The sequence below is a fragment of the Malania oleifera genome, chromosome 7, assembly GCF_029873635.1.
Source record: "Malania oleifera isolate guangnan ecotype guangnan chromosome 7, ASM2987363v1, whole genome shotgun sequence".
In the NCBI taxonomy this organism is placed as follows: Eukaryota; Viridiplantae; Streptophyta; class Magnoliopsida; order Santalales; family Ximeniaceae; genus Malania; species Malania oleifera.
The window spans coordinates 80,465,550-80,537,638 of NC_080423.1; the positions used below are offsets into that span (position 1 = coordinate 80,465,550).

General features: G+C 35.6%; 1 protein-coding gene across 1 annotated transcript; it reads left to right on the plus strand.

Moving 5' to 3' along the window:
* The first annotated feature begins 4,499 nt into the window (after positions 1-4,499).
* On the plus strand, positions 4,500-36,654 carry LOC131160099 (uncharacterized). Its single transcript, XM_058115436.1, has 5 exons — positions 4,500-5,230; positions 11,482-11,539; positions 11,616-11,733; positions 11,837-11,954; positions 36,016-36,654. The coding sequence occupies exons 1-5, from the start codon at positions 4,688-4,690 to the stop codon at positions 36,067-36,069; spliced, it is 891 nt and encodes a 296-aa protein (XP_057971419.1). The 5' UTR covers positions 4,500-4,687; the 3' UTR covers positions 36,070-36,654.
* The last annotated feature ends 35,435 nt before the right edge of the window (positions 36,655-72,089 follow it).

Here is a 72,089-nt window from a genome sequence, read left to right on the forward strand (position 1 = left end):
TAATACAGTTTAGAGCCTTTTCTGCAGCAGTTGCTTTCCTTTTTTCTTCCTCTGTTATTTTATAGCATATAATAAAAAGGTGTCAGACTAAAAGGTCAAGAGAATATTATCATAGTCTTATTAACATTTTTACATCGATATTTAATGTCTACTAAAATGGCATGAAGCACGACATAAAACTAGTTGACTTTTGCTAATATAGTAGGGATTTCTAGCTCTCCAAGTGCAGTAGAAAGTAACTGCTATATAACACATTGCAAATAGTCCCACAAGGATTAGTTTTTTTCCAAAATTTAGAACCATATTACTTTGTCATTCTATTTTGAAAAGGTCATTATAATTTGAAGTATAGTAACAATTTTGCAGTTTATTTGCATAATAATGGGACACTTGAATAAAAAAGGATTTTTGTCTGTAGGATCATAGTTACAAAGACTACAACAAGAATTCATAGATTTCCCATGAAGTTATCTTTTTAAGAATAGGCATCTTATCCAGCTTATTTGCTTAATAATGGGACACATGAATAAGAAGTGATTTTTGTCTACAAGATCAAAGTTATAAAGACTACAACAAGAATTTATGGTTATCCCCTAAAATTATCATTTTAAGAATAGACATCTTATTCAAATTAAATGGCTAACCAAACAACCAAAACATATTTTAGGACATACCCTTTAACTAGGCAAAAGCAAATTAATGAAGTAATAATGGAATTATTTTCCTAATGTAGCTCCAAGTTGAGTGGAAAGAGAAACAAACTAAAGGACTAATTTTCGAAAACAATGTCACCAACATGATATTAAGAGTGATGTTTCAGTTATCTTTGTAGATGAGTATTTTAGAAGAAAGTTTACGAGGTCAAACCTAATTTTAATATGAGATAATATGAGTTTATTTCATAGTCACGGAAGAACCTAATCCTACACAAAAATGGTTTCTCGAGAGTGCTAATTGCTATAAGTGAGAGATATAGACTTGCCAAACCAATAAAGCTTTTGAAGTATGGATGAACGTATATTTAAATTCTTCTCCAAGTATTAGTATTCATCAAAGAGGGCTTGACCACACAATTGTTGTTTTTTCTTAGCTTATAGGTATGTATCCACTCAACTCACAAAAAAGATATTTGAGAAGCAAATATGCCAACAATTTGATTACTACAATTTCATTATATTCTATTCGATTAGTTAAAAGTTTTCACCCCAAACCTCCTTCATTAAGAGGCTAATAAACATCATGCCATTTACCCTTACAAATTGTAATATTTCAATTATTATTTTTTGAATAAAAAAATTATAAGGGCTTGTTGAGAAATTGGAAAACATTTAGAAAAGGAAGTGAAAATAGAACAACATTAATATTTTCACCTTTTGTTAAAAAAAAAACTTAGTAAATGAACAAAAAAAATTGATTTTATACCTCATTAACTTGCTTCTTAACTCCTAATCATGTTAAGCCCCCATTTGGGGGCACTTAAAGAAAAAGTACTTATAACACTTATCACTCAAAATAAGTACTTTTACAAAAAAAATAAAAATTGGCATTTGACTTACACTACAACAAGCACTTACTGTAATAAGTTCTTTTTTAGAACCAATTTTTTTAGAACTATTTAAGAAGCAATCTAAGATAGTTTTTTGATTACTTATAAGTTAATTTTGTAAATATAAGAAAATTTAATGGCTATTTTATAATTTTAAAAGTACATTAGAAGATAATTATATATTATTTTATTATGGATTATATTATATTAATTATTAGTGAAACAGAATTCAATTCTAGAATGAAAAAGAACTATCCTTTAATTTAAATTAATATTAAAAATTAAAAATACTTATTTAATTAATAATATTATTTTAACATAAATTAATATGATAATCATTCATTATAAATACAAATTAAGAACAAAATTATTGCTAATCAAAAATAATATTTAATAATATTTAAAAATAATCATATAGTACCTTATAATAAAAGTAAGTATTCGAATATCACTTATTTTAAATATGACTGTTGAAATTGATGTATTCTCAAGAGAATGGTGAATTGGGTATTTTAAAAATTTATCTCCCAAGTTCAACTAAACTAGCACCAGTATTACACAACCTAAGATCTTTCTAAACATATACCAATTGCGCAAATAAATATAATATGTAAAAATTAAATCATGCGTAACATTCACAATTTATCAAATATAACATACATCTGCAAGAATATAAAGTGCAAAAAATTAAAAGTAGACATACAATATGTTATTGGGGTTCGGCCAATACTGCTTATGTCCTCGTCTCAACTCGCAAGCCTGAAAATTTCACTAATGCTCACTTAACGGGTGGAGCGGCACCGGTTACAACACCAGGTCAAATTACCATGGCTGACCTCAACCTTTACACACTCTCCTTACGGGGCGGAGAAAGCCCAAACACTCCTTAAGGGGCGGAGAATACCCACCTCAGGCCACGCCTGGATTACAATCAATAACGTTTTTCATATAATTAAAGGTGCTTCTAATATAAATAGATTTGTACAACAATATGATCCGAATATATGCACTCACAGATGATATGGATAAAATGCTCAAGTGAGATCTTGAAAAGATTGATTCAAGATAAAATATTCAATAAATGAATATTCAGATTAACCTTAAGAACCCTAATCAAATATCTCAAAGTTATGTCAAGTAATTTCACAACAAACATTTTAGGGTTTTAGCTTGCAAAAGATGTATTAAGTAAATGTGCAAGCTCTCAAGTCTTGCAATATGAGTACCAAAACTAGCAAGCTAAAAACAAGATCTCCCCAATCAATTATTTATATATGAAATATTATGAGAAAAATCAAACAAGTAAGAACTCTCAAAAATAGATTTTCAAAAACGTATGAATATGTGAGAGTATTTGTCAAGGAAATGATTTGTGGGGACGCACACAATAACCACAATCAACTCCCTTCAATCTTGTAATTGCTTTGCAAGAGAGGGGAACTAGTAAAACAAACTCTTTATTTCAAAAAGATGTTTGCAAGTAAGTATGAAAGAGAGTATTAAAAAAAATGTGCTTGGAATGTGAAGTAAATAGCAAAAGAAGTATAAAAATTTGAGAGAAATTTTTGCTAATTACTTTTACTAATCCTGTTGCTAATTGAGTCAAATGAAAGATATATATAGTTTCTCCTCAAAAAGTAACCGTTGAGACTCAATGGGGATTATTAAAAATGTTTGATTTGAATTCTAACCCCAATTATCCTTAATTACTACAGTAAAAATAAGGCAACCAGAGAGTTTCAGTTGCTCGGTCAAGATAGAAAAATCACATTTTCAAGTTTGGGTGCCCGATGGAAAGTTCGGGTGGCTGAGCCAAGGCGATTTTCCAAACGCTCGAGGTTCGGTCGCCCGGTGATCAGTTCGGTCTGCCGAACTTCATAATTTGGTCGCTTAGGGTAATTTTGAACTTGGAGTTCAGGCCCCTGGGGAAGGTAAAAAGTGACAACTCAAAGGTTCGATCGATCGTGGACATTCAATTTAATTTCTATTCGGTCGCCCGAGTCATAGTCAACAGTTTGACCTAGTTTGGTTCAGTCGATTGAGGCATTTATAACGTTAAGGTTAGGTCGCCTGAAGCCCTTTCAAGCTGTAATTTTGGTCCTAATTTTTATAAGTAGTCACTCATATTCATATACTTATAACTTTTGAGTTATAGGGGATTTGTCATGAGGTGCTTGGGGACCTATGGTTAATTTACGATTTAGGCTTTTTAACTTAACCTAAAAACCTGGCGTCGGTTGACCAAAATCTTTTCTATGGTTATTTGAGCGTTTATCCCTATCATGCATACATATGCAAATATTACAGACCATAAAAAAACTTATTATAATCACAATATAACTTGAAAGAAAAAACAAAAAAAACTTCATGCTCTACTCCTTTACAATATCATAGGTTGTACCGAATGATGTGCTCGTTTAAGTGCTTTTCAGCTTCTATTTCTCATTTGTCATTCGTATTTAGAAAAGTAAACCTTTTCATACACTTAATACACATATAAGATACTGTGGTTTGTCATAATTAAAACAAGAGACAGACCCAAAAAAGTCAACAATAACCAAGCATCACTTTTAACTTTCATTACTTTTTCAATTCAATACTTATTATCTTCACTTATTAAATTCAAGACTTTTTCTGAAAAACAAATCTATATAAATGATTTCAAACGATCTCGAAATTAGTTGATAGAGAGAAAATATCAAGTGTTTATTCATTAATTAATTATTATAATCTAAATTCTTCATTCACTTGAAATTTTAAAAAGAATTGAATTCACTACCATGAAAATTAAATATCTTTTTTGAAAAAAATAAATAAATTGTGGTTACCATTTAGTCATTTACTAATGATCTTGTTGGAGACTGTCAAACGGTAGATAATCCGGCCGAAAATAGTAAGATGAAAACGACGACGTTTTGTTTTGTCTGCTAATCCTCAATGCTTCTTTCATTCCTGCAATTTGAATTCAAGCGCTGCCCGCCTTCCTCCGCGGAGCACTGGTTTCTGCGCTCATTCACAGATACACGCACGGAGATCGTGCCCATGAGAGAGCTCAAATCCTGAAGTTGCAGATCGCAGAAATCGAACCAATTCTTCAAACCTCTCTTCCTGAACTACTCCCAAACCCTACTTTCTACCTCGATGGCTTCCCCAGTCGTCTTGCCCGTTGACGACAAGGACCTCGACGACGCCGCTTTGTGGGCCGTCATTGACTCCGCCGTCGCCTCTGCATCCGCCTCCAAGTCGCGCAAACTCCTCTCCCTCAAATGCCCCAATCTCCAAACCCCTTCCCCCGTCTCAAACGCATCCCCGCCTCTCCCCAAGTTCCCCAAGAACCCTAGACACCAATGCTCATCGGAAAATGGCCATCGGGCTTCGGTTTCCGACGGCGAGGTCTTGCAGGAACACTGGACGGATCGCCGGCCGCAGAAAATTGCGAGATCTTGCATTTCGGAAATCAGTGAGAGCGGTCCTCTGGTCGTGGTTAAACATGTGCAGCGGACGCCAACGAAGCCCGTTTATTCGTCGCCGATGTATTTGTCGCCAGAACCCGGGAGGTTTTCTGTCTCGGAGGGCTCGCCGCGAAGTTGCAGGGAGAGTGAGGAGAGAGAAAATAGGCACAGTTTGTCAGGCCGGTTTCCTTCGGTGTCTCTGTTCAAGGAGTATCAGAATGCAGCTATGGCGGTAGTTACTGCTGGTGTCTTCTTATTATTTTAGTTTAACTAGATTGGGTGGATATTGATATACATTGTGCTATCAGATGCTTTACATGTGAAATTTGGATTGTCTCTATGACATGCTCAGAAATTGAGTCTATATATTACAAAAGAGCATAAACCTGTAATGAATATTAGATACTACTCTTCTGCGATTGTCGAGTCTATATATATGATAAATGCAGAGAAGGCAAAATCAAAAGGTGAACCTATGTTGTGTTTGGCATCCTTTTTTCTATCTTGAAGCATTTTTTTCTTGAACATACTCCTTCAACTCTTCCTAACTTGTTACTGTAGGTGTATAGGATCTCCCATAGTGAGAAAATATTGTGGCAGAAGCTGCTCTGATACCAAATGGATGCAAGACTAGTTGGGAAATGATTTAGAGTAGTGTTTGTGGAAGAATTGGCAAATAGGTGAAATTAGGACTCCAATCTGTTTGCGGCTATTAATTAGAGTAACAAAGATAAGAAGGCATAAAACTATTAGCATTACACTAATAGGTTCTTGGAATCACTCCTAGGAGAAGAAAATCTTACTTCCTAATTATTTGTCATTATCTAGAGAAAACCAGTACAAATTTTATGTATATGCCTCTTGATAACTTAACCATTGCAATAATCAATATCAACAGTCGAAACTAAGCAAATATTGACCATACAAAATTGATTAGATAAATAAAGTAAAAATCCTAGAAAACTGGAAATAAAGGTCCAAAATACCTTATTATATGACCCATGGTGAAATGAAAGTAATACGAAAATAGCCTTGTGAAAAATGCTGCTACATTACTCATTAATAGTGCTTATGCTATGGTATGATGGAATTACTTTTCAATTCATTGCCCAAATCAATCCTCTGCCATTATTCCACCAAATTAAATCTAGTGATTGACAAATTTCCCCCTTTTTCCTTCTTTTCCCTAACTGGATGAAAAAAGCAAGTGTGTAATGGGCTTATTAAGGTTCTGATTTCTTTACTTAGAGCTGATTTAATAAGAAACCATAGTTCAAAATGTAAGGCAGTTTTACACACACACACACACACGCATAAAAAAAATCTGCTCCAATAACTCTCCTTGTTGAAATAATCTTGCCATTCAGCATCAACAGAGCAGCTGTGAAGATGCATCCCAGTGGTTGAGCAAGTCCATAAAATAGAATCATCTTGAAAAGTGATTATAATCATGTGATCAATCTACTCTTTTCCGATTCTTTGAATGGCTTAAAAATGTCTGTTCTTAGGCTGCTAAGAGCTACTCAAGACTTTTATTACTAGAGTGGAGCCTAATCCTAATGTTGTAACATATTATGACTTATGACCATAGAACTTTTAGTGAATGTTTTTTTAATCCCTTCTCAGAGTTCCTATGAGGGTAGCGTGTGTTTTGGAGAGGCTTGTGAGAGATTTCTTGGGGTTTCACACAATATATAATAAGAGTGATCACCTTATTAGTTGGAATGTGGTTAGGTGATCTAATCTGAAGGGGGTTTGGGGTTTGATAATGTGATTTCTGAGAATATTTCTTTAGTTGGGAAATGATTATGGAGATTTACCTTGAACTTCCTTTGCCACAAAGTCATTAGAAACGAGAGTGGTATTCATTAGAATGGCTACGATAATGGAAGGAGTGGTACTGATTCTCATGCAAGTGCTTGGAAGTTTTTTTCTTGAGTTGCCTAGTTCTTCTTTCCCCTCACTATCTTCAAATCAAGTGAGGGCAATTTGATTTAGTTTTGGAAAGATCTTTGGGTGGGGGAGATTACCTTGGAGGCTTTGATGCCTTGCCCTTTCAGTTATCTCCCATTAATAATGCTCCAATCTCTTCTTTTTATTCTTCATAGGGGGATGCTCTTATTCATTATTTCCATTTTCTAAGATTGTGAGGAAAGAGAGGTTGATGAGCTCATCACTTTGCTAAAAATTTTGTTCCTAGTTTGAGAAGGGATTCTATTGTTTGGGGATTCTTCAGGCTCTTGTTTTGTTGAAGTCCTTCTTTATTTCTACATTTATTAAAGCCTTCAATTCCCTCTTAATAGTATTAATACAAATAACCAATGCACATCTCTTTCTACATTGTCAGGTGGTGCTACAACTTTTATATACTCTCTTCTCTATTTTTTGGGGAAACTTGAGTAGCTGTGTCGAGCGTGGATGAATTATTGTTGGCTTGACATTGAGGTTTTGGAAAAAGAACAAGGGGAGAGGCCTTATGGAAGTGCGCAGTTTATGCTATTATTTGGACTTTGTGGAATGAGAGAAAAATGCATGTCTTCAATGCTAAAACATCATCTTTGCACTTGTTATGGGATAGAGTAGTTTTTCTCTTTTTATGAGCGCACGCTTTGGGAATTTTTTGGGAAATTTTACTATCTAACCTCCAAAGGGGCTAGAGAGACGCATGTTTGTAGTTGTTTTTTAGCTGTTTACTGGAGGATGTCTTGTCCTCTAAAGTCCAAAGCTTTGATTCTAGCTTCTTTTCTAATGAAAGAAGATTTCTTATAAAAAATTGGATGTAATGAAATATTTTCATGCAAACATGACCAATGTTCTTTTAATGCCATGGTATTTGGATGCACATAAATGGTAGCTAATTATTCTTTAAAGCATGCCTAATCTGCTAACTTGGTCAAAACATCCTGCATTTTATTATGCTTTATTATTTACTTTTGGTGTGCGGGAGGGGAGGGGAAAGGCTCCAGGGCTTGATGGTTTTAACATTGCTTTTCTCCAAGGTTGTTGAGACATGTTGAAGTGTGATCTTCTAAAGCTTTTTAATGAGTTTTTTTTGCAAATGGTGTGGTTGGGAGGAGTATTAATTCTACTTTTTTTTGCCCTTGTACCAAAGAAGGATTGGTTGAGGTTAGAGATTTTAGGCCTAATAGTATGGTTACTAGTGTTTACAATTATTTGACTTAAGTCCTTGGCAATTGGTTTGTGGGGTGTTGGTTAATACTATCTCTTATGCGCAGAGTGCTTTGGTGGGAGGTTGACAGATTTTGGAGGCAGCTTTGTTGGCTAATAAGTTAGTGTATGATGTGAGGACGAGAGGTATCAAAGAGTTTGTTCTAAAATTAGACTTCAAGAAAGCTTACTATCTTGTGAGTTGGAGGTTTTTTTATATGGTTTTGGATAGGAAGGGTTTTGGTTCTATGTGGAGGAAGTGGATGAGGGGTTGTGAGATGGGAATCCTTTTCAGTCATAGAATAGAGAATCTAAGAATAACTCAAAAGCTCATAGGGGTGTGAGATGGGGATGCTTTTTCAATTTTATTTTCCAATCTAGTTGTGGATTTTTTCTTCTCATTTCCAGTTTGTGAATGATACCATTTTCTTTCTTCCTAAGGATCCTAGAAGCTTATCTAATGTGTTGGAAATTTTGCAAAATTTTAGGAAGGTTTCTGGTTTGAGGGTTAATTTATCTAAGAGTGGGATTGTGGGCATTGATGATTTTCTTTCTTGTTTTGCTTTGTGGCAGATTGGTGGTATTTTTTATGAATTCTTACTTATTTGGCGATCCCATTGGGTGTAATCCTATTTCTATTTCATTTTTGGATGCAATGGTTGGGAAGGTGTCTCGAAATTAGAAGTGTTGAAGAGTTCTTATTTTAGTTGTGGGTTTTTTTTTTGGGAAGAAGGTAAGAAGGCTTTATCAGCATTGAGGAAAAAATACAATAGGGCAAGCTTAGAGGATAGCTAAGCCAGCAAGAGGAAACAAAAAGAGAAAAACCAGAGCATTAAAGCCCCAAAATCTGCCATTTACATAAAAAAAGACGCTTTGCACTAGATTCTGGTTGTCATGTTTTTTGATTCAAGTTTGACTGTCTTCTATGCTTTGTATTTATGTTGTCATTCAATATTTTGGTGAGTTTTCCTGATCAGTTAGAGAAGAGGATGATGGATTTTTTATGATTTGGAGTGGGTTGTAGTGAGATGGATCATGGTTCATTTGGTTAGATGAGATATTTTATGTATATCTAGGAGTTGGGTTGATTTGGGTTTTGGGACTTTGCTGTCTATCCTTGGAAGGAAAATGGGTTTAGTGGTTCCTTTTAGAGTTTGCAGCAAATATAGCCTTCAAAAAAATGGGTCGGATGTTGAACCAAGGGTCAATGGCAGCTAGGCCAGGCTTTGGGAATTCACTCCACAAATTTCTTATTTGTTTAGTTCACATGTTTGTTTCATATTGTTGGATAGGGAAGCTCCTCTATTTCAAGTCTTCCCCCATCTACATTGTCTCTTTGATCTTCATAATGCTCCTACTGCCAATTGTTTCTCTCACCAAGAGAACCTGTCTTATTCTCTTTTCTTTGTAGTTTGAATGAGAGAGAGACTAATGATCTTGTTCTTTTGTTAAATTCCCTTGGTTCTTTTTGTGTTTCAATGGGGATGATTAGAGATCTTCAGTTTTAGACTCCTTAAGTGTTCCCTCATCTTTATTACCTCTCTGGTCTTCATGATGCTCCTATTGTCAATTGTTACCCTCACTAGGAGAACCTACCTTATTAGAATTTTCATTTTCTTTGTAATTTGAATGAGAGGGAGACAAATGATCTTGTTCTTTTGTTGAATCCCCTTGGTTCCTTTCGTTTTCCAGTGTTGAATGATTATAGATCTTGAGTTTTTTAGACTCCTCAAGGAACTTTTCTTGCAAATATTTTCAGTGGGAAGTGATCATAGATCTTGAGCTTTTTGAATTTTTCTTTTAAAGTATTTCTTTTTCATCTCATGAGTCACATATGTTACTAATGTTGCTCATCTTTGGATAAATCCACATGTATGTAAATCAAACAGGATGTTTGGTCCCATTATTTATTTATTCTATTTCGCTTTTTAATTTTGTTGCAGTTAAGTGCACGAACAAGTGACAACTCATTTGTTTGAGTTACTAGTTTTATGTATTGTTGTCTGTTTTCGCTTTTTAGCTCTTATGGCAACAAATGAAATTTGTGTTACTTTTAGTTATTGTGGCAACCTATTGTTCACGGTATTTAAAAATCAGAGTTTACTTCTATTGATTGAATTATTGTGTAAAATTAATAATTTCTAATCAAATAAAATTATCCTTGAAGTTTCTAAAAAGTTATGTTTTACATTTTCACTATTCTAATGTTATTTGTTAATTGTTTTTTGATTTAAAAATAAAATGAACACGCATTAATTAGTTTTCACTTTGTTTCGATTTTGGAAATATTAATCAAACTGGTTGTTGGATTTTAGTTTTTGTTTCTGATTTTTTAGTTAGTGGTTTCATTTTCATAACTTTTGACAGTGATACCAAGAGACCCCCCTAAGATTCCTTCCAAAATCACCCCTAAGATTCCTTCCAAAGTAAAAAAAATTTATTTGGATTGTAGCCTTGAAAAAATTATTATAGATCATCCCTTTACATTGCTTTTTTTCAGCTGATCATTTGTGGAGTAGGCTGGTGTTTTGGCTTCTCTAAAGTAAATGTTTTTTTTTAAGAGGAATCTCTTTGATTGAGAAATTGACGATTTGCATTTTCTTAGTTCTTCTGTTCTATTGTGGTTTTTGTTTTTGTCTTTTTATTTTATTTTTTTGGGTTCTCTTTTGTTTTTCCCTTTGTGTAGCAAGGATGCCTCATTCTCCTGGTTTATGCTGTCTCTTCTCTCTTAATATATTCTTTGTTTAACCAAAAGAAAATTTCTGTAACTGCCTTCTTTGTTATCTTAGTTACAAAATTTTATTGTAATTTTTTTCCCATTCTCAGATCTGGTAAACTTGCTTTTATTGATTCTTAGGGAAGGTCAATGTGTAATCTCAGGCTTCAGATTTGACATAACTCAAAAAATCATCATATGTGCCTCTCCCTCTTATTTGTATCGTAGCTCATAGAATGCTCATATTGATTCTTCTTCCTGGACAATACTTGATCTTAGGTTCATATTCAGTCATCTAATATGCATTATGCCTATTGGCTTCTATAAATGCAACTTGCCACTTGTGAAAATCTCCAATATCTCCTGTCTTGCCATCTGAACTAATTAAAGTTCCATAGTGTTTTGACATGGTAAACCACTGATAACCACTCATACAACAAACTAATGAATTATTTATGCAGTGATGCAACACGATGGTGGTCATTTTTCACTAACTAAAAATTCCCATCCAATATCCCCACACGCACATGCACATGCAAATCCTTTTGCCTAGCTTATATCATATGATGCATTTTTTTTTAAAATAATTTTTTGTACAGATCCTGGAGAAATCTGATTACACTCTGATTTCTGGGAGTCCATATATTAAAAAGTCAGGTAAAATATTAATGCTTTTCTCCCCTATGTTTAGATATGGATGATGAATATTTAATGGAGTGCATGTGTTCTGTAGGTTGGAGGAAGATATCATTTTACTTCAATCTCTCTTATGAAATCAAAGATAAGACCATTGAATTTGATGATAATCGTAATGTTCAGCGTGCTGAATTTGTGGTTCGGGCATATATGCAGTATGTTCTGTAGACCCCCCCTTTTTTTTAAATCAAGCCATCAAAATAGTGATCCCTCATCAAAGCAACTTTGTTGTTATTTTATTATTTTTCATGTTGATAGGGGTGGCAGATTCTCAGATGGATGGGGCTCATGTGAACGACGTGAGAAGAGATTTATAAAACCAAATCATGATATTCCCAGCACAGCAGAAACCAGGGCCAAAAATAAAGCATGCCAGGTAGGTCTTCTGTTTCACTGGCATGTTCCAAAAGTTGCTACTTGGTGATTTCAGTTAATTCCTAAATTACTTGTTGATTTCACTTTCACCCTATTGTTCTATCTGTTCCTTTTTATATGTTCCCATAGCATTTTGGATGATGCAGAGCAGCAATGTGGGATTATTGTCAAGAGAGAAATTGGAAGAGAAATAGAGAGAAGGGAAGAAAAAGGAGAATGGAAGAGGAGCGGAGGGAGGAGATAAAATGGGGGAAAACACACATTCACTTCAATTTTCAAATTCACAAAAGTTAACTCTTACATGGATTTCACACCCTGTTTACAAGAAAACTTAAATTACTTTTTATTATGCCTAACCATTAAATATACATGAAGTTGCAAATGAACCCCTAAAATGACACGTCTATCACAAAGAGAACCCAAAAACGCATAAGCCTACGACAAATGAACTAAGAACATTTGTATAAGACCCAACAGTCCCTTGGCCTTATTGTTTGAAATTGTTCTCAAAGTTGGGTTCAATTGATTGATCCAATTACCTGCTTCCCAACCTGCGTCAATATGGTACTAGATACAAGTTCAGTTATTGTTGTGATGTATGTATAGTGTTAAAATTTGAATTCTTCACCTGCTGTACGCTCGATCCATCCATATTTGGTTTGATTCCTCGTGGAGGAGGTGTTAATATTTTGTAAGTATGTGTGCATAGTATTTCTGACCCTGGATCATAGGGTTGTCAATCACTCTGTTTCATATTAAAAATAGTGAGGCAAGATAAATTTTGTCACTCTGGTAGTGAATTCTCCTCGTTTCCTTCATGTATGTAGGTTAGCTGTTGACATCTGTGCAGTTGGCATTCAAGGATTGTTGTTTTTAGTTGCCTGTAGATGCTGATGCTATGCTGAACCATGCAATCTATTTTTCCTTATGTGGGTGACTTATATGTATTAGCAACAATCAACTCAAGTTGGTTTTTCTCAATAAAAGCATAATCACCATCATTGTGCTCTTTAGCCCATAAGATTTGCTAGATTATTGGCTGTTAGTATTTTGCTTAGAACCTTGACTCCTTGTTAGCTTTACCGTAATCCCAAGAGAGGGGGTGAATTGGTATTTTCAAATTTTATCCCCTAGGTCAATCCACTAACAGTAGTATTACGCAAGCCTAAGGTCAATGTAGTGTAGATAAAGTAAATCGATATAAATCTATAGCGGAAATTAAACTACACAATTAATTTAGCTAAGCATGCACAATAAAGCATTAAATAGAGATGATACCTATAAATGTTATCGAGGTTCGGTAAACTGCCTACGTCCCTGCCTAACAAGCATAAGGATTACCACTATAAGCTCACTTAACGGGTGGAGTGGCACCTAAACAACCAAGTCGATTAGCACATTACTGACCTCAACCTTTACATACAATCCTTACAGGGCTGGATTACCGCCCCCTCAGGCCATGCTTGAAATACAATAGATTTCACAATAAAATTTGCATACAACCAATATGCTTCTCAACTAAGCAGATTATGTACCAATGTAATCAATATACTGCCGAATGATTTGATAAGATAAGCTCAGTGTAGTCTTAAGGTCTACTCTCAAAGATTAATGCAAATATTGCAATCAGTACGTGAGAGTGTAAGTGATAGGATCTTTGTGTTAAAATAATAGTCTTAATCACAATGCAGCAACAAAGATCACAAACACACTTCAAATATCTCAACAAATATTTTTCTCAAAATAAATTACAAGAGATATTCAAAAATGGTTTTGTAAAAAGAAATTATTTGATCTTTGTGTCAAGATGATAATATCAATCAACAAATATAGCAACAAAGATTTTTAGAACTCAAGCAAATATCTCAAAATGTATTTCTCAAAGATAAGCACAAGAGATATTTTGAAAATGATTTGTAGAATATTTTTCACAACCAAAATACAATGTGAACTCCTTGAGTATTTCAATGACAATGTAAAACCCAAAAGCTCAATGAAGTATTCCTAAGGAAGACTTATTAACAAAGTCTCCTAGAAACACTTGGGGCTTACGCTCAAGATAAATAAATTTCAATCAATACCAAACAAGTGAGAGGGTAAGCCCAATGAGAAGAACACTCAAGCACACTTACAAAGTGATTTTTGCAATAAGAGTGAGTAAGAATGAGTGTAGGATGCTTGAAAATGAGAGTAGGAATTTTTGAGTTTGAGAGGATTTTTGCTAATTAAGTTTGCTAAGCTCATACTAATTTTTGCAAATGAGGGGGTATATATAGAATTCCCTAGAATTATAACCATTTAGGACATATTGGTCATTTTAGAAAAAGTTTAAGTGAGGTTAATAAAAATAACAAAGTTTTTAACCTCGGTAAAATTCACCAACTTGAGAGCACTGGTCGACCGAACTGAAGGTTCGGTTGACCGAGTGTCCTAGTTCGGTCGACTAGGAGTATTTTGAACTAGAAAGATGGTCGACCAAGTGGAAGGTGATTTTCCAAATCTGCGCGGTTCGGTTGACCAAATCATTTTGAACTAGGAGGTTTGGTCGATCGGGCTGTTGGAAACTCCCACGTGGGGGTTCGGTCAACCAGGGCGTTGCCTATATGTTTCTGGTCGGTCGACCGAGGGGTCAACATGTTAACCCAGGGAGGTTCGGTCGACCGAAGATCTCAATGTAACTGAGTTCGGTCGACCAAACATGCTAATTTGGGCATTTTCGGTCATTTTCTCTTTAAAATGCTGTCCCTATTTGTATGATGATTAACTTAAATTTTAATAGGACACTCTTTTATGCATGCATGGGGGACCTAAGGTCAGTTTAGGTCTTTTTGAGCTTATCTATCTAGTCATGCATGTAATGCATTGATTATTACATACCATTTCCTATTTACTATTATAGACCCAAATGAGAAATGAATTGTAATACAACATAATATAGTCTTCAGGGTCTTCAAGCTCTACTTCATGTGCCATCAATTTGATTTGCTAATTATATACCTACACATAAACTAGATAGCCATCAAATATTTGAGTATTTGTCATTATCAAAACCGGGCGTGACCTATGAGGTCAACACTCCTTTCGAAACTTTCTCTTCCTAATGCCCACTCCTTGCTAGTTCAATGATTGATGATCATCGTATTAGCTATTCGAAGTTCCATAGAAGTTTGTTAGAGGTTGTCACATGGCTCAAATATTAAATATGATAACATTAAACGTTGGACAGGAGTATATTAAATGTTATTTAGAGTGCAGTATCATTGAATACGATAAAAGCAATGGTAAGTCTACGTATCCCCTACCTTCGCATAGCAGGGAGCCTTGTGGCCTAGGGATGCCCTTTAGAGCCAAGTATCAAACATTACATTAAATGTTAACCAAATGTAAGAACTTATAAATAGCATTGAATATGCTCATGCTAAATTAATGTAGCACAACACACACACACACACACACACACACAAACACACATATATTATAATTCCATGCCTATTCATAATTGGCCCATTATAATTTATAATTAATATTCACAGTAGAAGGAAAAAGTACTAATTATAAATGAATATTATCTATAAGCATTTTACTTCATAGGATAAAAATTGCATTGATTATATTTTGTATGAACAACATTTTTAGAAAATAATTTATAGTTATAACTTGTCTCCAAAATTCAATGTTTTCTATAGTTTCGTAAGATTTCTTGAAATAAATGAGTTAATTAAAATATATTTGTTATGAATGGATGAGGGTGACTGTCATTCATCCATATCTTGTCCACCTCTTTATATCCCCATGAACCTGCCCTATATGTTTGCACTAATTCATATCGCTATGAACCTACCCTATATGTCTGCACTAATTCATATCCCTATGAACCTGCCCCATATGTTTGCACTAATAAAGTTAACATTAGCTAGCTTGTGAAGGCTATAAATACTTCCTCCTACATAGCCAGTGGAGTAGGAAAAGAAGAAGAGAGAAAGATAGAAGTAGAAAGAAAGATGAGAGATGTAATAGAAATAATGAGAGATATTTTGTATAAGGCCATATTCTTATCATATTGTAACTCCTCCCGAAATAGTGAAGCTTTAATTCAATCCGCTCGTGGAGTAGGTATATCCGAACCACGTAAAATCTCTATCTCGTCTTCATTTATTTTTTTGTTCGTCTCTATTTATTTTATTATTAATTCTTGCATCTTTTATAACACGTTATCAGCACGAGACTCTAACCAACTGAGTTATTTTTTTAATTCTTATTTAATTAATTTATTTTTTTGTAAGTTTTATTCCACAAGAATATAATTTTCTCTAGAAAAGAATGTCTTTTAAAATTTAAAGAGTACCAATCTCCAAAAGAGATGGTATGATAGTCCTCCTGAAGAGGCTATATGTGACATCCCGATTTTTCATACAATTTTTTTTTTCTATATTCCCAAGCATATCATTTTCTGGGGCGTTACATTCTCCATTCCTTATAAAAATTTCGTCCTCGAAATTTGTTGAATACAACCCTAGTAAAATCCATCGTTAACCTAACAAGTTTTGAGTTAATCTCGTAAACCACCTTATTAAAACTGGTAACTAACATAAATTGATGGATTATACATCTTGTCCTAATACACTTTGCTTCAACATCAATACTCAACAACTTCAATTTTTACCTCGAGTCTTCCAAAGATCTAACACTAACATAACCTTAGAAGAATCAATAGATAATTATCCTTTGATTACGACATGACCTAAAATTTCGTATTAATTGTCCAGAACCCACATTTCTCGTTTAGCATATAACTGATGCTCTCATAATGTTTGTAAAATTAACTACAAATGTTGTTCATGCTCTTCTTGAGTTTTTGAATACTCCAAAAATCATTCATAAGAATTATAATAAATTGATCCAAGTATGGTTGAATTATTTGATTCATCCTATCCATGAAAATGCAAGGTGCATAGGTAACCGCAATTGATAACACCAAAAACATATAGCGATTGTACTGTATACTCAATTTTGTCCTTGGGATATGAAATTCCCAAATCTTAATTGGTGATAATTTAATTGCAAATCAATCTTAAAAAATTTTGGGATTTAATCAATTAATCAAATAATCCACCAATCCCTGGAAGTCGATACCAATTCTTAATGTAACACGATTCAACTTTCAATGATTAATGCATAACCTCAAGGCCCTATTATGCTTCTTAGTGAATAGCACAAGTGCAACCTATGATAATATACTAGGTTGAACAAATTCCTTGTCGAGGAAATCTTCTAGTTGCATCCATAGGTGATGAATTTTAGATATTCTTCCCAGATGATTTATCGAGGCTATCTCCAAGAGGAGTTTGAATTTAATATTGATTTGGTGCTAGAAACGGAGCCTATGTTGACTGCTTCATATAGAATGTCATTAACTGGACTGGAAGAAAGACTTAAAAGGATTATATGTTACTACCCATATCAACAAGGTGCACCTTTATTTTCAGGAGCCTTCCCATAAGAACCCACAGTTAAGCGTGCTTTACTTGCAGCAATCTTGGGATGGGTGACCTTCTGGGAAGTTTTCTCAGGAAGTGTGTGAGGAGGACAAAACACACTGAAATGGATACGTGTTGGTCTGTGGTGCCAGTCATTAGTCCGATAAGGTCCGCCCCCTGTTGTCTGGTTTAGGTGGAGGAGGAGAGACGCAGTGCTCCCTGGCAGACTTAGGTTGGGGTGTTACAAAATGGTATCAGAGCAATTACCCAGTTGGAAGTGTGATGAGATTCACATCGCCTGAGTTTGGAAATGTGGGTTCGCAACGAGGACGTTGCGTTCTGTAAGTGGGGGAGAATGTGATACCTTGTGGAAGAAAGACTTAAAAGGATTAGATGTTACTACCCATATCAATAAGGTGCACCTTTCTTTTTTGGGAGCCTTCCCATAAGAACTCCACGGTTAAGCGTGCTTGGTTTGGAGTAATCTTGGGATGGGTGACCTTTTGAGAAGTTTTCTCAGGAAGTGTGTAAGTGAGGACAAAACACTGAAAAAGACATGTGTTGGTTTGTGGGGCCAGTCATTAGTCCGATAAGGTCTGCCTCCCTGTTGTTTGGTCCAGGTGGAGGAGGAGAGACGCAGTGCTCCTTGACAAACCCAGGTTGGGGCGTCACACTATATATTTAAATCTCCCATCTATATATTTAATTTCCCGAAGAGATAAACCTCTTGAATAGGCTATATATATATATATATATATATATATCTAATCTCAAGAAGAGATGGTAAATATTTACCTCTCAAAGAGGGTATAACTTTAACCTTTCGAAGAGATGTTCAAAATCAACTTCTTGAAGAGGTGAAATGTTTATACTCTAGATGAGGTAGTATGTTTAACCTCCGGAAGAGGTGGTAAATTATTACCCAATTTAATATTGTAAATTGGAATCATACTCTTGAAGAGTACAAATTGAGAATAATAAAATAATGTTCATGAAGAAACATATTTAAGTAACCCCGGAAGGGTGAAAATAATATTATATTATTGGCGCAGTTCTATTTCAGCTTTTACATTCTGTTTTTACAAATTGCCTTACTGTTAATTTATTTAAATGTCGAACATAAGTAAAATTAAATTTTTTCTACTTTGACATCAAAGACAATAATTATATATTATATATATATATATTTATGTTAAAATCCATCTAAATGCAATGAAATTGAGAAATACTATTTTAGTTGGAAATATTGCATCCCTGCAGGATCGCGTAAAAGTCATAATCTTCTTCACACATGTATGTATGATGGTGTGTGGAAGGTGTATGGAGTGAGCGGCTTATTAAGAAAATATTATATATATATATATATATATATATATAATCATGCATGGGCTCAAACGTATTTGCCTCTTTTATTTTATATTCAGTTCCTGATCTAACTAATAATTCTTCTCTCTCATAATTGTTATCTCTCTAATTAGAGGAAGAATTAAAACTGAATACCTCATTGTTAAATACCCACTTATCCTACGGGAAATTTTTAAAGGATATATTTGACCATCAGATTTTACCAAAAGTTCGATATGAATGGTTGCACCTGAAGTTGCAAGATTTTAAAACAATCAGTAAATATAATTCAGCTCTATATAAAATTAGCTCGAAGCTAAAACTAAGTGGTGAAAATATTACTGACGAATACATGCTTGAAAAGATTTTTACTACTTTCCATCCCGCTAATATGCTCCTACATCAGCAATATAGGGATAAGAAATTTAGTAAATTTTTTGAATTCATATCATGTCTTCTTGTTGTTGAGCAAAACAACGAGCTTTTGATAAAATATTACCAAACTCATCTAACTAGTTCGACCCTATTCCTTGAAGTAAATATGAACACGTTTCGTGGTCGAGGACGAGGTTGCATGTATGGTCGTGGGCATAGTTGTGGCCGTGATTGAAATTATCATTGGCGTCGAGATGTGAGGATATGATCCCCCAGAAGAGGGATGACCCCCTGAAGCGGGATAATCAATGATACGCATCATGAAAATTAATACTACAGATGTAGAGAAAATGGTCATTGGTCGCGTACCTGTCGTACGTGTGGGCACTTGGTAGATTTATACCAAACCTCTATAAATGAAAAGGAAAATAGTAAAGAAGTAAAAATAAATGTTGCTAATTTTCTTGCAAATCAAACAATGATGCAAAGTGAGCAATATTATGTTTGGATTTGTCATTGCTTTGATCAATTCTAAGGAAAAAGTTTGTTTAGCTAACAGAATTACAACACACACAATTATTTGAGATAAAAAAATATTTCCATTATTTGAATATATCTTCAACAAATGTTAATGCAATATCTGGTTTTACAAATTTGATTAAAGGCTCCAGAAGAGATAATATAAAGGTACCCAATGGTACTTTATTACAAATTGATGAAGCTTAATATTCCAGCAGATCCAGAAGAAATCTGTTAAGCTTTAAAGATTTAATGGATATCACAGTAAAACTATAAATGAAGGCAGTAAAAAATTTCTTTATATTACTTTTATTGTTTCTGGAAGAAACAAATTTTAGAAAAACTGCCAACTTTATTATCTAGTTTGTATTAGATAAAGATTAAAGCAGTTGAATCATATAATGTCTTGTACCAAAAGTGCAATGACCCAAAGTTATTTATACTTTGGCCTAATCGTCTTGGACATCTTGGAGATGTAATGATGCGAAGAATCATTGAAAATTCACATGGTCATCCACTAAAGAACCTGAAGATTCTTTTATCGACTAATTTCATGTGTACTACTTGTTCTCAAGGGAAATTAATTGTAATTTTAATGAAGCAGTATTCCCTACATTAGGGGGAGAAAAATTAGTGCTTGAAGTACAATATGAAATCACATGGAATGCCATGAGTTTATCTCATTTAGATTCTCACCCAAATCAAAGTGAACTTGAAGTTCAAAAGATTATACATTTGCAAGGGATTGCAAATCAATTACTAGATTCTTTTGCAGATACCAAGGCCATATTAAAATCTCATATACCTCCTGCAAATATTCCAGCACGTATTGGTGTCCCTGAAGGACAACAGCCGGCTATTGAACCTAAACTGCAAGTTAAGTGTGGAAGGCTTGTTGGTGCAAAAGATAAAACTCCTAGAAGGAGAAAATTGAGATATGTAAATACTCTAGAAGAGGTTACAGAGGTGGATAATGCATTCGACATTCACAAACTCGTTTTTCCTGAAAATGAAATCCCTATTATGGAACCTCCTGAAGAGGAATCTCTTGAAGAGAAAACTCCTGAAGAGTCATTCCTTGAAAAGGGACAGGTACCTGGAAATAATAATGAGATCTCAATTCATTACACAGGAGAAATGTGAGATAGAAATAAAGTTGTTGTCAACAACACATTTGTAGTAGCTACTAACATTACTAGAAGTAATGATGATTTTACCAGAAGTAGTGTTGACATTACCAGAAGTAATAACATTACCAGAAGTAATGAGGATCCCGAACCTAAATCTATTAATGATTGTCGATATAGAAGTGATTGACCAAAATGGAAAGAGGCTATCACGTCAGAATTAAACTCAATCAAAAAAAGAAGTTTTTGGACCTGTAGTCCAGACACCAGAAGATGTCCAACCCGTTGGATACAAATGAGTATTTGTGCGCAAGAGAAATGAAAATAATGAAATTACTTGATTTAAATCAATGCTTGTGGCACAAGGCTTCTCGCAAAAATTCAGAATTGATTATGAGGAGACATATTCTCCCGTAATGAATGGAATCACTTTCAGATTCTCAATTGAGCTAGTAGTCACTGAACAACAAAGCATGCGTCTAATGGACGTAGTAATAGCATACTTGTATGGATCGTTGGATAATTAAATTTATATGAAAATCCCTGAAGGATTTAAATTGCCTCAAGCAAAACCCAAAAGTTTATATTCAATTAAACTCCAACGTTCTTTATATGGATTAAAGAAATATATTTGGATGCATGTGGTACAATCGATTATGTGAGTACCTTGTGAAAGAAGGTTTCATAAATGATCCAATTTGTCCTTGCGTTTTTATTAAAAGATCAGAATCTGGATTTGCTATAATTGCCGTTTATGTTTATGATTTGAAATTAGTTGGGACTCCTAAAGAGCTCACTAAAATTGCTAATGGCGGAATTTAAGGGAAAGACAAAATATTATCTTGGCCTACAGATTGAACATCTAAATGACGGAATTCTTGTTCATCAATCTAAATATACCGAAAAGGTATTAAGACAATTTTATATGGACAAAGTTCATTCTTTGGGATCTCCAATGATGGTGCAATTATGTTAAGAAAGATCAATTTTGACCTCATGATAAGGGGGAAGAATTACTTGGTCCTGAAGTACCATATTTAAGTGCTATCGGCTCTCAAATGTGTTTGGCCAATTGTACAAGACCCGACATTGCATTTGCTGTAAATCTACTAGTAAGATATAGCTCTGCTCCTACTCGGCAACACTGAAATGAAATTAAACACATTCAATGCTATTTGAGAGCAAAGTAGACAATTACAGTAACATCCTCCAATCAGTCTGAAATTCTAGCTATCCATGAAGTTAGTAGAAAATGCGTATGGTTGAGATCAATGATTTCTCATATCCAAGCAAATTGTGGTCTTCAATCAATCAAGGATATTCCAACAGTTTTATATGAAGACAACACAGCATGTATAGCTCAACTAAGAGAAGTTTACATAAAAGGTGACAGAACAAAGCATATCTCTCCAAAATTCTTCTATACATATGAACTCCAGAAGAATGGTGATATAGATGTTCAGTAAATCCGATCAAGTGATAGTCTAGAAGATTTATTCACTAAAGCTTTACCTATTATAACATTCAAAAAATTGGCATCTTAAAGATCTTAGCAGAAAGAGTTAATATATGAGTGACAGCCAAGGGGGAGTGTTATGAATGGATGATGGTGGCTGTCATTCATCCATATCTTGTCTACCTCTTCATGTCTACATGAACTTGCCCTATATGTTTGCACTAATTCATATCCCTATGAACCTACCCTATATGTCTGCACTAATTTATATCCCTATGAACTTGCCCCATATGTTTGCACTAATAAAGTTAGCATTAGCTAGCTTGTGAAGGCTATAAATACCTCCTCCCACATAGCCAGTGGAGTAGGAAAAGAAGAAGAGAGAAAGATAGAAGTAGAAAGAAAGATGAGAGATATTAAAGAAATAAGGAGAGAGATTTTGTATAAGGCCATATCCATATCATATTGTGACTCCTCCCGAAATAGTGAAGCTTTGATCCAATCCGCCCGTGGAGTAGGTATATCCGAACCACGTAAAATCTCTATCTCGTCTTCATTTATTTTTCTGCTCATCTCTATTTATTTATTATTAGTTCTTGCATCATTTTATAACAATATTGAGTTTTTTATAAGTTGTTCTTTTTAAGCTCCTTAATTAAGTGATTGATATTGATTGGTAATATCATGATTTAAGATTGAGCTTCAATTTTAGACACTTGCTTCTTGAAATTCTTTGTCAACTTGGTCTCTTTCAATTGATTTTTTTTATTTGTTTTTATGAGATAAATGTACTATTGTGCAAAAAAATTATATATTGTATAGGGTAATAAAATTAATTATTCTAATAACTAATGTTGTAAGTTTGTTTCCCCGACCTTTCTCTTTATTTTCTGGTTCTTTCAAGTTTCCTCTTGTTCGAAGCTATCCTCTGTGTTTGCCTTTGGCTTTTTGGCGTTTGCAAGCTTCTCTTTGTTTTCTGGTGTTCGCAAGCTTCCTCCAGGTTAAAGCAGCCCTCTATTTGTTTGCTGTAAGGTCTTTTCTCTCATGGACCTTACACTCTCTCAGAGGGTTGGCTTTGTTTGTTCATTGATTGCCTCTGATGAGATGTTGATGGATGTGAAGCATACTGTGGTGATTGTAAGAAAGTCCTTTGACCTAGTAGACTCTAACTTCCTTAGAAGCACTGAATACCATAGGGGAAGAAGGATCCTTGAGTCTTGGGAGGACTTCTGACTTTGAAAAAAGCCATACACCAAGCAACTTCATGGTTTCGTTGAACAAGGACAGAACCCTTACTTTGCAGCTGAACTCGAACAAATTTGGGAACTACCTTGCCCTTATGGAGACCAACAGTGGTGGTTGGTGAACCTTTGCAGTTCCATAGGGGTATGAATCCAAGGGTAGGATGAGGATCTCCTTCTTGGAAGCCATGCCAACTTTTTCCTCTCACCAAAAAAAGTTTAACATCTTCGGCTTGCTCAACAGTTGGAGAAGAAGACTATAACCTCCCTAGTGGAAATGAACCCATTCTTCAGCTGATTAGCTCCCTTGTGCCCTTGCCTTCATTGTGGCAAGCATTTGAGTCTATTGCTGAGTGGTGGCTTCACACCCAACTCACGAGTGGTGGGGAAGATGAGTAGTCTCATGCACTCTTTTGCAAGTGTTGGGGGGGGGGGGGGGGGAAGTGCAGTGTGGCATGCTTTTTTTTTTTTTTTTTTGTTTATTTTTCTAAGTAGGATAAAGGTAGGCCTAGAGCTTTTGTCTTGTTCGAGGATGTTGAAGTGGGCCTTAACTTGGGCCTTGGAGCTACAAATACGGGGGTTTTTTTTCAGCCTAGCAATCTCACATGACAGCTTGAAGTCCCAACCTAGCTCTTTTTCTCCCTTTAAGCTGCACAATGGTCCTTTTGAAGCTGTTAAAAAGTTAGTCTACTTTGGGAAGGTTGTCGCCCTTCAGGATCTCCCCTCACAAGCAGCTGCAAATCAAGAGGAGGCTGTTCTAGAGCAATAACCCCCTAAATCTCAAACTGATGCTGAAATATTAGCCCTTGTTCTAGCCCCTCCACTGGCTATGATACTTTGTGTGTCAATTCCAACTTTTGGGATTTGATAGATCGACCCAATTTTGATACTTTGAATGACTTGGACTTTGACAACACTCACTTCAAGAATCAAGTATTTGTTTGGGTTCTTTAGTAGTTGAAATTGGTGAGCAAAACCATAGGCATGTCCTTTGAAGGGTTTGAAGGCAAAGCCTTGCAATTGTTTAAGGATATTAAAAGAAAGAGAAGGGAGGAGTTGAGAAGTTATCACCAAAAACCATCGGGCAGTATCAGAAAGTTGGATACCGATAGGGAATTAAAGTGCTTGGAATGCACAGTGAACTATGGAACAATAGGAGGTTGCTCAGAAATGGCAAAGGCATGTAGTAGCTTGAGCCCTTGTGTTAGATCATGTTAAAGAAAATCATTTCTTGGAATGTGAGGGGTTTTAACAACAAATCCAAGAGGAGTGTTATTAAGTCCTTTTTTAAGGATTGGAGGGGCGATGTGACGTGCTTGCACGAAACTAAGTTGGAGACATGGTCTTAAATTTCCACGAAATTGTCAAAATTTCCGATTTCTGTCATCCTCAAAATCGAAATGGTAGTTGATTTCCGTCTTGCATAATTTCTGTCAAAATCTCAATGAATCATCTGAAATTTATCAAAACCTCGAAATTTTAGCAAAACTTGTCAAAATTTTAACCATACAATGAAATTTTGTCAAAATTCAAATGAGAGATTTAAGAGTGAAGTGAAATTTCTCTTTTAATTTATTTTATTGAAACAAAAGGTTATCACAAGTGCTTTTGAAATTATATGAAAAAATAAACTTACAGTTATATTTTATTTAACCATTCATGTCTAAATTCTCAATATTTGTATAATAAATAATATTTAAACGATTTATGAATTTCATTTGCATTAACTGAATATGTTTAATGTACATTATCTTACAAATATGCTTGATACACATACTATTTTACAACTTTTCAACCTTATACAAAACATAGATGTTTTTTTTAATTTGTAATATATTAGTCTTAAAAATTATATTATTATGTTTGTTAACCATTTCTAAAGTTTCACAAAGAATTCCATGCTTTACTACTAATTTCCGTTATTTTTTCAAATCAAAATCGAAATTGACATTGAAATAGAAATTTCCGTATTTTTGGTGTAACGCCCCGAACCCCTAAACCGGGTTCCGGTGCGTTATACCTGATATTATCCTGTTAAATCATAAATCATTAACATACATACACAGCGGAAAACATAAACATACTCTCCATATATCATATTCCATAATACCGTAATACCAGAGTTTGCTATAACCTGTCTAGAAATCCATAAAATTTGTCCAACACCTGCATTTCCATATATACATACATCTCCAAAACATTCCAGTATGTTCACAACCAATTCTCTCACAACATCTTTAAAACATAACGACATAAAACATAAAACATAAATATTTACATCTCCAAAATAGTATCAATATATACCCTGTTTCTTATATAGGCCTAAAAAATGCTAAAAATACCCTCGAGCTCCTAAGCCCGATCTCGAGGATGTCTTGAAAAAAAAACATTTATATTCGGGTGAGACACATCTCAGTAAGGGAAAAAGTATACATATTAAAAAAGCGTGTGGCTAACATGAGGTAAATAGATATCATTTTAATTACATTTTCAAATCATTAACATAACTCTGAAATCATTTTCTGAACCTAAACAATCACATGCAAAGTTTTAACCTACGAGATTACTTAAGGATAGGGGTGATTACCCACCTATACAAGTAGCAGCTCTGATACATAGGTAACCCTAAGGTCACAATTAAAGCATACTAGGGCATTTACCTTACTCAGTAAGCCCTCAAGTGTTAGATTAATCTCGTACTCACGCATTCAACAATAGTTTACCGACAAAGGCCCTAAGGATAGGGAAATCTACCCGCCCATACAAATATGTTCCCTCTGCCTAGTACGTTATGCAGCTACTGTCACATCTGAAACTACTAGTGCACTCGCCTTTCTCAGCAAGTCCTCAGGCGAAGAGTTCGCCTTGCCCAATCGTAACATGTTTTACGTACATACATACTTCTAAAATCGTAATACATCATTCTTTTCTATCATTATACATTCATACACTTTCATTCCTGTTCATAACTTAACTTTGCATTTCGTTTCACTTTATGTGACTCTTTCCCATTCGTATCGTTCATGTTTCACATTTCATTTCATTACATTGTCATTTCGTTGCATAACATTTTCATTTCATTCCTTCGTACTACAGCTGGTTTTTAGCCATCATCAGTTAGTCTACGTAGAAACGTGCTAGCTTTGCTAACACAGCTCCTTTTAGCTGTCATCAGTTGGTCTACACAGAAGTGTGCTAGATCTGCTAACATGGTTGTCTTTCAGCTGTCTTACATTTACATGGTTGCATTTAACATATCCAAGCATCATTGTCCATATCATATTTTATTCATAAGCTTTACTTACTTAACTTGCATCTCATATATCTAACATATATTTGCACAGAATCTCATGCCACACAATTTTAGCAGTAAAATTCATATACATCTCTTACAAAATAAGCCAACTCATAATTAACATTTATATACCAAAAATACATTTCATTCCTTACTTCCTTAGAAAAATATCTTTTTACTTTTATTCATTTATTTTCACATATACATAACTATATAAACAATCCTAGGCTCAGAAAACATAAATTTCATGGCTGGCATTTTAAACCCACATATAAACATATATATACGTAAATAACACACAATCCATTTTAATTCATGAAAAACCTGATTTAATATATAAATTTCCCCCTTACCTGACTTTCAGACTATGCCTGTAGGATCCCCGAACTGATACCCACACAGCGTTCACCTGGACCTTGAATCCAAAAATCCTAACTTAATTAAAATAAATTCCAATTAACTCAAATCTTAAGAAAAATGCTTATTTACTAGTTCCTAGGCTTCATACAACATTATTCGTTAAGGAAAACCCAAAATAACTCACTTACCTTGATTTTGGGATGTTTCCCAAACCCCTCAAACCAACGATCAGCTCCTACAGCCTTAAAGAGAATGATCTCACGAACCTTGTGGTGGTTCCAGATCGTCAACCCGGGTTAGAACTGGCTTGAAATCGAGGAGAGAAGGGTGGGGGAGCCGTCTTAGAGAGAGAAAGGAAAGAGGGTTCCCAAGTTTTCTCGCTGAAAATGAAAGAATTTCAACTTATAGTCAGGGCTTCGTCGACGAGACATGTCGATTCGTCGACGAGGCGTTATAGAGACTTCGTCAACGAGAAGATAGCTTCGTCGACGAAATTCAGAGTTTCCAAAATTCTCTCTCGGGATTTCTTCATCGACGAGGATTTCGTCGACGAGCTTAGAAGAACACTCATCGATGAATACAAGACATTCGTCGACGAGGCCTGCTTTCCTTCTAATTTCTTTCCTTTATCCCTTATTACCCATTAATCCATTTTATTCATTATATTTTCTAATTATTTTAATTCCGGGTCATTACATTTGGAGCTTCGAAATTTGAGTCGAAATCCAAATTTAAGACCTTAGTTGGAGATAGTGGATTAGCTCTTGATCAAAGGCCTTTGGGGCCGGGTTGCTTGTGATTGAATATCCCTTGAGTAGTAGGCAACTTGGGGTGTACTCTTATCTTATGGGAAGCCTTGTGTTGTGGAATTGTTGGATTACCCCATGAATTGCTTCTCGGTCTCTTGTTTGTTCAAAAACATGAATGATAACTTTCAGTAGATTTTCATAGGGGTTTACAGCCCAAATGAAGGACACTCCAGACCTCTTTTTTGGACTAAGCTGTTTGAGATTAGGAGTAGATGGAATGCTCCTTGGATCATTGGAGGTGATTTCAACATTATTTTTATGCGCATGAAAGAAGTGAGGGCAAACATGAGATGTATGAGAGAATTCCTTGACTTTATCAACGCGAATGCCCTTATTGATCTCCCTTTCATTGGTGGCAGTTTCACTTGGTCTAACTCTAAGGAGCCACGTTCCTTTTCAAGGATTGATAGGTTCTTAATTTTGGTAGACTTGGAATTCTTTCCTCACTTGATTTAGAGTCTACTTCCTAGGCTCATGTCAGATCACTTCCTCGCCACCCTTGACACTAGGGGAATTAAATGGGGGCCAACCCCCTTTAGCTTTGAGAATATGTGGTTTCACATGACGATTTTGGGGAGTTAGTAAAAACTTGATGGTGCTCTATTTAGGTCACTGGAAAGGCTAGTTTTGTGCTTGTCTCAAAATTAAAAGAAATAAAAGAAAAATCTAAAGATATGGAACAAAAACATCTTTGGAAATGTCCAAGCGAAGAGCACTGTTATCCTTAATGGCATCAAAGAACTTGATGAGCAGGAGATAATCCAAGGTCTTGATACAGAGGGCCAAAAGAGCTTCGCTTAAGAAGGAATTGAACAAGGTTATTAGTATTGAAGCAATATCTTGGAGGTTGAAGCCTAGAGCCTTATTGGTGGATGCTTATTTGAAGGAAGGAAAAAGTGGGGTAGTGTGTGAAGTGGATATGGAGAAAGCATTTGATGAGGTCAACTAGAATTTCCTTCTTTATCTCCTTAGGAAAATGGGCTTTGGGGAGCTATGGTGTTGTTGGATTGCTCGATGCATCAAAAGTCCAAGCATCTTAGTGCTCATAAATGGCTGCCCTTCTAATTTTTCTCGCTCCTCAAGAGGCTTGAGACAAGGAGATCACTTGTCCCCTTTTCTATTTATTTTGGTTATGGAGCTGCTTAAGCTTCATGCTGATGAAAGCTACCGAAGGAGGGATCTTTAGAGGTCTCAAGGTGGGTAGAAATGGATAGAAAAATCGCAAGGTAGGCAAAAATGGAAGGCTTACAAAAGTTTCTCATCTCCATTTTGCAAATAATACTATCATTTTTTGCAAAGAAGATCCCCTTCATATCCTTAACCTCTGATGCATTTCTCAAGCTTGAAAGTGAACCTTGGTAAAAATGAGCTTATTCCTATTGGAGAGAACACCTCGGAGAGAAGGGGGGGGGGGGGGAGGTGGCCTTCCATGCTCGTCTTTTGGGTTGCAAGATTGGTTCCTTTCCCATTAATTGCCTCAACCATCCCCTCGGAGCCAAATTCAAAGACAAAAGAGTTTTGGACCCCATTATTGAGAAGTTTGAAAGGAGATTGGCAAGATGAAAAAGAAATGTCTTATCAAAAGGAAGCAGACTCACCCTTATCAGGAGCATTTTTATGAATGTTAAAGAAATTACATTTAATATATTGTCTTATTTCTACTTATCCTAAAACCTTTAGATTCTAAAGCGGTTCTCCAAAGTTCTAACTTAGATTCCACTACTCTGCTCATACTTTCTTCAATCAAGACAATATCATTTGCAAACAATGTACACCAAGGCATCTCGTTTTGAATACTCCTAATGAGTTCACCAATCACTAAAATAAAAAGATAAGGACTCAAAGTAGAACCTTGATGTACACCTATTGTGATTGGGAAATCTCTAGATTCCCCTCCTACAGTCCTAATGCGAGTAATTATTCTATCATACATATCCTTAATGACTTCAAGACCTCAGTATAACTACTGTGTGCCCCCTTCTTTTCTAAGACCACCAAAAAACTTCCCTAGATACTTTATCATATGCTTTCTCTAGGTTAATAAAAACCACGTGCAAGTGCCTTTTCTTTTCCCTAAACTTTTTCATTGTTCTTCATAAAAAATAAATAACTTCTATTGTCGATCTCCGAGGCATAAAACCAAATTGATTCTCTAAAAAACTCATTTCTAATCTTATTTTTTGTTCAATTATCCTCTCCCAAAATTTCATTGTATTACTCATAATCTTAATTTTTTGTGATAGTTACACAATTTTGATTATAGCCATTATTTTTTTCTATAAAGGTATTAACATGTTTTTTCCTCCATTCCTCTGACATTTTCTTGGTTTTTAGAATAATATTGAATAGATTAGTTAACTATGTACTTCCTTTATCCCCTAAACATTTCTAGACTTCAATTTGTATGTTATCTGATCCTATAGATTTCCCACTTTTCATCTTTTTTAAAGCCATCTTAACTTGAAGGACTCTAATTTTGTGAATGAATTTCCTATTTTTAGACTTTCCCTCATTTGTCACTTCTAAGTTCAATCTTTCATTTTGGTTTTCATTAAACAAATTATCAAAGTATCTCTGCTACCTCTCTTTTATGTCGCCTTCCCTAGTTAAGACTAGGGGTGAGCAAACGGTCAGTTCGGTCAAATTCGGTTAATTAACCGAATTAACCGAAATTTTCGGTTAATGATTTTTGTTAACCGAACCGACCTAATAAGGGATGTTAACCGAACCTCACCCGACCGAATTACCTTTTCGGGTAATTCGGTTAACCGAATTTAACCGAATTTATTTTAAATTAATTATTAAAAATAGATTATAATTATAACTTTTTTACCAATTCTGCAGCTCATTTATTAATTTTATTAAAAAAAAGATATTTTGCATCTATTAATTTTATTACTAAAAAAGAATATTTTACTATTAATCTATAAAAGTAGAATTTATAAATCCTGTTGCCCAGATGATATGCAGTCATAGAAACTGAATGCATTCCCCCTGGTGACTTCCAGTGGGGTTACTACAACTCAATTCCATAATTCTAAGAGAGCAATGGACATGAGCTCATCATCTCATGGCTTTCATTTGTGGGAAATGATCTGGCTGTGTTATTGGAACATTCATCACAAAGAATAAGTTCCTCCTTGCATCAGATCCCATCAATTAACTTCCCATAGATTATTTCTAGATTTTCCATTAAGGTGGCATTGTGCCACCACCAGGGTATGGATATATTTTGCAGTAGGATATATTAGTTCTAAGAGGGCATGGTGTGGTGCATTTATTTTGCAGGCCAGCCTCTGGACAACATTTTCTGGAGGCAAGAACAATGTAGGCAGTAGGCACAAAGACAGTTAAATAAAACCACCTCCGCCTTTTCCCCATCCCGCGTATATATATATATATTATTAGTTTATATTTAAATTTTAATTCATTATTATTTCGGATAATTCGGTTAACCGAATTAAAATTTCTCTTAACCGAACCGATAACCAATTAGCCAAAATTTGGTACATCCATAACCGAACCGACCTATTTTTTAACCAAACCGAACCGACCGAAATTGATCAGTTAATTCGGGTTTCCCCGAATTATGCTCACCCCTAGTTAAGACATTATCATTTTCGTCCTTTATACATTTTATATTACTTAAATTTCTACATTTTATTTCTCTAGCTCTAGCAAGTTTATAAATGTCCCTTTCTCCTTTTTGTATCTAGTCTATTATATAAAGCATCATAAGCTCTATGTTTAGCTTCATTAATAGTCTTTTTTGCATTTTTTCTTGCCTCTTTATACTTTTCAAGGTTTCCTATATTTCTACAACTTTGCCATATTTTATACTAGTTTCTTTTTGTCTTAATGGCCTTTTGGATGATTTGATCCCACCGCCAACTTTTTTTTACTACTCGAATATCTTCCTTTGGACTCGCCTAAAATCTCTTTTATTTTTGAATTTTATTATATTTTCTCCCTTCAAACTCCACCACCTAGTCTAGTCCTCTTGTGTTGAATTTTACTATAAATTTCTATTTACTGAGAAAAATAAAAATTAGGACTTGTTAAATATAAGCCATGGGACAAATTTGATTTCTGAAAATTTTATCAAGAATTATTATGTTCTAAAATATAAAATATTATTTATTAAGGACCTACTATATAAGTATATATACACTAAAAAGTTAACAATAAATTGTAAAGTGACCAAGAGATGCTGCTGCAATGAGGCATGTGGTGCAGTATTATTTTATATTTAAAAAAAATAATAAAATGAATAATATATATGCATTTCATGGGGCTACAACTAGTTTCCTATGATGATAGAATCTTATATCTTCTTAAGCGTACATGCTCATAAACATGTGTGCATGTGTTTGGCATGCTCATGCATGTGCACTTTTGCTTGTATGCATGTTTACGCACTCATGTTTTCTTTTCATAGAGAAACCTGGGCTAAACTTGATGGGTGCAAAACTGAATAGGTGTGAATCGTGTGATTACAATCATGCCAATAGTTCAATTTTCCTAAAGTGCACTTTTTCAAAATGAATTACGATTTGAATATTGATGTTGTTGTTAATAGTTTCCAATGCTAGTGATATAAAATAGTCTAGCATGCCTCCATGACTTCCATGACATTCTAGGATGCTGGATTAGACATTTTAGTGTTGAGGTGAGCAGACATCAAACAATTTATTTTTGCTTCTCCTTATAGCCGCACAATTCACCATTTCACCTTGATTCAAGTGAATTATATTTTGTGCTTCAAGGAATGTTTAGTTGTTGCAAGTATTGTGTCTCTTTTGGAACCCTAAGCTGTTAGGGAAGTCAAATAGACAATTATTTGGAGATAACATATTGAATTTAAGTTGGATAGGTTTCTGAGTGCTTAAGTGCACAGCTCATCCCATATACTTAAAATTTTTATTGATGGAATCTCTCTCTTTTGACTTATGATTGTTGATAGTCTGTCCATCGTTAGGATTTTGAATCAGTGGTTACTTGTGAGCATGATTCATTGAGTTTAGGTGAATACAAATGAGTTAAGTCCCAACTCCCTCACACTTTAGCTGAAGAAGGTCGAAATCAGCCGTCATCTTCCTCCTCCCTGTACAATTCATCAACTCCCATTGTCAGAGAGAAGGGCTTCACTTAACAGAACCCTGAGCAGGTACCTACATAGACTCTTACCATTTGTTTGGTAGCAAGAATGGGATGGAATTGTTCTTTATGATTTTACCATTCACCATATAATTTTTATTCCATTCCACTCCTAATCCATTCCATTCTAGTGTACCAAACATAGGTTGGGTTCTAGTGGCCTTGGTTGTGCCCTGTAAAATGGTGGCCTGGTTGGCCCCATACCGCTTATCGTCTGTGTTTGCCATGAATGCTGGAACCTAAATCGTGAATGTCTATCCGCAAATTTTTCCAGAGTTGAGTTTTGAAAGATATTGAAAATTATTTGTCATGTAGGCCACTCCCAATAAAGTGATGCCCTTTGACCCACATTCAAGGCATTCAAAGGGTTAAAGGTTATTTTCCCCAGTTTTCAGTCTTTATCCAATGTCCAATGTTGTCTCTTTATCCTCAATCAAGTAAAATCTGAAGTTTCAGCTTCTTCCAAAATAGTCATTAAATGGTGAATGTTGATCCCCCAATTTTTCTAGAGTTTCGAAAGACACTGAAATTTTTTGTCATGTAGGCCACTTCCAATAAAGTGATGCCCTTGAGCCACCTTCAAGGCTTTCCAAGGGTTAAAAGGTGATTTTCCCCAGTTTTCAGTCTTTATCAAATGTCCAATATTGTCTCTTTATCCTCACTCAAGGCAAATCTGAAGTCCTTCAGCTTCGTCCAAAATAGTCATTAATGTTGGTCTTTTTCCCAAATGAGATCCTATAGTTCTATTTAGAATTTTTGTAGCAGGCAATGAGAATCTGAACAAACATGAGGAATTTAAGCATTAGGAATAGTTCTATTTAAAATTTTTGTAGCAGACAATGAGAATCTGAACAAACATGAGGAATTTAAGTATTAGGAATAGTTCTATTTAGAATTTTTGTACCAGGCAATGAGAATCTGAAAAAACATGAGGAATTTAAGCATTAGGATATTAGTATTTGTGGGGTTCTTTCTGGAAATGTGATCCCATAAGTCCCAATACATGCTCTTACTAAGTAGATTTTGTACCATAAGAAATGGGAATATTTTTTGTGCAGAAAATAGTCCTCAAAAGCATGAACATTTATCCAATAAGAGCATCATGCCAAATCCCATGTCCAGTAAGGTACGCTTCTTTGAATTAAAATGTGATGCTCTAGTGGTAGAGTTGTCCATATAAGTCGGCTTATTTATATGCAAGTTGTGCTCTTGATGAACCAAATTGGAGCCTACTTATAATTGCTAGCTAAAACCTCAAGTCAAGCTAGTTTATCTAAAGAAAAAATATCCTAGTTTCAGTGGGTTCTGCTCATATAAACTTGGTTATCTATTGTTTCTGGACAAGTTATATATGTATAATTTGAAATCTGTATGCTACAAACAACTGAATTTCTCAAATAAGATACTGGACAGACATATATAGTGCAAAGTACTCTTATATCTAACTAATAAATTTGTCGAGTTTTTTTTTTCCCCCACCTTAATTGTGGGCTTTGGACTAATTAGTTTATGGGGTGTATACTTAACAAGCTTCAGCAAGCCAAAATATACTTGAACTGTTCTGTGCCCAATGAGGAAAGCAAACTGGTTGTCTGGTTCAGCGTAGCTTCTTTATGCCCCTTTTAGTTTTGTTGAATCCTTTGGGGAATAATGTATGAAAAGATGGAACAATATGGAACAGTTCCTTACAATGCAACATTGTGTCACACCCAAAATCTGTTATGCTGTGGACAAAAGTACCTAGCCTTAACACTCCCCTGCACATGCAGCCCAATTGCACGTGGACAGATAAATAAACAATGAATGTACCTGGGGGATAAGATAATCTTAACAACCATACATTAAACACAGGCGTCAGAACTAGAAATTAGGACCTCCTGGCAACCATGGCTCTCATACCTTGTTACTTGACCAAAAATCCTAAAAGCTTAAGCTTTGAGGTTGTGGACTAACCATGCATATCAATCCTCAGCACTATGAACTGGTTTTTCTTCATTTTCTTATTTTATTATTGATTAATACTGATAACAGAAATGATAGCTTTGTAAAACATGACAAAACTTTTCCAGTGCTTGCCTATGATATCAAAAACATCTTTGGCATATTAATCAACAACAAAAAGGGGTGGGGAAAAAGCCTGATGTGATCACGTTGTTGAGTGCTTACATTTATCATGTAGTCTACCGAAGCTTGTTTTGATAGGTGACACAGAAAGCTAATGATAAATTAGAGAAATAAATATTACAATTGGGCCAAAGAAGTGGGGCATCTCATAATGTTTGCTAATACGTCCAGGGATGATTAATATATGAAAACTGCTGTTGTGAAGATCACTAAGACAAACAAGAATTTGGATTTTCTGTAGATTTGTAGGGCAAAAAGGCACCATGCATTTATATATATATATATATATATATATATATAAATAGGGACGAAAGTTAAGATTTTAGTTTGGAAGGACCACAACCATGTGCGATCTTCTGAGCATGATGTTTTTGTTTGGACCTGTTACACCCATGTTCTTCGCAATATGATGCTTCTTACATTGGCTATTTTGTCATCTGCTGAGAAACTTCATGGCGAGTCCATCCTATTGAAGGTTTCAAGTGTTGTGCCCATAATGCAAATCCACATTTAGAGATGGGACAGTTCAACCAATTGTCTGCGTGCATTATATCACTTCACAATTCCCATTCTTGCCCATGCACATTTCCTTTTATATGTTCTTCAAGAGAAAATGATTTGTTAGCTGTAATGTTTTTTTTGGCTTTATTGTTGGCTGGAAGTGTCATCTGCAAGTTAACTGTTTAGCTAAATAAATTTCATTTCGTGGTTTCAACATTTCACATTACCTGTTCCTGTAACTGGCTGAAACAGCTGTCTTTACCAAAACATTCTGCAGGACCTCTTAGGGATTGGAGAGTATCGCTCCTGTGCAAGCCATGCACCACGATAAGTGTAGTCATTCCTTATACCCAATCAACAAGTCATCCCCTTGCGTCTCTATGAACAAGTGGAAGGAATTTGAAAAAGAGGTGTTTGTATCGTGTGTGTGTGATGCCAGCACAAGAGGTTCGTGATTTAACATTGTCTTGGATTAACCTGTGAAAGGCAGCGGCAAGAGTTAATATGTTCAATGTCAGAGCTGGCTGAGGGACCCGCTGCCCTCCACATTGATCATGTTATTTGACGCCATCCTCTGCTTCCTCCCCCCAACTTGAGAGAGAGAGAGAGAGAGAGAGGAAATACTTATATTAGGCTGTGTTTCAGTATTGTATCAGAAGTAGAAAATGTATGTACAATTTGCTGTTTTTTTTTATTATCTAACTTCTTGTGCGGGGGCAAATGGGCATTGAAGATTTTGGATAGCCCTCAACTTTCAACTATCAAGACAAGTTTTTTGGTGTTGTAGGGTCTAATAAAGTCTGGGCCTAATTGTCCACTTGACAACTTTTAGGTAAGTCGATCATCCATTTGGCTACTCTTGAGGAGACAATTTTCATGCTCACTATTTTTGTTGATTTAAAATCAATGCTTATTACATGATGTTATTATATTTAACATAATAAACTATTAATGAAGTTAGAGTACTAGTATTGTGCTATAATAATGTAATAGAATATTTAATATTAAAAGATTATATTGTCTTCAATTATTTTCGTTAATTGGATAATTAAGCGCTCAATTTTGTTAACTTATTACCGTTGAAACATTTTAAAACATGGGTTTAATTAAGTACATAATTTTAGTAATTTTTTATATTGAATATGTAATCACTTCAATTTATGCACATTCAAGGGTGTGATAGTCATTTGCTTGAAATGTCTTTTAAGATTCTCTTGTTAAGCCAAACATTAATATGAGAATCTTATGTATATTCGCATTAATTTTATAAGACAAAATAAATAAATATATTAGCATCACATTCTTAGAAATGAGATTCCTAAGAATATCATTTCAAAAACATTTATAAAAAATGTTTATGCACTTAATATTTTTGAGAATATTTACAATGCACAAAGAACATCCCGAAAGTACTGTTTGAAACTAAGAATTTTATGTGTAAATATAAATGAAAATCAATATAAACATTCAAATTCCAAAACTCAAATCTAAACTTTGAAAGGGAGGGTCAATGAAGGGAGAAATACTTGCTGCCTTGATAGTCAACAACTACCTAAAATTTTGTCATGGATAATGATGGTGTTTATCGAGTCATAATCATTGATTTGGCGTATCACTTTCACTTGGAGATAAAAGAAATAAAAAAAATGTTGGATAAAGATTCTGTGCGGCACAATTATTAAATATTTTCATTAATACATTGATAGACCATTTGGTCTTGTGGTTTGGTTTGCATAGCAAAATGAGAAAAGAATAAAGTGAAATAATTATTAATAAAAATTTGACAAAAATTAAATGATGAAGTCAATTTCATTCTTGACTAAAACTAAGTTCAAGTTTGGTTTGGGATATGAAATAGGTGGGTTGTTATTCTAAGACAAATTATTATGTAATTAATATTTGATAAAAATAAGGTAGTGTTGAGGAAGACCGTACTTCATGGCAATAATCTTACCTAACATCACGACAAGTATCAAGCAAATTAGGGTATGATATTATGCGAACTTCCTATTTAAGAGAAGTCAACAAATCATCTATAAATGGACATGAGTGTGTAGATTAATTACGCTCAATTTTATGTTCCCCATTTATATGTATAAATAGGGATTGTATAGAGCTTGTAAAAACATATCAATAGCAATTCATTCCTTTTTCCCGCTCGTTTTTTTTTTTTTTTTTGCTCTAGTTTTATCATGGTATCGGAGCAAATCAATTCTTGAGAGATAAAACTTTTGTTTGAGGATAATTCTCCTCGGTTTTGTTCCTTTGTTTTTTAAATACCACAAAACAGAGGTTGTACTTCTCAAATCTTCTCACATCAATATTACTGTCAAACATTAAGTGTGAGTTTTATTTTTTAGAATTCCACTACTCTTATTTGTGGGATTATTATGATCTTTAATTTTCACTTGGTTTGATCAATCAGTTCAATTTGATTTTTGTTTTCATTGAGCATTTTGTCGAATAGTTGGGGTGCACAACCTACATATTGCCTTTTTGTTCAAGGTAGAAGGTGGATTTTGGGTTGTTTTTCCTAGGCTAAAGCCTAGTCCACGCACACAGTCACTCCATTACATTTCTCTTTGGGTTGCACTTTATATTCTATCCAACAAACTCTAACTTGAGCCCAACCCATGCCGCAGAACAGACCTGCACCCCATATCCGACCCGCATCATAGGTCTAGATCATGCCCCGATTCAGATTGCACCCTAGTTCGTATCTTCAAAAAAAACAAAAGTTTCACTTCTTATGGCTGAAAAGGCAAGCAAGGTGGAACAATATGATGATCCTAATCATCACTTATGCCTCCAACAATCAGATCACCTTGGACTGATTTTTGTTTCTCCACTACTCACAAAGGACAATTATTCTACATGGAGTCGTGCGATGATTCTCGCACTCCGAGCAAAGAAAAAAAATCTGCTTCATTGATGGCACACTACCTTCACCATCTTTTGAATCCTCGAAACACTCACAATGGAGACAGTGCAACATTATGGTAATTTCTTGGCTTCTCAATTACATTTCGAAAGAGATTTCTAATAGTGTGATCTATTGTGAAACTACCCACGCCAAATTGAAGAGTTTGTGAAATGAGTTATGCGTAGCTCAAGGGACGTCTACCTGTACCTGCAGCGCACGTAAGGAGACTCTCACAAAGCAAGAAATAGATCATGTCTTGAAGTTTTTGATGGGGCTCAACGATTCCTACACTGCGATTTGTGGGCAGATACTTCTGATTGAACCACTTCCCACTCTTAACTGCACCTATGCACTTGTGCTTCAAAAAGAACGCCATTGTAGCACTTTGTATCCACCATCCGTTGAAGGTATTGCTTTGGCTGCCACCAACTATCAACCATGAAAGGAAGGATGCCCCAGTCTACCTAGGAAGTCTTTCAAATGTACTCATTGTGGAAAAGAGAGCCATACTGTGGATCGATGCTAGCGCATCCATGGCTTCCCTCCAAGACCTTATAACTCTAAGCCCAATCAGGGCCTGAAGCATAGTGCTCATCAAGTTTCTTCCAATCCATCTACCAACAACCTTCCTTTCACCCTTGAACAGTGCCAGCAGCTTCTGCACATTCTCAACAACTCCGTTCCCCCTTATTCCAGGGCACACCAAGTAGGTAGTGTCGAATCTTCATTGTCAAGTAAGTTTAATAATGATCTTTTATGGGTTATTAATAGTGGCGCAATCAATCATATGGTTTGCTTACCCACTGCTCTAACCCAATATTTCCTAATACATGGTTGTACTATTCAATTACCGAATGGCTCTCATGCCACCGTTACTCATATTGGATCAGTTCACTTTTCTTCCAATCTTATTTTAGACAATGTCCTTTGCATTTTGACTTTTCATTTCAACTTAATTTCTATCCGTAAATTGTGCGAAACCCTCCATTATGTCACGAACCGAAAATTCTCCTATATATATATATATATATATATATATATATATATATATATATATAAAATAAATCTGCTCTGATACCAACCTGTATCGCCTTGTGTAATATACCATACATAATCTCTAGGTAAAATACACTATAGTACCCTGTGATGCCCAGAGTGGCACTAGGTACAATAGTCCTCAAACATATCACCCTACTCAGCGGAAGCATCCATATATATATATATATATATATATATATATATATATATATATATATATATATACATACATCCAACTATAATACCAGAGTTCTAATATCAACCATCAACACATAAGTATCTTCCCATACACATATTTACAACCCAAAGTGTACAAAACATCACTATATAAATATCAGAACTCATAGACACTTACTTCCAACAATATTATCTAGATCCTGCCCCGGAGCACTCTAACCCTGATTCCTCATATTTCTTGAAATGTTTAAATTTTTGGGTGAGACACCTCTCAGTAAAAAGGAATAAATTATTATCAGTGTGTGGCAGTATGAGTTACAACCATTGTTTACCCTTTTTTTCACTGTGAAATCATGTAAAACTGTAAACACGCATATACAAATATATTTCAAACTACATACTTTCCTTTCTCATCATATTCTGTATAAGACAATAACTCTGTATAAGTAAATGCACATATATGCATAGAAGAATTGCCCTGGATGGATAAACAACAACGTCATAAATTAACCCCGTATGATCTGGGTTGTGCGGCCTGAAGGTGGGACCTAGCCATGGTTGGCCTAACCAGACTAAGTCAACTGTATCTGTATTTGTATCTGTATTTGTAACTATGAGTATGATTTTCCTACCCAACTGGTCTGGACTCCAGGGGATAACTCTACACATAAATGACACAATTGTGCTCATAGTTATAAATCCAGATACAGATACCACCAACACTCTATCTGAGAAGTGTGATTGTACTAGTTTCTGTGAAGCTACGGTAATGTGCTTAGCTGTGGTCCATAAGGGTTCTTAAACCATATAATGCGATTTCTAAAACAATATAATATCATAATTTCATTCACAATTTAGTATAAATTGTCATACTATAAATCTGTATAAAATCATTGAAATACTCTAATTCTGTATAAAATACTATCATGCTGTAGTTCTATATAGATCACTATCATTTTGTAATTCTGTATCAAATGATATACTATAGTTTTATATAGAACGCTGTAATTATGTAATTTTGTATCAAATGTTGTACTGTAGTTCTATATAGAACGCTGTAACTCTGTATAAAATTTGTACTATAGTTCTATATAGAACGCTATAATACTGTATAAAATCTGTACTGTAGTTCTATATAGAACGCTTAATACTATATAAAATATGTACTGTAGTTCTATATAAAACGCTGTAATACTATATAAAATTTGTACTGTAGTTATATATAGAATGCTGTAATACTGTATAAAAACATACCTCTGTCTTTATATATATTACCATAACAACTGGCAATTAATTATGCATAATACTCAGCTCATGCCACACATTTTGAAATGATAATCTATATTATAACTTTTCTGTTGAAAATATTGGTATAAACATTTCCAGGGTTTTACGCAATTCAATAGCCCAATTTCCTCAAAACGTACATATATCATTTCCAACGTTCCCATTTTCATAAATCTCTATACTTAGGAAAAACACATATATTACTCAGAATTCACATATTATAAATTAATCAGTTAAATTTCTAAAAACGCCTGACATAATCTATTCCCCTTACCTGTTTCCCGGAGACATGCCTGTAGGGATCCTAAAATAGTGTATGCGGCGTTCACATAAAACCCTATATCCATATTCCTTAATTTAATGAGCTCAACTCCAGAATAATAACCATTTAATATTTCCTAGGCCCACAAATTCCCAATAACTAATTCAACTTTTAAAACATCTTCTTTATCCTAGTTTTGGAGTGGTGCCTAGAAAGCCTAAATCACAAAATTGCTCCGGTTAAACTGCGAAGAATCAATGTCGGGATCTCGAAATGCCGTTTATCCTTTGATTTGGGCTTAAAATGGGAGAGAAATCGAAGAGAGAGAGAGAGAGAGAGAGAGAGAGAGAGAGAGAGAGAGAGAGAGAGAGAGAGAGAGAGAGAGAGAGTTTTAATTTTTTCCAAGAAAATAAACTTTGTGGCTATTTATAGATGGCTGTCCCCAGACAAAACCGACGACAGTTTCATTGTTTTACCCTTACCTGGCCGCGGTAACTCAAAACCGTCGACGGTTTTCTGAGTTCCACCAAAACCGTCTACAGTTTGGCCTTGCAGCAAACCAATTTCTCCTTTTTCTTACTTACTATTATCATTTTTCGGGTCTCTACACATTGTCTCATTATTTTTTCTTCTTATTTTTGTTTCATTCAGGACCTACATTTGATGAAGATGATTGGGATGGGAACTGAGCAGGACGACTTATACTGTAACGCCCCGAACCTGCCACGTGGGGTCCAGGGTGTTATATCTCTGTACTATAGTCTTTGATACCACAATTATCATGCAAGTAGCGGAAATAATTCATACACCTCAGATGCGTTACCAGAGTTCTATACTACACAAACATAAGTATCTCTATATAACGTTATTACAACCCAAAGGTTAAAATAAAACATAAAAAGTTCCATATCTTACAATCACTCACAGCTACAAAAACTAAACCCATCACAAAGCTTCCAAAGCTTGGTCTCCTGCAGATCCTGAAAACAAATTTAATATTCATTGGGGTGAGACACATCTCAATAAGAAGGAATATATTATTATCAGTGTGTGGCTAACATGAGTTTTGGTATAGTCAAAATATAACCTTTACTTTAACTTTAAGAAACACCGCATTTAAGACTATAACTCATGCCTATTAAATATATAAACATACTTTCCATTTCATTTATAACATAATTCTATCATATACTTTCATTCCATTCATAACATAATTCTATCATTATACATAGAAGAATCTTTCTATCTAACAATCATGTAATATCATGAATTCACCCTGCATGATCGGGTTGTGCGCGTAATGACCCGAAGAATAAAGATATTTAAATAGTAAAGAAAATGAAAAATGGAAATAGAACAGAAGGAGGCAGTAGCATTTGTCGATGACATGACAGTTTAGGCTCGTCGACGAAGGTGTGCCTCATCGACGAGAAGATACTGAGAGAATCTTTTGGGTGACTCTGAAACTCATTGATGAAGGGGAGAGTTCGTCGACGAATTGCCTCTTGACCTCGTCGACGAGGTGATGTGGCTCGTTGACGAAGCCCATAGTATAAATAATGCAAAACTTGGTTTTTACATAGAAAAATAGACAGAAAAATCTCTCTCTCACTCTCTCATCCCTACGATTTCTCTCTCCTCTCTTTTTGATTTCGGCTCTATCATTCGCCGAATCGACGATCTGAGGTCACCACGACGCTCCTGGGGAAGTTCTCTCCAAGTCTTCCGGAGCAGATCGTCGGTGGAACAGAGTTGAAATTCATCTCGGATTTAAGGCAATGCTTTTTATGCCAAATTTGGTCTTACCGTAGTTATAAGAAATGTTATTCACAGAAAAATACTGAAGTTTAGTTATGAGAATTGTTGGATTCAGGGTGTTGAACGGGAAATCCTGCGAGTGCATGACTAGTGCATTTAGGGGGTTTCTTTTCAGTATCAGCTAAGAGAATAAACTAAAATAGTTATTTTCCATGCAATTTATTATTATTTATCAGCAAATTAGTATTCAGGAAAACATGTATTATATTGGTATATTATGGTAAAAATGCATATTTGGGAAAATGCTGCTGTTATATAGGAAATATGATTTTAGGATGAAATGTATGATTTTACTCAGCATTGTGTGATATGAATATTGTTTTACATGATAAGCATTATATTATGGAAATTTTATGAATAAAGTATGATTTTCAGAAGTTATGAAATATTCAACGCAAGGCCGTGATTGATAGCCGACGTGAGGCCGTGTACATGTATGATTTTGGCGCAAGGCCACAGATATGAAAGTAAACGGCGCAAGGCCATATGTATTTACGTTATTATAGAAAATGCTATCAACCTTTTTACGATAAACTGTATATTATCATGTATTATGTATTTTTAGAACCCGGATGATAGTTTAGTTCAGTCACAAGAGCACGGTACCATAGCTATATAGATCAGATTACTATGTTCAGATTGGTGCTAACTGCCCCACGAGGGGGTGGGAGATGGATAGTTGATGTGGCTTTCAGTGTAGAGTTGTAGATGTCCACTTGACAGTTCGGACCAGGGTGTGGCGGGCCCATCGTACTTACAGACATTTTTGACTTGGTAGTGGTTGACCAGCAATTGTCGGGTCTCGCCTTCGGGCTGCACAACTCATCATGGGGGGTAATACATGACATCAGCTAACTATACATCCTGGGTAAATTTTTAGTATTATCATTAATTATACTAGACAGTTCATGAACCGTATGATTTATTAGAAATACGAAAGTATATGTTTATGTAGTTATTAAATGATCAATATTTTCTGGTATGCAAAATGTAATGTATATCTATATTAGCATTAAATTTTCATGTTGCCACACAACTGTATTTAGTTTATTTTGCCTTACTGAGAAGTGTCTCACCCTCGAACATTAAATAATTTTTAGGAAACACAGAAAGACCGGCAAATCGAGGCCACCATTGAGTCACTGGTGCTACCCTCTTAGGAGGGTAAGTTTTGTACTAGGGTTAGGAGATTTTTGTTGTGGGATTCTAGATGTATTTTTGATATTTTGAGGTTGTATATGAATGCAGTATCACTGTGGATTGTAGTTGGCTTTGGTATTTTATATTTTATGGTTATGAGAATGTGATTTACATTTACTGCTGTTTAAGTTTCCGCTGTGAATGTCAAAGGTGTCCCCGTTACCTTTGCGTTCGGGTTGACTTTATTATTAAATATGTTTTATTATATGATTATATACGCAAGTCATTACAGTTTGGTATCAGAGCCTAGGATACTAGGTTCTGCAGACTTTAGAATGCAGCAGTAATAATACCAGAGTATAGGATAAGGGAATTTAAGGTCTGGTTTTGTAGTCTAGATGCAGGACTTCCATGGTGGTTTGTGTGATTTTCCTGGGGTGACGATTTCAAGAAAGTCATGGTAAACTATCATCGGGTTAGGTATCTAGGTTATAAGATTGAACCTTGAATTAAGACCAAGAGAGATGAATTAATTGGGGATATAATATTAGTTGGATGATATGTTATGGTGATCGGGGCTATAAATTATTTGTTTTTTAGGATGGACCCGAGTGGTAGTAGTGTCTACGCTAGTGGGAATGAGGGTGCTGGACCCTCAGGCGCTACGGGCTGTGATTCAGATGCAGTCTTACGCAGTGTAGCACAACAAGTTATGACTGAAATTGCCAGGAGCTCGAGGGAATAGGGTGGTCCGTCGGCAGGCCATGGTAGCTCGATCTAGAAATTCATAAGATGAATCCTCCAGCTTTCTCAGGAGGAACTGATCATGCAGTCGCTAAAAATTGGGTGCAAAAGATAAAGAAAAAATTTGCAGTACTGCACTGTATAGAGGAGCAGAGGGTGCTGCTTGTTACCTACAGACTGACTGGAGAGGCCGAGAGACGGTGGTCGGCAGTGAAACTCTTAGAGCAGCAGAGAACAGTAACTGTGGAGATGACATGTGAGCGATTTAAGGAGACATTCTTTGACAGGTATTTTCCAGCCTCATCTAGGGAAGCTAAGATAGAGGAGTTCCTGAATCTGAAGCAGGGACAGCAGACCGTGTAGCAGTACGCAGTAAGGTTCATCGAATTATCTCGTTTCGCCCCATACATTATACTAGATTATGCGAAAAAGGTACAGAAGTTTGAAAGAGGCTTGAGGAGAGAAATACATAAGCAGGTGTCGATATTGAAGTTATAGGATTTTACTGAATTGGTGGATAGGGCCACTATAGCAGAGGTTGGGGAGCGGATGGAGGCTGAGGAGCAGAGACAGAAGAAGAGATCCACACCTTCTGGTTCCTAGTAGGGAGTCGGCCATGGTTCGTTGAAGAGAGGTGGCTACTATAGAAATCGGAGGCAGGAGATCGGGAATCGCAATTTTTAGGGCGTGCAGCCATCTCCAGCTTGCCCGTTTTGCGGGAAGAGACACCTAGGGGAGTGTCGTGCTGGGCGAGGTGTTTGCTACTGGTGTGGGGAGCTAGGGCATATGATGAGGGATTTTATGGTTCAGATTGATGCTGCTCTTGCTCCTAGACCTACTCAAGGAGGCTACTAGGTGCCACGAGGAGGCCAGCAGAGAAATATGGCCCCAGTCAGGGTTTTCGCTTTGATGCCGGGCGATGCTGAGGCGGCCGGCGACATGGTGATAGGTACGATTAATATGCTTTCATTTAAAGTTATTGCACTATTTGACTCGGGGGCCACACACTCGTTTGTATCTGTGGGGTGTGTTAAATTATTTGGGGCAGACACACAAACATTAGATGTTGAATTATTAGTGGCTACACCAACCAGATCAGCAGTGAGGTGTAGTAGGATGCGCTGTGGTTGTCCAATTGATGTTCAGGGGAGAATTTTATCTGCTGATTTGGTAGTGTTGGACGTGCATGAGTTTGATATCATATTTGGAATGGATTGGCTAACAGCTAATTTTGCCAGTATTGATTGCCGTGTGAGGGAAGTGATATTCAGGCCGCCAGGAAAACCCGAATTCAGATTTGCAGGATCACGAGTACAAACTCAACCTCAGATGATTTCAGCTATTCAGACAACGAGATTGCTTCAGAGTGGCTGTCAGGGATTCGTGGCTTTTGTGAAAGAAATGTCAGAGAATGAAAGGAAGCTTGTAACACGCCAGTAGTGAAAAAATTTAAAGATATGTTTCCAGATGAATTACCGAGTTTGCCACTTGATCGAGAGGTAGATTTTGCTATTGATCAACTTTCAGGTACATCACCAATTTCTAAAGCACCGTATCGTATGATGCCAGCAGAGTTAGCAGAATTGAAAGATCTGTTACAGGATTTACTTGATAAGGGTTTCATACGACCTAGTGTATCCCCGTGGGGAGCTCTAGTACTATTTGTGAAGAAGAAGGACGGGTCTATGAGGATGTGCATAGATTACAGGGAGATTAATAAAGTGACAATTAAGAACAAGTATCCTCTACCCCGTATCGATGATTTGTTTGACCAGCTCCAGGGTACACGAGTGTATTTCAAGATCGACCTCAGGTCAGGCTACCATTAGGTAAAGGTGAGAGCAGAAGATGTATCGAAGACGACTTTTAGGACAAGATATGAGCATTACGAGTTCCTTGTTACGCCATTTGGTCTGACGAATGCTCCTGCGATACTTATGGATTTGATGAATAGGATTTTTCATCCATATTTAGATCAGTTTGTTGTTGTTTTTATTAATGATGTACTGATCTATTCGAGGAGCTCTGAGGAGCATAAGATACATTTGAGGCAGGTTTTGTAGATGCTCAGGGAAAAAAAGCTGTATGCAAAGTTCAGCAAATGTGACTTTTGGCTAGAGAAAATTATATTTTTGGGGCATGTTATCTCAGGAGATGGAATTTCTGTGGATCCTAATAAAATTGATGCGGTAGTGAATTGGGCTAGACCGAGGAACGTCCAAGAGATCAGGAGTTTCTTGGGGTTAGTTGGATATTACCGTCATTTTGTTGAGAAATTCTCAGCTCTATTAGGGCCTCTAACACGACTGACTAGGAAGATCGCTAGATTTGAATGAGATGACAGTTGTGGGCAGAGTTTTCAAGAACTAAAGCAAAGGCTAGTCACAGCACCAGTACTGATCATCCCGTCAGGAGGTGAGGGTTACGTTATTTACAGTGATGCATCCTTGAAGAGACTTGGCTGTGTATTGATGTAGCATGACAGGGTGGTGGCGTATGCGTCTAGACAGTTGAAATAATATGAGAAGAATTATCCTACCCATGATCTTGAATTGACTGCAGTGGTACACACATTGAAGATTTAGAGGCATTATCTGTACGGTGAGCAGTGTGAGATTTTATCCGACCACAAGAGCTTAAAGTATTTCTTCACTTAGAAGGAATTGAATATGAAACAGAGAAGGTGGTTAGAGTTAATTAAAGATTTTGATTGTACTATCAGTTACCACCCAAGGAAAGCAAATGTGGTAGCTGATGCACCGAGCAAGAAATCTAGGGAATTAGTGTTGGCGGTTATGGAGATCTAGTATCCAATCATGATGGATCTGGAGAGACTCAACATCTAACAAGTTGAAAGTGGTTCTCAGGCTCACATTTCTAGTTTAGTAGTGCAACCTACTTGTAGGAAAGAATTAAAATTGCTCAAAAGGAAGACCCAGAATTAGCAGAGGTGATAGATAGAGTGCAGACTGGTCAGGGAGAGGAATTCTGCATTTCAGATGACGGAGCTTTACGGTTCCGTTCCATATTGTGTGTTCTTATTGATGCTGACATCAAGAAGACTATTTTAGAGGAGGCTCATAGATCCTTGTATATAGTTCATCCTGGAGGTACGAAAATGTACAAGGATCTACGAGAGTTTTACTGATGGAGTGGTATAAAGAGAGAGATCGCTGAGTATATAGCTCAGTGTTTGACATGCCAACAGGTAAACGTCGAGCACCAGAGGCAGGCAGGTCAGTTGTAGCCGCTATTTATCCTAGAGTGGAAGTGAGACCATATATCTATAGATTTTTTCTCAGGACTGCCATCGACATCGCATGACCAAAATGTGATTTGGGTGATTGTAGATCGGTTGACTAAGACCACCCATTTCCTCCTTATCAAGATCAGCTATTCCTTCAGCCGTTTGGCGGAAATTTACATTCAGGAGATAGTTTGTTCTCACGAAGTCCTTGTGTCCATAGTGTCAGATCGAGACCCGCGTTTCACGTCACATTTCTGGAGAAGCTTGCAGGAAGCTTTAGGGTCTCAGTTATCATTCAGCACGACATTCCATCATCAGTCAGATGGGCAGACTGAGAGGACGATACAGATACTAGAAGATATGTTCTGAGCATGCGTATTAGATTTTGAGGGTAGTTGGACTCAGTTCATGCCGTTGATAGAGTTTGCGTAGAATAACAGTTATCAGGCTAGCATTGGCATGACACCGTTTGAGGCTTTATACGATAGGAAATGTCGATCTCCTTTGTATTGGGACGAGATGGGTGAGCGGCGAGTTGTGGGACCAGAGCTTGTGCAGCAGGCGTATGATAAGGTTCAGCTTATCAGAGATAGAATCAGTGCAGCTTAGAACCGACAGAAGTGTTATGCTGATAATCGCCGCAGAAAGTTAGAATTTGACATTGGGGATCATGTATTCCTGAAGATAGCTCCGTTAAAAGGGGTTATGAGGTTTGGAAGGAAAGGTAAACTTAGCCCTAGGTTTATTGATCCGTTTGAGATTCTAAAGAAAGTGGGGCCGGTTGCCTACATGTTAGCTTTACCACCTGCGTTATCCAGGATGCACGACGTATTCCATGTTTCTATGTTGAGGAGATACGTCCCGGTCCCTTCTTATATTATCAGTTATGGTGAGTTAGAGCTCAATGATTCGCTAGTTTATGAGGAGGTACCAGTGTAAATTCTGGATAGAAAAGAATAGGAATTATGTAATAAGAAGATTCCTATGGTAAAGATTCTATGGAGGAATCATACAGTAGAAGAGGCTTCTTGGGAGCTCGAGGAGTAGATTAGACAGAAGTACCTGCAATTGTTCCAAGAAGTTCAGATGTAATTAGGAAATGTAAGTAAATAGGTAGTATTTCTTTTACAGATACATGTAATACTTTAGTTAGTAAGTGGTATTTTAGTTTTGGAGGAAATTTTATTTTATTTATGTAATCTCCCAGGACTTGGAATGTAACCACGGTATTCCTCCGCCATAAGTGAGGGTAAGTAATAAAATAAGTAGACCGTTTTGCCTATAAGGAATGATGAATTATATGAATAGTAAATTTCAAGGACAAAATTTTATAAGGAGGGGAGAATGTAATGATTCGAAGAATAAAGATATTTAAATAGTAAAGAAAAGAGAAAATGGAAATGGAACAGAAGGAGGTAGCAGCGTTCGTCGACGACGTGGCAGTATAGGCTCATTGACGAAGGTGTGCCTCATTGATGAGAAGATACCAAGAGAATGTTTTGGGTGACTCTGAAACTCATCTATGAAGGGGAGAGTTCGTCGATGAATTGCCTCGTGACCTCGTCGACAAGGTGACGTGGCTTGTCGACGAAGCCCATAGTATAAATAGTGCAAAACTTGATTTTTAAGCAGAAAAATCAATAGAAAAATCTCTCTTTCTCTCTCTCTCCCTCCTCCCTACGGTTTCTCTCTCCTCTCTCTTTGATTTCAGCTCCGTCGTTTGCCGGATCGACTATCTGAGGTCACCACGACGCTCTTGGGAAAGTTCTCTCCAAGTTTGCCGGAGCGGATCGTTGGTGGAATAAAGTTGAAATTCATCCCTGATTTAAGGTAAGACTTTTTATGCCAAATTTGGTCTTACCGTAGTTATAGGAAATGTTATTCACGAAAAAATACTGAAATTTAGTTCTGGGAATTGTTGGATTCAGGGTGTTGAATGGGGAATCCTACGAGTGCAGGACCAGTGCATTTTGGGGGTTTCTTTTCAGTATCAGGTAAGAGAATAAACTAAAGTAGTTATTTTCCATGCAATTTATTATTATTTATCAACAAATTAATTTTTAGGAAAACATGTATTATATTGGTATATTATGGTAAAAATACATATTTGGGAAAATACTGCTGTTATACAGGAAATATGATTTTAGGATGAAATGTATGGTTTTACTCAGCATTGTGTGACATGAATATTATTTTACATGATAAGTATTATATTATGAAAATTTTATGAATAAAGTATGATTTTCAGAAGTTATGAAATATTCGGCGCAAGGTCGTGATTGATAGCCGGCGCGAGGCCGTGTACATGTATGATTTTGGTGCAAGGCCACATATATCAAAGTAAACGGCGCAAGGCCATATGTATTTATGTCATTACAGAAAATGCTATCAACCTTTTTACGATAAACTATATATTATCATGTATTATGTATTATAAGAACCTGGATGATAGTTTAGTTCAGTTATAGGAGCACGGTATCGTAGCTATACATAAGATTACTATGTTCAAATTGGTGCTAACCGCCCCACGAGGGGGTGGGAGATGGATAATCGATGTGGATTTTAGTGTAGAGTTGTAGATGTCCACCTGGCAGTCTGGACCAAGGTGTAGCGGACATATCGTACTTATAGACATTTTTGACTTGGCAGTGGTTGGCCAGCCACTGTCGGATCTCGCCTTCGGACTGCATAACCCGTCATGGGGGGTAATACATGACATCAGCTAGCTATTCATCTTAGGTAAATTTTCAGTATTATCATTAGTTATCCCAGACAGTTCATGAACCATATGATTTATTAGAAAGATGAAAGTATATGTTTATGCAGCTATTAAATGATCAATGTTTTTTGGTATGCAAAATATACTGTATATTTATATTAGCATTAAATATTCATATTGCCACAGAACTGTATTTAGTTTATTTTCCCTTAGTGAGAAGTGTCTCACCCCCGAACATTAAATAATTTTCAGGAAACCCAGAAAGATCGGCGGATCGAGGCCGCCATTGAGTCACTCGTGCTACCCCGTTAGGAGGGTAAGTTTTGTACTAGGGTCAGGAGATTTTTGTTATGGGATTCTAGATGTATTTTTGATATTTTGAGGTTGTATATGAATACAGTATCACTGTGGATTATAGTTGGCTCTGGTATTTTATATTTTATGGTTATGGGAATGTGATTTACATTTACTGCTGCTTAGGTTTCCGCTGTGAATATCAGAGGTGTCCCCGTTACCCTTGGGTTCGGGTTGACTTTATTATCAAATATGTTTTATTTTATGATTATATAAGCAGGTCGTTACAGTGTGGCCCGAAGGCTGGACTTAGTTTGGGTGATTAGCCTAAAGCTAAGTCAATTAAGTCCTGTCTGTAAGTACAACTTGCCGACCCCATGTTGACTCGTATACGAGGGGAATAGTCCCATGTTGACCTGTATATGAGAGGGTACATCCTCATGCGTGCCTATATACGAGAGGATAAAATCCCATGCTAACCCGTATACAGGGAGGGAAACTACTCTTCTCTGGCCAAGTTGACTATCCCATACCACACTTTCACCCTACAATGTGGTTGCACTAGACTTCTTCTAGTAGCTTCGGTATCGAGCTTTCACGTGATCATTAATCATTTCATTTATCACTTTTCATTTCCATAGCCCGTACGCCACCGTACCCTTTATCATTTCAATATTCATGTATTCTTTTAATTAACAATTCTCGAAAAAAAAGTATACTACTATACATCCAATATAGCATCATAAAAATCACTAAAGACTGTATAACATAATTTATTCTCATGCCACATGATTTGGATATTAATTCATACTTTCATAAATAAACCTGAGAAAAGGATATCATAATATACTCGTATATTCTACTGAAAATATGGGAATGATCATCTCCACCATTTAATTTAACAAAGATCTATTTCAAATGAAAACAGAGATAATCAACCCTACTCACTTTAATCTTTCACAAATACATGTATAATAACTCAAAACCCTTATTTCATATACCTAATTTATTTAGAAAATCATGTATAGTATTTTTGAAATCAGATATCCAGTGTTAAACGATTCACCCTTCGAAAATAATACAATCCCATTTCTTTACTTATACTCAACTTTAACCAGTTGAATTTCACAAATACAACTATCATAATATTCATATATCCATATATGGTAGTTTAATTGGTTCAATTTAGAAAAAAAGCTGACATAATATGTTCCCCATACCTGTTCCTGAAAATATGCTTATTCCACTAGGAAGATGGAAAACCTAGCTTCTTGAACTCGCCGTGGGAAGTGAGTCGGCAAGCCGAGAGAGGAGCGGGAGTCGATCGGGGAGCAAAAGAGGACTCCGCGTGGCCTTAGGAAAGAGAGAGAGAGAGCAATTCGGAGCCATAGGAGAGAGAGTGAAATTTTCTAAAAAAAAAGAACTAACTTCTATTTATAGGCAAGCTGGCCGGCACGAAACCGTCGACGGTTTTCTGAGACTTCCTTAAACCGTTGACAATTTGGCCCTGTAATTCCTTTATAAAAGCTCTCGATAGTTTAAACCGTCAACAGTTTTTTCTGAGATGGCCTCAAACCGTCGATGGTTTGGTGCTGAACCAAACCATTTCCATTCTTTTTCTCTCATTTTACTTTTTCATTTATTTTTCATTTCTTATATATTTTTTTATTTTTTTTTTCTGGGTTTGGGTCCCTACAATCTCCCTTCCTTACAAAAATTTTGTCCTCGAAATTTGCTAAAGATGACTCCAAATATAATTCATCATGAATCCGGTAGGTTTAAGTTAAACTTGCAAACATCTCAAATCAAGATTTGATAATTAATATGAACGAATGGACTGAACATCGTACTTTACTATCCCTTGCTACCATCCCAATGCTCAACAACTTTACTTCTCATTTCCAGTCCCCCAAAGCCTAAACACAAGCTGTTAGATACTTCCCAGTAGTCTAGGTTTAGCCGCAAATTATCTCCTTACCAGGACCTTATCATTGATTTCAAATTGAACTTCAAAACTAAGGTATCCTAAGATTTCATTATACTATATTACCACCTTACTTCCCAACTAAAATTCCTCCAACCTAATATATATGACTTTCACAAGCTTATACTTGTAAAATGATGCAACTAATATTATGAAACCTTCTTAAATGAAAATAATATCAATTCCTTTAACAACCTAAACTCTTACTTCCTAAACAATAGTATCTTGAATCCCTGAAGATTTAGTCATCATATAATAAACCAACAAAAATACCATTCATTTCAATCTTTAAAACTATAAATGTATTACCTGTTCCCTCATTACCTATATTTCCCGCACCTCCTAGAGTAAGCATGTAAACCCGCACCTAGGTGGTATTCCTCTGATAATCGCCTCGGGGTGTCGAATTGTTCCCCTGGTATCGATTAGGGTGGGTGCGTTATTTGGAGGCCCACGACAGTCCCGTGCCAAGTGACCAGGCCTACTGCACCGGTACTAGTTAGCACTTCTAGCTTGGCACTCACCTCGATGCCACTTATTATATTTAGGACACTAAGGGCGTATCAACTCACCCTGATAGGCTTGACTCTCCACCTCTTGCCTATGGTCCATATTTCTATCACTACCCCTCCATGGACCCTGACTGGGACCCTGATGGGTATCGGTGTGAAACTCCAGAGGCATGCGCCTCTTCCTCTGATCTGAAATCTCAGCACCTCTCAGTCGGCTCGTTTCCATCACAATGGCTTTATCCACCAACTCTGAGAAGTGTTGTACCTGAAACCCCACCACCTGTTTGTAAACCCTCTGACTCAGACCCCTCTCAAATCTCTGCGCCTTCTTTGCCTCATCTAGTATCATATATGGGGAAAATTGGGATAGCTCCATGAACTTGGCTGCATACTGTTGCACGGTCAAATTCCCCTGAGTCAATCCAAGGAATTCCTTTGCCTTTGCCTCCCTAGTGGAAGCGGGGAAATATCTATTGAAGAAGATCTCCCTAAAACGATTCCAGGTCAACGTTGCAGGTCCTGGTCTCTGTTCCTCCACCAGCTGTACTGCTCTCCACCATCGCTTAACCTCCCCAATTAACTTGAAAGTGGCATACTGTACCCTCTGCTCATCGGTGCAATACAGAACAACTAGTTGCTCTTCAATCTCCTAAACCAATCCCCAGCCGCGATCGGGTTCGCTCTTTCTGCAAACATCGACGGATTCATACAGGTAAAATGCTCAATAAAGCAACCCTAGTGTGCGGGTGGCCCATCCTGACCTCTAGAGTCCCGTCTCATCTATGCCCTAACTTGGCAGGCTAAACCTCGCAGCAATGGGGAGGTATTGATGTCATTCTTGCTGGAAGCCCCTAAATTATTGTCCCTTTCAGCGTCCATGTCCTTACCTTTGGGATCCATCCTAAAGATAGGATAAAAATCTATTTAGAATCCTATCATCATAACAAAATCGGCACAAATATCATACTAGGAATTTAGAAGATATTCAACACACTAAACAGGATTACATAGATTCCCTTTCAGAGACTTCTCCCTCACAAACCAATTTTTTTGACATTCAAGTGCAACTTTTCAAGTTTCTGTCTCACCACTTAGAAACAAAATCGTCTATGGTTTGCGGTGACTTTTCTAAAACTACCGACTGTTTCAAAAAAATCACAGAAGCCGTCGATGGATTTCTACTTCCAAGCTAGGAAACAACATTCAAAACCTTCCAACTTAGTCTATCCATTCCTACCCTCTTCATCATTTACACCTATGCTTTGGTAATGATCATTCCTAAAGTCTATAGAACCAAAATACCTAAAGCTTTGATACCACCTGTAATGCCCCGAACCCGCCACGTGGGGTCCAGGGTGTCATATCTCTATACTATAGTCTCTGATACCACAATTATCATGCAAGCAGCAGAAATAACTCCTAGACCTCAGATGCATTACCAGAGTTCTATACTACACAAACACAAGTATCTCCATATAATGTTATTACAACCCAAATGTTAAAATAAAACATAAAAAGTTTCATATCTTACAATCACTCACAACTACAAAAACTAAACCCATCCCAAAGCTTCCTAAGCTCGATCTCCTGCAGATCCTAAAAACAAATTTAATATTCAATGGGGTGAGACTCCTTTCAGCAAGAAGGAATATATTATCATCAATGTGTGGCTAACATGAGTTTTGGTGTAGTCAAAATACAACCTTGACTTTAACTTTAAGAAACACCGCATTTAAGATAGTAACTCACGCCTATTAAATAGGTAAACATACTTTCCATTTCATTTATAACGTAATTCTATCATATACTTTTATTTCATTCATAACATACTTCTATCATTATACATAGAAGAATCTTTCTGTCTAGCAATCATGTAATATCATGAATTCACCCTCAATGATCGGGTTGTGCAGCCCGAAGGTTCCAAAGGTAAGTCAATTAAGTCCTATCTGTAAGTACGATTTGCGAGAGGATAAAATCCCATGATGACCCATACACAGGGAGGGAAACTATTCTTCTCTGGCTAAGTCGACTATCCAATACCACACTTTCACCCTACAATGTGGTTGCACTATACTTTTTCTAGTAGCTTCGACACCGAGCTTTAACGTGATCATTAATCATTTCATTTGTTACTTATCATTTCTGTGACCCATACGCCACCGTACTCTTTATCATTTCAATATTCATGGATTCTTTTAACAATTCTAGAAAAACTAGTATAGTACTATACATTTCCAATATAGCATCATAAAAATCACTAAAGATTGTATAACATAATTTAGTCTCATGCCACATAATTTGGATATTATATCATACTTTCATAAATAAACCTGAGAAAATGATATCATAATATACTCGTATATTCTGTTAAAAATACGGGAATGATAATCTCCACAATTTAATTTAACAAAGATCTATTTTGAATGAAAACGGAGATAATCAACCCTACTCACTTTAATCTTTCACAAATACATGTATAATAACTCAAAACCTTTATTTCATATACCCAATTCATTCTGAAAATCATGTATAGTATTTCTGAAATTAGATACCTAGTTTTAAACGATTCACCCTTCGAAAATAACTAATACAATCCCATTTCTTTACTTATACTCTACTTTAATTGGTTGAATTTCACAAATACAACTATCATAATATTCATATATCCATATATGGCAGTTTAATCAGTTCAATTTGGAAAACAAGCTGACATAATATATTCCCCCTATTTGTTCCTGAAAATATGCTTACTCCACTAGGAAGATGGAAACCCTAGCTTCCTGAAATCGCCGTAGGAAGTGAGCCAGCAAGCCGAGAGAGGAGAAAGAGAGATCAGGGTGCGAGAGCGGACTTCAGATGGACTTAGGAGAGAGAGAGAGACACATGAGGGATGAGAGAGAGCAATTCGGAGCCCTAGGAGAGAGAATGAATTTTTCTAAAAAAAATGAACTAACTTCTATTTATAGGCAAGCTGGCTCACATGAAACCGTTGATGGTTTTCTGAGACTTCCTCAAACCATTGACTGTTTGGCCTTGTAATTCCTCTATAAAAGCTCTTGGTAGTTAAATCGTCGACGATTTTTTTCCAAGATGGCCTCAAACCGTTGTCGATTTGGTGCTAAACCAAATCATCTCCATTCTTTTTCTCTCCTTTTTCTTTTTCATTTATTTCTTCTTTCTTTTATATATATATATATATATATATATATATATATATATATATATATCTTTTGTTTTCTGGGTTCAGGTCCCTACATATACCACCTCATCAACACCAAGAATGCTTGTTGTCACTTTGGCACCATCATTTGGGTCATCTATCAAATAAAAATATGATTTTTCTTTCCAATAAAATCCGAAAAAAAAAAAAAAAAAATGTAGTTCCAAATCATAATCATGTTTAATTTGTTTATTGGCCAAATAGAATCATGCACCTTTTTCATCTAGTTCCATTTCTTCTCTTAAACCTTTTGACCTATTGCATGTTGATATTTGGGGGAGCCATTGTGTCCCTTCCACTATTGGTGCACACTATTTTCTCACAATTGCTGATGATTATACCTGTTGTACCCAAGTTTTTTGAATGCGCCACAAATCTGATACTCACTCTCTCTTGCAATCCTTCATTCACCTAAAGTGATAATGGGCTTGAGTTTGACATGCCCTCATTCTATGCTCCTAAAGGCATAATACATCAAACTAGTTGTGTCAGCACTCCCCAACAAAATGGAATAGTTAAAATGCAAACACCGTCACCTTCTTAATGTTGCCCGTGCATTAATTTTTCAATATGCCTAAACACTTTTGAGGGGATGCCATTCTTACCATAACTTATCTCATTAATCGAACCCTTTCTCCTATTTTAGGTGGTTTGTCTCCTTATGAGAGATTGCATAATGTCAAACGTACATACAATCACCTGCGAGTTTTTGGTTGCTGTTGGCCTTATAAGGCTTAACATCTTATTTTGATGTTAACAAACAAGTGGATCTTAACATGCTATGTCAAGTGATGTATTTTCAGGACTAAACGAAGAATACAAGGTTGAAGAGTTCATGAGAGCTTGTACCTCAGATAAGGATGATTATATCAAGCTTGAAGCATGAATTTAAAGTTTAAAGCTTGAAGATCATGAGAGCATTGATATTAAAGAAAAAGTTTCAAAGAATGAAAGCCCAAGTGATCAACATAGAAAGCTCAAACAAAGATGAAGCAAACATAAAGATCTCATGGAATTCAAGGATTGGAAATTTGAAAGAGTCTAGGAAATTTCATGTAAGTACTTCAAAGAATTTCAATATGGATGCATGAAACTCTTAGATAAATTTATTGGACCTAGATACCTTTGAACATACTTGGAAAATATTTTTATAAGGTTAAAAATTGTTTCAAAAAGAATAGAATCAGTTTTGGAATGAAAAGCACCAAAAAGAGGATTTCTCAAATGTTGTCAATTTTTCTACATCTGCATTGATGTACATTTTCATCCATTAAAACAATCCTTATTTTAAAATGTGTTCAAAATGAAAGTTTTAGGATTTTCTCTTAACTTTCATTTGACACCAAGATCATCAAATTTGGAGTTATATAGAAAAAAGGTTATAACCAAAAGACTGAAGGGTGCTTGAAGTTGACAGCAAGACAGACGACAGTCAAGAACTTGAAAGACGACTACCAGTGCACTCTGAGGCATTAGTGTGGGTTTGGATACCTGAATGCCACCTTTCTGCCCCTTTAATTTAACTGGATAGATGACTGCCTCAAATGGACAGTCTACTGCCACACGATTGTTTTGATTTTTTTCGTAACGGTCAAATTTTTAAATGAGGTTGCTTGGGGCTAAAAAATTATGGAAACTTGGGGAATACTTGAAGCCCCTTTGGGATCAAGTTATATACCTTTTCAAGTCTATAAATAAGCCTAAAAGATCATGAATCAATACACTAAGAATTCAAATTCTGAAAAAAATTCAAAGTCTCTCTCAAATTGCTCTCAAATTATCAAGGCTCTCTCTTGCTCTCAAGCCCACATATTGTGCACAAATTCAACTAAGTTGTAGCTGATCTTCTTCCACCGGAATTGTGCTACCAATTATAAATCTTTCAATCATTGAAAGAATTAATTGGTGATATACTTCATTGAGCTTCAAGTAAATTTCCATATTGTTGTTTACTTTGAAGTATATTAGTTGTGCTGTAATTGGTGTACTAACTAGCTCTTTGAGGAGCAAGTTCTTTATATGCATCTGTTTGATTTGTATCTTATAGATTGAAGATTCCAAGGGTTGTTTGGATCGTTGGCTAAGGAAGGGGATATTGCTTAGAGAGGCGGGTTCTAGCCTAGTTAAGGAGTGACCGGACGAGGGGATATCATTTGGAGAAGGCAGGTTCTAGCCTTAACCAAGGAGTGTTGTAAAGATTTGTTCTACCCTTTAAAGGAACAGGTTTAGTAATCCTTTGGTGGTTTGCCAAAGGCGAGGACGTAGGCTGAGTATAAGCCGAACCTCTTAAAAATCTCCGTCTCACTCTCTCTTTCCCTACTCTTTATTTTCAGTACATATTTAAATTGCGTGGATGGTTTAAATATAAAATCATATAAACTATGTATATTTGGAAATAAAGTAAACCTTAAAGTTTGATTTTGATTTGGGTTGCGGAAATCGAAAGGGAGTACGTTGGTTGAACCATTCTTTGCGGAAACCATACGAGAGTACGTTACTTGGCTAAACATCTCAAAGATAAATTAACATAAGAGTTTGTTTGAGTTCTGAAGTTTGGAAATAGTAATTGGATTTTATATTGAACATCATATTGAAGAAGAAATTTCATATATATAGGGCTTTGTTCAAAACTCACATTCACCATAGGATTGAAAACATCAAAAGCTGAAAGTTACATATATTATATTGATTGTGATTGGATGGTATAAAGATTTGTTTTATATTCCAAGAGTACTAAATCTTGAATGATTTCTTCAATCTAATAGTGTTGCAGTGAACTTATATCTGGCAATCAAATTGGTTGTTGGTTTGAGCATTGTGGTTGATTGGCTTGACTAGTTTAATTATTTGTGTGATTGAAGATTGAATGTTTTATTAGTTGTCTTGTTGATTGTTTAAAAGAAACTAAGTTCTTGTTTGACTGACAAAATAAATAAACAAGTTAAAGAATTGGTTAAATATTAAAAGAAGTTAAGGACTTTAAAAAGAAGTAAGAAGAAAGTTCTAAAAGCCAATTCACCCCCCTCTTGGGAAGTTGTTTCTAATTTCAGTTGCTTATGCTTTGCTTCCACTCACTTGCAAAACCCATCTAAGTTTGATCCTAGAGTAACTCGAAGTGGTTTTGTTGGTTATCCATATGATCAAAAGGGATACCAACTTTATAACCTTGCAACGCATAAAGTCTTTGTGTCTTGAGATGTTCTCTTTCATGAAGATTTCTTCCCCTTTGCATCATCTACTCCCGAGCCCACGAAACCCGTCCTACCTTGTCCTATTCCCTCTCTTGACAATATCACAGAAATTCCATATTCGTCACTGTCTTTTTCCTTACCTCCTACCTCTTCTCTATCCCTATCCACTTCTTTACCCTCTCTTCTACCACCCTGACGATCTAGTCGTCCTACTCAGCTATCGACATACTTACAAGATTTTCATGTGGAACAAGCTCTGCCATCTTGACCCACTTAATCATCTGATTCTGCAATGGTCCTTTTCTCAAATATTCCTTATTCTCTTACTGATTTTATGTCTTATTCTCACTTATCTCCTTCTCGTTGTGCTTTCATAACAACCCTCTCTTTTGCCAAAGAATCATAGTCATTTTTTCAGGCCATGACAGATCCCAACTGGCGTATTGCCACAAGTGCTGAAATTGATGCCCTCAAGTTCAACAAAACCTAGCATCTTACTCCTCTCCCTCCTAGCAAGAAACCTATTGGCTGCAAATATTTCTACAAGATAAAATACAACCCTGATGGATCCATCGAATGGTACAAGGCTTGCCTAGTTGCCAAGGGCTACAACCAACAAAAAGGCATTGCCTACACCGAGACATTTGCTCCAGTTGCTAAAACGATAACTGTTCGTACCATTTTGGCTCTTGCTTCCGCTCACAACTGGCACCTCCATCAACTCGATGTCAACAATGCTTTTCTCTATGGCGATCTTGATGAATAAGTCCATATGCAACTTCCTCCGGGGTTTGGACGAAAGGGAGAGATTAGAGTTTGCAAGCTCGTTAAGTCTCTATATGGTCTCAAACAAGTTTCGAGGCACTGGTATGACAAACTTTCATCCACTCTCATAATGCAAGAGACAAACAATCCAAGGCAGATTATTCACTCTTTGTACGATCCCATGAGGGCAATATCACTGCCATTTTAGTATATGTGGATGAAATTATTGTTGTAGGAAACAGTTTGGGACAAGTTAATAAGGTTAAGAAATACCTAGGCAATCATTTTAAACTCAAAGATCTAGGAATCCTCAAATACTTTCTGGGGATCGAAGTGGCTCGTTCAGCCAAAGGAATATTTCTATCTCAAAGGAAGTATGCACTTGAGATATTAGAAGATATAGGCTTCTTTGGAGCTAAGCTTGGAAACTTTCCCATGGATCAAAATCTTGCACTCAATGAGAGTGAGGGCGTACTCATATCAAATCCTTCATCATATAGGCAACTTGTTGGAAGACTAATTTATCTAGCCATCACAAGACCAGACTTAGCCTATTCAATGCATGCACTAAGTCAATTTATGGACAAGCCACGAATACTACACTTGGATGTAGTGCACAGGGTTCTACGGTACCTTAGGAAATCTCTAGGTCAAGGGATTTTCTTATCTGCTTCTAGTGAAATCCAGTTCCATGCATATTGTGATGCGGATTGGGCACGCTTTAGGGACACCAGATGATCGGTCACTAGGTAATGCATCCTACTCAGAAAATCACCCATTTCCTAGAAGACCAAGAAACAAACAACAGTTTCACGCTCCTCAATTGAAGCAGAATATAGGTCTATGGCCTTTACATGTTGTGAGGTTACTTGGCTAAAAGCTTTACTCTCAGATCTTGAAGTAATGCATTCTCGGCCAGTCAGACTACACTGTGATAACAAGGCCGCTATACACAGCCTCAAATCCAGTGTTCCACGAACGAACCACGCATATTGAGATAGACTGTCACGTGGTTCAAGAAAAACTCCAGAATGACATCTTTGAAACAGTCTACTTGCATACAAGCCAGCAACCCGCTGATCTTTTTACCAAAACTCTTGAATTCACACAATTTAATTACTTAGTAAGTTGGGTGTCATAAATATCCACGCCAACTTGAGGGGGAGTGTTAAGGAAGGCTATATTTCATGGCAACAATCTTGTCTAATATCACGACAAGTATCAAGCAAATTAGGGAATGATATTACGTGAACTTCCTATTTAAAAGAAGTCAGCGAATCATCTAAATAAAGGTAGGAGTGTGTAGATTAATTACATTCAATTTTACGTTCCCCATTTACATGTATAAATAGGGGTTGTATAGAGCTTGTAAAAACATATTAGTAGCAATTCATTCTTTGCTCTCTTTTGTTCTTTATTTCCTTCTCATTTCTTTTTGCTCTAGTTTTATTAGGCAGACCTAAAATTTAGTGAAAATTGTATGATGAATGTTAAAATATAATGACTCATTTCATTTTATACCAAACACCAAATATTACATGAGTTAATATCTTTAAGTGATGTTCCAACAACTAGAGTTTGGAATTTTTATATTTGAGATTTCAAGTTCTAAAGCAGTAGGAAAAGATATGGGTGACAAAATAACTAGTTCCTATTGTAATAATGAGAAAAATGACAATTATTAAATTTTATTACAATAATATGTGCGTGTGTGTGTGTACGTATTCCATGTTAGTTGAAAAAAAGTAACTACTTTGCATTCATCTTAGAATTGACCTGTGCTTCCCCGCAGGCATAGATATGTATTTCAATAATTAGTTTTAACAATAATATCATAACTTAACACATTATTTTATATTATTTGTTCAACATAATTGATAAATATTGATCAATTTATATGAATAATATAATATTTATAAAAATTGCATATAGTATATAAAAGTTTTAAAATATTTTTTCTCTAACAAAATTTTTTAAATATTGTGAACATGTACATATGACATAAATTTATTTGCAGTAGATCAATTTAAATATAAAATCAATCCAGAAAAATAAAATACATCTATAAACCATAATAATATTGAATGTAATCTAAAATGTAAAATTTGAGTAAAATTTAAATATTTTATTTTATAATATATGGAAAGTTGAACATTTATTAAGTTACATGCGTTTATGTATTTATATATAAATGTATATTTATATATAATTGTAATGTTTTGATATTAGAAATTTTTGGTAGAAGGTAGGTGAGAAGACACTTACTTATTCTAATTTTAATATATATAATATATGTAAACAAAAATGTAATACGGTATATATATTTTTATATTTTTGAATAATATTAATTAAACTTAATTCTATAATTTTAGTGGAGGAAAATTGTAATGTACATATTGTGTATATTATATTGAATATTTTAAAAATAATTCCAATGATTTATGCTAATTTTAATGTATAATATATATATAAACAAAAATGTAAAATGATATATATATATATTCTATATTTTCAAATAATATAAATTAAAATTAATTTTATACTTTTAGTAAATGTAAATATAAATAAATGGTAAAAAAAGTTGGAACTAATAATTTGAATTAGTTTTGTAATATGAAAGCATTAAGAAAGAAAGTGATGAAAAAAATGTTGAGTTATGATTATTTAAAAAAAAAAAAATTATTTAGTGGAATTTATTCATGTTCAAAATTTTAAATTTTGTCTAATAAATAATAAACTATTTTTAAAAATAATAAAAAAATAATGGAATCAATGGAGAGAGAGGACTTTAAAAAATAAAATTTAAAAATTTAGCGGGGCCACACGGGCTTGTATAAGGAGGGAAAAAAGAAAAGAAAATAAGAATGGTAAAAATAGCTGTGAGGCCCGCATTACCCCCTTATCTGGTTGAGCGATATAATTGAGTTTGTTAAAATATATGGGCCCCTTTGCTGTGAGGGAGAGTGGACGAGAGATAAATGACAGAAGTAAGAACAAAAAATTGGATAAAAGAGAAAAAAACCCAACGCCACGTGTTAGCACTGGATTGGATGTTATGATTCAAGATATATATAGACTACTTTTTAAATAAAATATTATATTCTCATATGACAATTATTTTATTTTTATTTTTTTCTATTTTGTAAATCTACTATAACTTTTGCATTGCGATTGGAAGCATTAATTTTAGACTTTAAATTTAAATTTAAATAAATTTAAATAAATTTTAATATAATTTTATATTATATTTTATCTAAATTCAATATAATTTCAAATTTAAGATTTCTCAGCGTAGTACAATTTTAACACTAGAAATATTCTCCAACATGAGGGGCTAGAATTGTTGAAGGGGGTCCAATGATGTAGCGGGGAGTGACCACCTTTCTGCATGGACAATGACTTCTAAGTACTGCTACAGCACAACGTCGACCAAGTGGTCCAAGGAGAACAACCATGCTTATGGCCTCAGATTTCAAACCTTGAGTAACTAAAAGCTGGTTCTGAGTAAATTTGTCAAGGCCTGATAGCTACGATGGGGCCACTAGCTTGGAAAATAATGAGAAGTTAGTTGTGGCATTTTGTCAAACAGAAGGGGATCATTATGGTTTCTTCAAATCTTGGAGCTGTCCTCCATTAAGGTTACAACGGGGGGCTATGGGGCTGTCCTTACTTATTGCCCTAATGAAACCTACAAACAGATCGATTTTAAGACTAGTGGGAACCGCCTAATGTTAGTATAGGTCATTGTCTTTCTATCCCTGTTCTTCTTGGCTGGTTTGGTCTCTTGCCACTTTGATGCCATCTCTTTGATCTCAAACTTGCCCAATGGAGAAATATTTAAAGCCAAAATTTGTATTGTGCCCCCAAAAAATAGGGCCTAAAAGAACCCCCCCAAAAAAAAAAAAATGATATAGTAATTCTTTGGGATCCTTAAATAAATACGATTGATAGTTTACTTGCTGTTTATTTGTTCTTGTACGAGAAATCAGAATTATTTTTCTGAATTTTGCCTCCAATGAAAACAAAGTACCACATTCCATTGCCAAACTACCAAGATAATACTATGAAACATTATAATTGCCTCCAATATGCAAGTAAAGAAATAACTCAAGCTCAGAGCGTGTTAATGTTGGAATCCAACAATTCTTTCAATTGAAGTGTTATCAATATGTAAATACTAACTCAATAACTTTATAGCTACGTTTGGGAGCATGAATTTCAATCCTTGTATTTGAATTCGTGTAAATTTGAATAAAATTCAATACAATTTTGAATTATATTTTATACATATTCACACAAGTCCAAATCTAAGATCTCTTCCAAACACATGTACATGTTCTCTAAATGATAGGGTATGTGTATGAAGCAATTAATCAAACTTCACTTGTAAAAGTAGATATTTGGGAAATACTTTGGTTCTAACGTTTTGGACAAAATATAGATATATTCTCTTGCTTACCCAATAAAGCAAGATTAAAGGTTTCAAAAGTCCAAACCATTTGTTTGTTTGTTTTTTTTTTCTTTTTGTTTTTTGCTTCGCATAAACTCTTCTAAGATGCCTATGAGAACTTTTTGCCCTGCATCACCTACCCACACCAAAAGTTTGGCATTAAGAATTGCATTCCACCTAATTGCCAATAGAATCTTGGATATATTCATATAAAGTTTGTTGGGATAAACATGGCCACACCTTATAAGAATTTTTATTTCCTTATAAAAGAAAGTAGTTTATCTTATGATTAGTACATTCTAATTATGCAGCTAAAAAAAAATGTCATCAACCTAAAGATGATATATAGCATTCTCAGAACCCCTCTATGGACATAGATCCTTGATAGTTTGTACTAACTCTACCTATGTCTTTGCATAAAAGATCAAAAGGTAAGGTAAGGCAATAGGGATTCACTCTACCAAAGGCCCACGTAGGAAGAATCCTCCTTTGTAGCCTAGGAAATATGACAAATATGAGTAAAATTGAGGTTAGGGTCAAAAGTACAATAGAAAAAAAAAACATATAAAATAGTATCCCTTATTTATTTGCTCATGATGTGGCACATTTTTTTTTTTTGGAAAATAAAAATAGACACTCACCAATCCCCAAAGCGTTTGAGGGATGCAAGTAGGAAGGATGTTGAAATATTTTCTAAAATATATGATTTTATGGGTTTTTTAAAGTCTTCTTTTGTTGAATATTCTAAAGTATTTAATGTTATGTGGGTTTGTCCTACGTGGGAAAAAGTGGAAAAGGAAAGGTCATTAAAAAATGACCAAGTGGAATGATCCTTAAAATTGGTTAAGAGGTAGTGCTAGTGTGTACTTTAGCACTAGCACTAGCACACACACACACACACGGTGTGGACTGTAGGGTGCTAGTGGCACATTTAGTTGTGTACAAACACTTAACACTTTGCACAGTTGCATCGTTATGAGATCGTGACCGTTGATCATGATCGTATGGTTAAAAATTAATCTTATATTTTTTAAGGAAAATGACATTGTAACATGCCTTGAAATACTTTTAGTATTGCAGCATTCTTTACTTTTATTCCTACAATGGGGCCCTTCAAATCTCCACTAGCTTTGTTTCTCAAAAAAGAACTACTTTTATTTACTTAGAGACTCATTTTTTCATAGCCCCATGAATCCCATTCTATTTCCCTGATATGGGAAGTTTTATGACGACCAATACCTAGTATTTTATCCTCATCCCTAAACTCTTCACATAATCTCTTCCTTGAATACGCTCTCTTCTATAATTGAGTACATAAGTTGTTGTTTAGTGATCTAGAAATTTTAAGTCATCCATTATTACATTTATGTCTCTCAGAAAATTGCCTTCCCCCCCTTTAATTCCTCACTACCATATGCTAAATTTTATTTTATTTGTAATTTATGCCCAAAATCTAGTAAATCTCCATTTGTAGCTCCCATCTAAGCATCCCTAACATTTGATTTGCATCTCTTGTATTTAAGCAGTTGTTTTTTTGTCCCACATTGGCAGAATACTTCCACCTTAGTATAAAAGGTGGTTTTGAATTTTTATATTATTTGTGCCACATTGGAGAGAAGTGTTTTTTAGACTTGAGGTTAAAGCTATATAAAGAGCTCAACTCTTCATTTGTAAAACACACCTCCAAGTTGTACTTTGTCAAGAAGTAGTGGATTGATCATCGGCGCCCGAGGACGTAGGTAATTCTATATCAAACCTCGTAAATTTCTTATCTTGTTCTTTTTATTGCTTTATTATTAGTTTCTGCATTGCTTTAATTTTCTTTTATATTCAATAGCAATAGTTGTAGTATTGGTGTTTGGCACAAGTGGGGTGCCCGACACAACAATTGGTATCAGAGCTAGGTTGAATAGTGTTGATACGGAGGTGTTCCTCTGTTAGGATCCTTGATTCCACATTTGATGCCTAAGAAAGACCTTGTCTAAGCGAGTGCTCAGAGACCACTGCGGCTCAGTCGCTCCTTGGAGGTCGGCTTGGTCAAAGTGAAATTTCATAGGATAAAACAGAGTAAACATAGTTGGTACCTACTATTCATCCTAGGCCTTTTGCTTTGTTGGTTGCTATTGAATATATAGAAGATGGTAGAAACTAGTGCAGCAGTAGAAGAAACTCTATCCACACGAACTCCAACCCCTTTAGCTTCGACATCATCATCGAAGAAGATAGCTAATGCTCGCTTTGAGGTGGAGAAATTTGATGGTACCAATAATTTTGGTATGTGACAATGTGAGGTGATGGACATCTTGTATCAACAAGAACTAGATATTGCTTTGGATGATAAACCGGTAGATATGGGTGACAGAGATTGGGAAAAGATCAATCGTCAGGCATGTGGTATGATTCGTTTGTGTCTCGCCAAAAATCAGAAATATTGTGTTTTGAGGGAGACATCTGCAAAGAAATTGTGGAAGACATTGGAAGATACATTTATGACCAAGAATCTGGAAAATCGGCTCTATTTGAAAAAGAAATTGTTTCGCTTCCAGTATCAACCAGGTATTTCAATTAATGACCACATAAATGCTTTCAATAAAATTTTGGCCGAGTTGTTAAATTTGGATGAAAAGGTGAAAGATGAGGATAAAACCATATTGTTACTGAATTCTCTCCCTGATGAGTATGAACATTTGACCACCACTTTATTGTATGGGAAAGATAAAGTTACTTATGATGCTGTTTGTACTGCATTGATTAGTACTGAATGCAGAAAGAAGGATCAGAGGGTCCATAAGGAAACAGCAGAAGCACTAACAATAAGGGGACGTTCTCAGAGTCATATGCCTGGAAGGAAGAGTAAATCTCATGGGAGGAGTAAATCTCGTGGGAGACCTGCTAAATGTGAATGCGCCTTTTGTCATGAGAGAGGGCATTGGAAGAAAGATTGCCCTAAATTACAGCAGAAGAATAAGGGCAAAGCACATTCTAATGCCAATATAGCCAATGATGATGGAAGTGAGTCAGATTTTTCTCTTGTTGGAACATCTTCGTCACATTATTTTGGTGAGTGGATTTTGGATTCTGGTTATTCCTATCACATGTGTCCCAATAGGGAATGATTTTCTAATTTTGAAGAATTAGATGGTGGGATTGTTTTTATGGGAAATGATAATACTTGTAAAACAACTGGAATAGGATTAATATAGTTGAAATGTCAAGATGGAACTATTAAGACCTTGATTGATGTTAGGTATGTTCCAAGCCTAAAGAAGAATCTGATTTCATTGGGTGCCTTAGAATCTAAAGGGTTCATTATCACTTTGAAAGATGGAACCTTAAAGATTAAATCAGGTGCGCTGGTGGTGATGAAAGGAATAAGGAAAAATAACTTGTATTATTTACAAGGTAGTACAGTTATTGGCTCAGCAGCTGTTGTTTCTGAGAAAAATGCAGGTTCAGATACAACCAAGTTATGGCATATGCGATTAGCACATGCAGGAGAAAAATCTTTGCAACAATTAGTTAAGCGAGGCTTGTTAAAAGGTGCAAAGGTGTGCAAACTTGAATTTTGTGAGCATTGCATTCTGGGAAAACAAACTAGAGTGAAATTTGGCACAGCAATCCACCAGACTGAAGGTATTTTAGACTACATCCATACAGATGTATGGGGGCCCACAAAAATGGCTTCGTTGGGTGGTATGCATTATTTTGTCACTTTTGTTGATGATTTTTCTAGAAGAGTTTGGGTGTATTCTATGAAGCATAAAAATGAAGTGTGTGATATTTTCCTTAAGTGGAAAAAATTAGTTGAAACTCAAATTGGCAAAAAGATTAAACGGCTCAGATCAGATAATGGCGGTGAATACAAGAGTGACCCATTTATGAAGATATGTCAGGATGAAGGTATTGCTCGACACTTCACAGTTCGAAATACACCACAGCAGAATGAGATGGCAGAACACATGAATCGGACTTTGCTGGAGAAAGTTTGATGTATGTTGTCTAATACTGGGTTAGACAAAAGGTTTTGGGCTGAGGTTGTAAGATATGCGTGTCATCTCATCAATCGTCTACCATCATCTGCAATAGGTGGAAAAACACCCTATGAGGTATGGTATGGAAAGCCTGCTAGTGATTATGATTCTTTACATGTATTTGGTACTATGGCTTATTATCATGTTAAAGAATCTAAGTTGGATCCAAGAGCCAAGAAAGCAATATTCTTGGGGATAAGTGCATGAGTCAAAGGATACCGTCTTTGGTGTTTAGAGACGAAAAAAATGATTTTAAGTAGAGATGTAACTTTTGATGAACTTGCGATGATGAAGAAAACAATACGCAAGGAGTCACGAGTTGAAGAGAAGACCATTGGTACTCAACAACAGGTGGAGGTTGAGACAATTTTGGGAAACCCAGTGAGAAATGAGACTACACAAGGTAACTCTCTAGTTACGGTGGGGAATAGTGTACAAGAAGAGGAGATTTCAATTCGAGAATCTTCACAACAAAAAGAATCAATTGTTTCTCAAAGGCCAAGACGAGAAATTCGAAAACTTACTCGGTATACTGATATGGTGGCCTATGCACTTCCAGTTGTAGATGATAATATTCCTTATACTTTCAAAGAAGCAATGAGGAACTCTGAATCAGACAAGTGGAAAAAAGCAATGGATGAAAAAATGCAGTCTCTTCATCAGAGTCAGACTTGGGAGCTAGCCCAGCTGCCCAAGGGTAAGAAAACAATTGGTTGTAAATGGGTTTATGTAAAGAAAGAAGGATTTCCAGATACAAATAATGTTCGCTTCAAAGCTAGATTGGTAGCTAAGGGCTACGCACAGAAGGAAGGCATTGATTATAATGAGGTATTTTCTCCAGTTGTTAAACATTCTTCCATTCAAATTTTGTTGGCTTTGGTAGCACAATTTGATCTTGAACTAGTTCAACTCGATGTAAAAACTGCATTTTTACATGGTAATTTGGAAGAGGAAATCTATATGACTCAGCCGGATGGATTTCAGGTTGCTGGAAAATAAAATTGGGTATGTAAACTGGGTAAATCGTTGTATGGTTTAAAACAGTCTCCAAGACAGTGGTACAAACGATTTCATTAGTTTATGATGGGTCAGAAGTACATCAGAAATAAACATGATCATTGTGTTTATTTTCGCAGACTACAAAATGGATCTTTTATATATTTACTCTTGCATGTTGATGATATGTTGATAGCTTCAAAGAATAGGGAAGAAATCAACAAGTTGAAAAGTCAGTTAAATCAAGAGTTTGAGATGAAAGATCTTGGTGAAGCAAAGAAGATACTTGGCATGGAGATTTGCAGAGACAGAATGAGAGGAAGAGTTAGTTTGTCTCAGAAACAGTATTTGAAGAAGGTAGTACAGAGTTTTGGCATGTTGGAGCAGTCAAAACTAGTAAGCACTCCTCTTACTCCTCATTTCAAATTTATTGTTGCTTTATCTCCTAAATCAGATGAGTAACGTAAGTATATGTCACAGGTTCCTTATGCAAGTGCTGTTGGTAGTTTGATGTATGCAATGGTTTGTACTAGACCTGATATTTCACAAGCTGTTAGTAGGGTGAGCAGGTATATGCATGATCCGGGTAAAGGACATTGACAAGCTGTGAAATGGATTTTGAGATATATTATGAATAAGAGTGATATTGGTATAGTATTTGAGAAAAATAATACTATTGATCAACATGTTGTTGGATATGTGGATTCGAATTTTGCAGGTGATTTGGATAAACATCGATCAACTACTGGATATATTTTTACATTTGCTAATGGTCTAGTGAGTTGGAGGTCTACCTTACAATCTACCATTGTCTTGTCTATAACAGAAGCAGAGTACATGGCAGCTTCGAAGGCTGTTAAGAAAGTTATTTGGTTGCAGGGTTTACTTAAAAATTTGGGAGTTGTTCAGAAGCACATGGTTGTATTCTGTGAAAGCCAGAGTGCTATTCACTTGGCAAAGAACCAAGTCTACCATGCACGAATGAAGCATATCGACGTTCGATTTCATTTTATGCGGGATATTATTGATGGAGACAAGATACTTCTTCAGAAGATTGCTACAACTAAAAATCCCGCAGATATGTTGACCAAGATTGTGACAACAATCAAGTTCAAACATTGTTTGGACTTGATCAATATCCTGCAAATCTGAGTATTTTTGGAAGGCGCTGATGATGTGGAACTCCAGAAAATGTTGGCGACTGAAAATTTTGTTGAATTTATCGTCAAGGTGGAGATTTGTTGTTTTTTTGTCCCACATTGGTAGAATACTTTCACCTTGGTATAAAAGGTGGTTTTGTATTTTTATATTATTTGTGCCACATTGGAGAGAAGTGTTTTTTAGACTTGAGGTTGAAGCTATATAAAGAGCTCAACTCTTCATTTGTAAAACACACCTCCAAGTTGTACTTTGTCAAGAAGTAGTGGATTGATCATTGGCGCCCGAGGACGTAGGTAATTCTATACCGAACCTCGTAAATTTCTTATCTTGTTCTTTTTATTACTTTATTATTAGTTTCTACATTGCTTTAATTTTCTTTTATATTCAAT

Excerpts from the sequence above, each read along its gene's own strand:
- LOC131160099 (XM_058115436.1), top strand. The coding sequence starts at position 4,688 with ATGGCTTCCCCAGTCGTCTTGCCCGTTGACGACAAGGACCTCGACGAC. Across the intron at positions 11,540-11,615 it reads TCCATATATTAAAAAGTCAG|GTTGGAGGAAGATATCATTT; the intron begins GTAAAATATTAA and ends TGTGTTCTGTAG. Across the intron at positions 11,734-11,836 it reads GTGGTTCGGGCATATATGCA|GGGTGGCAGATTCTCAGATG; the intron begins GTATGTTCTGTA and ends TCATGTTGATAG.